Source organism: Taudactylus pleione, unplaced genomic scaffold (assembly GCF_031769625.1).
Source record: "Taudactylus pleione unplaced genomic scaffold, aTauple2 ptg000037l, whole genome shotgun sequence".
NCBI classification, from domain to species: Eukaryota; Metazoa; Chordata; class Amphibia; order Anura; family Myobatrachidae; genus Taudactylus; species Taudactylus pleione.
The window spans coordinates 48774-120862 of NW_028284439.1; the positions used below are offsets into that span (position 1 = coordinate 48774).

The 72089-nt window shown below is 43.3% G+C and overlaps 1 protein-coding gene and 1 non-coding gene across 6 annotated transcripts; one reads left to right on the forward strand and one right to left on the reverse strand.

The window, feature by feature from the left end:
- Nucleotides 1-21232: 21232 nt before the first annotated feature.
- On the forward strand, nt 21233-21423 carry LOC148538683 (U2 spliceosomal RNA). The gene has a single exon (XR_015871729.1). It is a non-coding gene; the product is annotated as a U2 spliceosomal RNA (small nuclear RNA).
- Nucleotides 21424-26043: 4620 nt separating this feature from the next.
- On the reverse strand, nt 26044-54279 carry LOC148538684 (tripartite motif-containing protein 59-like). Of its 5 annotated transcripts, XR_015871511.1 has the most exons (3): nt 53938-54279; nt 39002-39164; nt 36828-37315 (listed from the first exon to the last, which is right to left on the reverse strand). XR_015871511.1 is itself a non-coding variant. In XM_088452301.1 (2 exons), exon 2 carries the CDS (start codon nt 30236-30238, stop codon nt 29054-29056), a length of 1185 nt encoding a protein of 394 aa, XP_088308427.1. In that variant the 5' UTR covers nt 30239-30241; nt 53938-54279; the 3' UTR covers nt 26044-29053. The 5 variants fall into 5 exon arrangements, 3 of the variants coding, with proteins under 3 accessions (XP_088308427.1, XP_088308428.1, XP_088308426.1); XM_088452301.1 differs by lacking the exons at nt 36828-37315; nt 39002-39164 and adding an exon at nt 26044-30241; XM_088452302.1 differs by lacking the exons at nt 36828-37315; nt 39002-39164; nt 53938-54279 and adding exons at nt 26044-30241; nt 35772-35858.
- Between the last annotated feature and the right edge of the window lie 17810 nt (nt 54280-72089).

Below are 72089 nucleotides of genomic sequence, written 5' to 3' on the forward strand. Positions count from 1 at the left end.
TTCATATCTGGAAGAAAATCTGACATGCGTAACTGCAACGATGAACGATGCGCCTTCCCGCTTGTCAGATTACGATATCTGACATCTGATGTGTTTGCAGTCAGATTTGGACGATTCCATTCATTTTAATACAGCCTGAAATCATTCATTCATCGTTGGTAAAATCGTTCATCTGACATATCTGACCGTGTGTATGCACCATAAGTCTCCTATTTGCAGCCAAACCCAGGTTTGGCTAGACCTGCCCGGAGGCGTGGAGTCTAACTCACTTGGTGGTTTTCTCCAGTGACCCCTCCAATTGGGATTTAGTTTAGGCTGCACCAAGTGAGCAGGTCGTGGCCCTTTGGACAGGTACCTGAGAGAGACAGAAGACCAGAATAATATACCGAAGACAACTAACACAGGGAACACTGGGAGTAGCACAAAGGAATGGCTTGAACTGAGACACAGGGATTGAATACACTGGGATGCCACTTGGGACGCACTGAAGGTGCAGACGGGACTTGCACTGAAGCACAGGGATAAGGTACACAAGGATGTGTATTTTGTACACAAAGGTGCGACTCCGGACGCACTGGCAGATGACTTGGGAATTTGTACTGAGGGATGTGTGTTTTGTACACAAAGGTGCGGCTTCGGACGCGACGGCAGATGACTTCGGAAAAGTACACAGAGAAGCAATTTGAGACACACAGGATGAACTTGTAACTTGTACAGAACACAGGGATTGAATGCGCAGAGGTGAGACTAGAGACACACAGGATGAATTCGTAATTTGTACAGAACACGGAAACTGAATGCACAGCGGTGCAACTTTGAGACACACAGGTCGAACTGTACTGAACATCGGGACTTGATACACAGGTCAAAGAGAAAACACAGGAAGCCAGGAACACAGAGGAAAGTAATAAGGCCTCTGGGACATGAGACGGTTGTCACAGGGAATGACTACGTGCAGTCATACAACGATGCTGATCAGCAACTTCCTGTTGCAGGAGTCGGACCTAAATACCCCTAGGCAGCTGGTCATTGGATCATGAGATCAGCTGGAAGACTTGTAGGGCTGACATTGGAGGAGACTGATCAGGTGAGATAAACCAACATGGCTGCACCCATGCCTGCTAACACAGGAGTCAGGACGCACTCATGGAAGTCCTAACAGACCCTGGGGAAAATCCTCAGCCATAACCCACCACTACCACTGGCACCTGAACGCCTCGGAGCCTAAAGACACCAGTTCAGCGGTGAGTAAAGGCCGATCCCAGGCCGGATCCTGACAGAATGGTTTATACATGGCAGCTGTTCATTTAATGCTTCTGTTAGCACTGCATTGGGTAACAAATTGTAATGGTTCAAGCATTTAATAATGCCTAGCATGCCATATGCGCTCCATGGTAACTTATTTATATACAACACCAATGTGTTTAATATCTTAATATATAGATCTCTTCTCATATATAACAAACTAATATTATCCTTTTACCTTATAATCACATGTATATGAATCTCAGTATAAAATATCACAGGCAAGATGGTTGAAGATCAAGAGCCTGTGCACTTATGAGTGCTGCAATCTACTTTTCTGAGTATTGAACTCAGAATGAGTGACTGTTTGGGATAGCCAGATTCTAAGCAGGACCTTTTATTTTTTATTTTATTTTTTTCCAGCTATCACTCGGCATGCTTACACTGAAGTAGGTGAACCCGTTCTAAGCTAGAGAATGGCTTATTCTGCTCAGTCTTTGGAGGCTTCCTGGACCTTGAGTCATGATGTCAACACTGTCCAGCTGTGCAGGTGGTCACCTCTATTATTTTTATCTAACCTATTATTTAAAGTAACATCTACCTACTTAATGTTTTTATTAGCTTCCACGGTAGCAGACTGTCATATTGATGAAACAATAGCTTAACAGAAGTATTGATGAACCAACTAGCACTTTCGTCAAGTCTATGGGGTATATTTACTAAAGTGCTGGTTTTTAGAAGTGGAGATGTTGCCCATAGCAACCAATCAGATTCTACTTAACATTTATCTAGCACCTTCTACAAGATAATAGCTAGAATCTGATTGGTTGCTATGGGCAACCTCTCCACTTCTAAAAACCCACACTTCAGCAAATATACCCCTATGTATGCTCACATTTACAGCCAAAGAAAAGTGTACCCAAACAGTAACGAATGCTTATTCGATAGTATCTAAACTAAAATGTATATATGGTAGGAAAAAAGGTTATTTTAATGTACTACATGCCACCAGTTACTGGGCAGACTAGGTGACAGCAACTTGGGTGCACTGATTCGGACTGGGCAGGCTGGATGATAGCAAATTGGGTGCAGCGCGCTCCATGCTGAGGAGGTGAGAGAGTCATCCTGTACTCCCTTATCTGGGGCAGATAATGCCACTGGACTCAAACTGGGGATCTCTGTGAGGAAGCCTACTGAGCGAGGGTGCAGAGCATCCGACGCTGCCGATGTCCGATGGTCAAGCAGTTGGTCCGAAGGTTGCGTCTCCGTATACAGCATCGGGTTAGAGAAGTTGTCAGTGGGCATCTTTGACACACCCAGAGAATGGGACAGACATACCATTTCTCCTTTATCCACTAGGGGACACTGGAGTATATGCAATAGGGTAGAGACGGGTGGATGAGTGGAGCTGGCACTTTCAGAATTCATTAAAAATTGAAGTCTGTTAGAGCCATAACATTGCTCCCTACAGGTAAATCCCCTGGGCCAGATGTACAAACTTACATAACTCCAACATTACTAGAATTATATAAGACAATATACGATAATAAAACACCATATGAGACCTTCAATGAGGCACACACAATTCTGCTGCCAAAACCTGACAGGGACCCAACTTTGATGTCATCTTATAGACCTATTATTCTGCTAAATGTTGACTTTAAGCTTCTGGCTAAGATTATGGCGTTACGAGTCCAGACAATTTTACCACACATACGGCCTTATTTATCAACGAGTTTATCACTCAAAACTAGTGATAAATATCACTTTTTATGATAAATGGTGCTCAGCCAATCAGTTCCCAACTGTCAACTGTTAGAAAAATGACAGTTGGGAGCTGATTGGCTGGAGCACCATTTATCATAAAAAGTGATATTTATCACTAGTTTTGAGTGATAAACTCGTTGATAAATGAGGCTAATAGTAACAGAACATCAAACGGGGTTTGTACAAGGACGACACGCAGTATAGACTATAAGAACAGCAATAGCAGCAGTGGTGGCATCGGGTGGTTCGTCAGGTGGTGAAAATATATTATTGAGCTTGGATATTCAGAGAGCTTTTGATATGGTTTTATGGCCATACTTGTTTGAAGTTCTAGAGAGAAGAGCCTTTGAAACCAGCTTTGTTGAGCTCATACGTTACTTTTATTTTAATCCTTCCTCATCATTAATGGTTAATGGAGTAGTAGGTCCCCGTTTTTATCTAGAAAGAGGCACCCGTCAGGGTTGTCCTCTTTCCCCGCTATTATTTAACCTGGTATTGAATCCTCTACTTAGAACCCTTCAGAATTGGCAGGAATTTAAGGGCATCTCTGTAGGTAGACAGGAGTTAAAAATTTCCGCATTTGCGGACGATATTCTTCTCTATGTTGGTAATCCTGAACAATCTCTACCCCTCCTGTTACGTAAATTGGAACATTTTGGTCTAGTGTCTGGTCTACATATTAATATGACCAAGTCAGCGGCTATGTCACTTAAAGGCTCTGCTAGATCTCCTAGATGGGCTTCTCAATACCCCTTACAATGGGCTACAATGGTACATACCATACTTAGGAATTTTTTTTACCACGAAAATTTTCAATCTCTATAGATTGAATATTAAAAAAGCAATTCATATATTGAGTGCGGATATTAGGGGATGGGAGCGTCTTTCTTTGTCATTTTTGGGAAGGGCTAATTTGTTAAAGATGGTGGCTATCCCCCGTTTAATGTATCCCTTACAATCGCTCCCTGTTCTTTTGATGAAAGCTGATCAAATTAAAATGAATATGTTGATACGTCAATTTATTTGGAGGGGAGGCAGAGCTAGAATAGCCCTACGAAAACTCTGTCAACCCCGAAATAATGGAGGCATAAATTTTCCGGATATAACTATATATAACCAAGCGGCTCTCTTGAGACATTTGCGTGACTGGTTGCTTCAATCCTCCATATATACTAATGTCCAAGTAGAACAAAGTTTTATAGCAGAATATGATTTAATTAGCTTCCTTCATCAACATGATCAAGAAATATCTGAGATATATAAATCGAATCCATTATTGTGGACAACTCGAAAAATATGGCACATTTTACGACATAAGGCTGGATTAAATGCATATCACACTCTTCATCTCCCACTGATCTGTAATCCCAGTTTCCTTGAAGGCATGGCTGCTCACCCTTTTACATTATGGCGTTTAGCAGGTATAACTAATATTAAATCCTTTGTTTCAATGGAAGAAAAGCGTGTTCTTACATATACAGAGGTCTCAAACAATTTCCCAATAATAACTACTTATCCATTGGCATTTCTGCAAATGAGCTCTTATCTTATGTATGTTTTAAAGCATTTCTCTGATAAGGACTCGGATAACACATTGGACTCTTTTCTGTCATATCAGGTACCACAACGCAGAGCTATCTCGATCCATTATACTTTTTTAAGGGATATAATAGACCATTCCATAATTTCTGGAGGTATGGTTAAATGGCTTGTTCATTTCCCAAATTTCACGATTCCTAGGTTAGAGAAGGCATTGGAGTTCTCTAGAAGAACTTTGCCAGCCAGTATGTATACTGAACTCTTTATAAATATCTATCACAATGTTTATCTATCTCCAATGAGACGTTTCAAAATGGGTTCATCTAATAACCATTTATGTCCACGATGTTAACAGGAAGAAGCAGATAACTTTCACTGTCTATGGGCATGCCCAATAGTTAAACATTTTTGGTATCAGATTCGTAGATATGCAGAGACAAAATTTGTAAACTATGTCCCTTTTACTCCTGAGTGGGCAATACTGGGGTTTTTTGACCCAGAACAGCGTATGACCTCAGATAGTAAAAGATTACTGCTGATCATGAGTGCGGCAGGCAAGAAAACCATACTGCAGGGTTGGTTGGATAGCTCACCTCCTCAATGGTCTCTGTTCATGACAAAATTATATTTTATTTTCAAAATGGATTGAGTAGAAACCATTATACAAAAAGAAAAAAGGGTGGAACGTTTCTTTTCACTATGGGAAACGTACATAGACACACTTCCACTCACCACAAGAAAACAAATACATTATAGTTTGAGGAATACCACATGGTATCTCACAAGACTGGTGGCGGGTGAACCTCCAATAAATATAACCTAGAAAGGTGGGTTAAGCTGTTTTTCTCTCCAGGTCCCCAGGATAAAATAAAAAAATAAATATATTTAAACAACTACTAATCAAACAATAATTTTGTACTGATTTGTTTTATTAAATAGATACATGCAAAAGACAAAACTATAGATTTGTTATCAAGTTTATAAGATATATATTGAATTGTATGATTTACCATTATATATGAATATAATTTGTATCTGTATTACATTTTATTATGTATGATTGTATATCAAGTGATGTTTGAAACAAAAATGTTTCTTATTTTATATACACAATGTCTCAATAAAAATATTTATGAAAAAAAAATAAAAATTGAAGTCTGTTCCTCCCCCTCAATTCCCCAACGAGCTCAGTTTTAGATTAGTGCCTGAGGGAGCCGGGTGTTTGTTTGCAGGCTGCTTAACAGCCTGGTGCTTTACTTTTTCATTTTGTTCCAGGGGCAGATTCTGACTACACGGAGTCTGCCTGCTATGTGGGATGCCTCCGGGGGGACCCGCCGCATGGTTGAGTCTGGGCTTCTCCGAGCACACTGTCCGTGACGCAGCTCCACAGCTGTAGTGACCTAGGCTCCGTCCTCTGTATGGACCACTTGTAAGAAGCCGCGGTTTTTAACCCCCAATGTTCCCATTGGCACCAATTTGCCAGGATTGGAGGGGGCAGGGCTAGCATCAGATGCTCTGCACCCTCACTCACTAGGCTGCCTCATAGAGATCCCTGGTTTGAGTCCAACCACATTAGAAGGGAGTACAGGATGGTTCTCTCTCCTCAGCTCTGAGCGCGCTCTGCATGCAGAAGCCCGCCAAGCTCAAATTCACGCAGAGTCCAGCACAGACAGCCAAGGAGGCTGAAAAGGTTTGTAACCCTTTTATACAGGTTATTGTTATATTTGTGCCTGTGTGTTATTCTGCTGCTAGTACAATAGGACTCAAATGTCAGGGGATGTGATGTACCAGGTCCATAAATATTGGGACATTGACAGAATTTTCATATTTTGTCCTCTATTCACCACCACAATGGCTTTGGAATTAAACAAACAAGATGTGATTTAACTGCAGACTTTCAGATTTAATTTGAGGGTAATTACATCCAAATCAGGTGAACGGTGTAGGAATTACAATGGTTTCTATATGTGCCTCCCACTTTTAAGGGGCCAAAAGTAATGGGACAAACTAAACAATCCTAAATCTAACTTTCACTTTTTAATACTTTGTTGCAAATACTTTGCAGGCAATTACAGCCTGAAGTCTGGAACGCATAGACATCACCAGACGCTGGGTTTCATCCCTGGTGATGCTCTGCCAGGCCTCTACTGCAAATGTCTTCCGTTCCTGCTTGTTCTTGGGGCATTTTCCCTTCAGTTTTGTCTTCATCAAGTGAAATGCATGCTCAATCGGATTCAGGTCAGGGGATTGACTTGGCCATTGCATAACATTCCACTTTTTAGCCTTAAAAAACTCTTTGGTTGCTTTTGCAGTATGCTTCGGGTCATTGTCCATCTGCACTGTGAAGCGCTGTCCAAAGAGTTCTGAATCATTTGACTGAATATGAGCATATAATATTGCCCGAAACACTTCAGAATTCATTCTGCTGCTTTTGTCAGCAGTCACATCATCAATAAATACAAGGGAACCAGTTCCATTGGCAGCCATACATGCCCACGCCATGACACTACCACCACCATGCTTCACTGATGAGGTGGTATGTTTTGGATCATGACCAGTTCCTTTCCTTATCTTCCCATCACTCTGGTACAAGTTGATCTTTGTCTCATCTGTCAATAGGATGTTGTTCCAGAACTGTAATGGCTTTTTTAGATGTTGTTTGGCAAACTCTAATCTGGTCTTCCTGTTTTTGTGACTCACCAATGGTTTGCATCTTGTGGTGAATCCTCTATATTCACTCTTGTGAAGTCTTCTCTTGATTGTTGACTTTGATACATATACAGCTACCTCCTGGAGAGTGTTCTTGATTTGGCCAACTGTTGTGAAGGGGTTTTTCTTCACCAGGGAAATAATTCTTTTGTCATCCACCACAGTTGTTTTCCGTGGTCTTCCGGGTCTTTTGGTGTTGCTGAGCTCTCCGGTGCGTTCTTTCTTTTTAAGAATGTTCCAAACAGTTGATTTGGCCACACCTAATGTTTTTGCTATCTCTCTGATGGGTTTGTTTTGATTTTTCAGCCTAATGATGGCTTGCTTCACTGATAGTGACAGCTCTTTGGATCTCATATTGAGAGTTGACAGCAACTGATTCCAAATGCAAATGTCACGCCTAGAATCAACTCCAGACCTTTTACCTGCTTAATTGATAATGAAATAACAAGGGAATAGCCCACACCTGTCCATGAAATAGCTTTTGAGTTGATAGTCCCATTACTTTTGGCCCCTTAAAAAGTGGGAGGCACATATTGAAACTGTTGTAATTCCTACACCGTTCACCCGATTTGGATGTAATTACCCTCAAATTAAATCTGAAAGTCTGCAGTTAAAGCACATCTTGTTTGTTTCATTTCAAAACCATTGTGGTGGTGAATAGAGGCCAAAATATGATAAATTCTGTCAATGTCCCAATATTTATGGACCTGACTGTATGTATATATATATATATATATATATATATATATATATTGTGGGGGTCACTAACTCGGTGGATGGGTATCAGTGTTCAGTGTTCGAATGAGGGTCCATTCCAGGTAAAATAAATGCAAACTGCTTTAATGTTAGCATAATCAGGAAACAAAAATAACAAACATCTAGCCCCCATTCAGGGTACTGACTCACTTCTTCGCCCCTGAATAACCTTGGGCGGCTAGTCTGCAAATAAAGTAGAAAGTCTCTCAGTCTCACCCTCATCTTCCTGCAGAGTAACCCTGGGATATTTAGCCTGGCCTGGCTTGGCCTCTGGCTTATAATGATCAGTTGTCCTGACACAGTCTCTGGCCTGGTCTTGAGCTAGCTGGCTGCCACAGCCTCACAGTTGCAGTCTCAACTCAGTCTTTTGAGCTAACACCTGACTTTTCTTCCCTGTCTGGGCAGATCCCTCTGGCCTTACACAGAATCCATGGCTAACTATCGCCATCTTTGGTGATACTGCCACAAATCCCCCTCCCCAGCTTGAAACTCCTGGGTTCAGCAACATGGAACGAGGCATTCTCATTGCGATGTCCCTCTTAATTTTTTTCATGAGAGCCATCCACCGCATCCAAGATCATCAAGGCTTTGGTAATCTTCGGTGGCCCCCTTTTCCAAATTCTGTGGTTTTCTTTTAACTTTTTTACTAATTTTATGGTACCACTTGTACTCTTTGCCTTTTCTATGCAGTACTTGAGGCTCATCCTTGGGTACCACATCAGGCATTAGGAACTTGAAGTTACTTTCCCAAAGTGACATACTTCATCTTCATTCTTGTCAACTTCATCAAAACCCAGCAAGCTATTTTTCTTGGAATCTTCTGGTTCAGACCAAGAACAGCTGCTTCTTTGTTTATTTTTAACCAAAGGTTTCTCTTGCTTAAAAAACTTAAAGGCACACCCATTGGCCAACTTCTGCTTGAAACATCTTCAACCTTCAGCCTTGAAGCCCTGTATTGACTTTTGGCATACTTAACTGGCAAATCATTTTCATTCAAAGTGCCACTCTCATCCCGAGAGTCACTAGCATCACAATTTCCAAGCTGTATGTCATCAGAGCATGTACTGGCACTGCCACCATCAGATTCCAGACTCTCATGTCTACCTAAGATACTTGTATCTTTGCTCCATTGATTCACAAACTTTATCTTATGGCTTTGATGGCTAAATGCCACTTCAATAAGGCCTATATCACTTGGATTTTCTTGTGCATCCCCTTTTTGGGACTTGAAAACATGACGAACAACTTCCACATATTACACCAGCACAGCTTGAAGTTCACTCTCCACAGAGGTCTTTATTTTCAAATTCTGTTTAGGTGGACTACTTGTTTCAAGCTTTAAAATGTGAAACCACTTTTCTTCCCCACAGACAAATGTAGCAGCATTGCAAGTTCCATCCTGCTTGCATGAAGACATTGCTACACATACATGAGTATTACTCTTCACAAGACTGTCAGTATTAACTTTCTTTAAGGTTCTGCTTTCCATAGCAAAATGGTGTAATTGGGTCACATTCACAGCACTCTGATCACATGGTGACAACAAAGTCTCATCCGTGGAAGCCATCAACATCTCTATAGACTTCCATACATCCTGTACCTTTGCTTTATGGGTCATACGATCACCGTCTGTATATGTCACTTCTTTATCATCAACTTTAGATAGAGCTTGGTTATCTGGACCTGTAATTTCACTGCAAGGAATCTCATCCACTTTTACAAGACAGACTTTCAGGGAATTCCCCAACTTTGATACTTCTGTCCCTTCTCATACACTGGTATCCTTAATGAGGACATCTCTATGCTCCTCCTACTGCTCAGAGACATCAGTCTGAAACATCTTACTTTGTTCCTGCAATTCACTGTTTGTCTGGTGTCCTTTACGCAAGACACTTGGCACTGGTAGCATATCACTCTTCATGCCAGTCTCTTCAGGATCAACCTGTAGTAATTACTACTTGTGTTTATGTACTTCTGTTACACTAGGTTCAGCAAAGACATCAGACATCATTTTGGGTACAGAATCCAACCTCTTTTCCTCTTCTGATTTACCAAATACCACGTGGAACTTTTTCTGAGTTGCAGACAGCTGCTCTTCCAGCTGGGCAATTTTCACCTTGTTGCCTTCCAATTTGCTCTCTGACTGCAAAAGATTGCTCTTCACAACATTAAATTCAGCAAGTCTCAGCTTTTGTACAGCTATTTCATACTCGGCCAGGCTTAAATTTATATTGCAGCTCTAGTTCTCGGGTATTCTTTTCCATTTGGAAGTTTTGCAACTGGTTCTGTGTAGTTAGCAGACATTTATCAAGATTCTCACTCTGGACCTCATTCAGAGTCGGTCGTTGTGGCTGCACGGTCGTACGCCACCGATGTTCGCTAAACTGCGCATGCGTAAAATTCGCAATGCGCGTGCGCAAACTAGCTGTTACGATCGGAAATATCTCTCTCCTTGAACTTGGCCAGGTCGTTAGTTTGAGTGACAGGATGAGGCGTTTGTAGGTGGTAACAGGGGAAGGTGCTTGTGAACGGGGGAGTGGAGATCCGAACGCAGGCGTGCCTGACTATGCAAACCGCATTTTATGGGAGTGCATAATTAACAAAGCAGTATCATAGCACACGTGACATGGGAGGTTTTTACACTGACATGATCGTAGTGCTTAAGAGAGGGTATGGTCAACCTTAAGCTCTACGACCAGCTCTGATGGTTTCCGATGGTCTCGATTAATCCTTATATGCCCGGAGATGATGTGTAATGCGAACGAGAAAGGGGTGTTTTTTTAGTCTTACGGCCACATCCTCCCCTTGCTTGTCCAGCTAACGATCCCATCTTAACGACGCAACTTGCGAGTGCATCATTTGCATATCCGGCCCCTTTTACCTTACGACCGTGCAGCCGCAATGACCGACTCTGAATGAGGTCCTCTGTCCTTGCAATTTCCAAGCCACGACATGTGCCTTGTCAAGTTCTTCCTTCAAAGATTCACTTTTACCTGCTTTAGGCAGACTTTCCTCCAACACAAACCTTCTGAAACTGCTGTGGCTGCAGCCAAGTTGTATTGAGTGTCTGTATTTGCTCCTTAAAGCTTGCTTCAAGATGCTCAACTTCCATGTCTTTTTTCTCAAGGTCTTTCTCCCATTGCGCATGAGTCTGCAGCTAAAGAATATCTCTCCAATTCCAAATTTTCCAGCTTTAGTGTGGACTCAATTAAAGAGTCTTTTTCTTTCAACACCAGAGTCAGATCTCTTTGTCTGGAACATTACTTGGAGCCCCAGTATTTTGAAAAGAGAATTTCAAACAACTTTAAATCACTGCCTTGCAAGACATTTGCTTTACTGTTAGACTGGACACTCCAATCCTGGATTTGCTTCTTTCCAGCTTGAAACTGGACCTTTGTAGCAGGCCTTCTGCCTTTAACATATTTCTTTTTATTTCCCATAATTCTTGTCACACAGTACACAGGAATAACTTGCTTTTGTTTTCACTATCGCTACACAAACAGGCTGGCGCTAATATCAGAAATTTCAAAAATATATCACAGTTGTTTAAGTCACATCAATAGAGCAGCAAATTAATAATGTGCTTGTGGTTGCAAAAAAAACAACACCTAAGAATCAGGGGTAACATCAAAATCCACTAGTAACCTCTGTGCTGATAACATAGGAGAAGGTTGGTATGGGCAAAATCACACACTAATTCACCAATATCTATAAATACATTTAATATTATAAATAATCAATTGACCAGTCAAAACAATATTTTTAAAACATCACAAATTGTCCATAGTGAATCAATAAACATAATAAAAATAATATTTTGCAAAGCTGTTTAGTGAGTAACTTATTATGGCTCCACTCATCAAGGTCGCTAAAGGAGGTGTATCTAAAGTCTCTTAAACCCAAAATATGAATAGGATATATGCTGTATTATACTCGTGACAGCTGTAGCTATAACAGTATCCTCCAAGTGTAAAAAAAAGTCTTTGAATTACCACTGCAGTCAATTGAATGTAATGCCTGTTTATATCACTCTGTATTAGTAGAGGTACAGGGTGCATATAAATGTTAGTATGTCTTCACTTAGGAAGAGCCAAGCATCCCCCTGTAAGCTGGTCAGGGGGAAGGGGAGAGGGAGGCTATTTCCAGCGGGAGACTCAGCACGGCTGATACCTGTTAGGTTCTTTTTCTGTCAGCTGCGGCACGTTCTCAGCCTCAACCTTACTACTGCTGTCAGTCCAGTAGCGCACCGTGTACCTGTCTCGCTGGAGTTTCTCAGTACAGGCAAGTAAGTCCGAGTCACCAAGATATCACACAGGGTCCAAGCCTTTTGTTTTCACTATATCACACTTTGCCTTCAAAAAGTATTTTCAAAACAGCAAAAAAAATGTTTTTCATGCATGTATCAAGCACTTTCTCTTTAACAGCCTTTAATAAGGAATCTTTGCTCTCTCAGTACCACACCTTAACTTAATGATACTGATTAATAATAAACCACACATTTTCTTTAAACCCTTCCAATGCTGCAATAATTTAAATGCTTTGCTTTTTTCTTGCAGGAATTTAAATATTTGTGCACGTTTCTTTTCACGGACACATATATATTTCATAGCTCGCAATTTCCAAACATTTGCATGTCATAACGGTTGTCCATATATGCAGACAATACTCTAGTAACTTGTGTAACACTTATTTCTCTTCCTCTCCAAGGACAAAAGTGTACACTGCAGCACTAGTGCATCTCATCTATGCAGACAATTCTCTTTAAACAGTTCAACATGCTTTGGAAGCCATCAACATCTTGATGAGTATTCCACCATGCAGGTGCAGTGTGCGTCCATATTTCTATTTAGGTTGCTGTAGTCCACCTTTTCTGCACAGATCGAATTGCCAGCATTCTCCACCATGTTGTAATATTGTGGGGGTCATTAACTCAGTAGATGGGTGTCAGTGGTGCATTGTTTAGTGTTTGAATGAGGGCCCATGCAGCTTTTTCAGGTAAAATAATTGAAACGTTATTTAATGTCAGCAAAATCAAAAAACAAAAATAACTAACGCCTAGCCCACATTCAAACGTCTAGCCCCCATTCAGGGCACTGACTCACTTCTTCATCCCTGACTAACCTTGGGCAGCTAGTCTGCAAATAAAGTCTCTCAGTCTCACCCTCTGCTTCCTGCAGAGTAACACTGGGATAGTTGGCCTAGCCTCTGGCTTTTAATGATCAGCTGTCCTGACACAGGCTCCGTCCTGGTCTTTGGCTGGCTGCCACAGTCACAATGTCTTTTAGAGGTTTAGTGTTCTCCCTACCTCCTGTAGGTCTGAACTCCGGCATCCTACCACCAGTGGCTTACAAGAATACACTGGTCTCCAATTGCAGTCCCATCTGGACATCTTTGGTGATACTGCCACAATATTATATATATTATATAAAATATCTGTTGAAATGGCACTCGCAGGCTTTGCAGCAATGTAATTCTCGCTCTGGTGCCCTCCTCTGGTGGAAATACCAACACACTACAGGCGAGAAGATAGGCGGCACTTGGAGGATTCTCAATGAGGTGAAGAAATCACTCCTTTATTGAAAATTCAATGTTTGAAAATTCAAGTTGCGGAACAGTTTCTTTCCTTCTGTAATTGTTACTCTGGATCTTTAATACTATGTATTTTAACTTTTTGTGAGAGTTGTAAGTGTATTGCACTGTAATTTCACTTATGCATTTTTTATTATTGTAGTGACAACAATAAATTATTCTATTCAACGGACACAACCATTTTCGAGTGTACGTTGAAATGTTGAATTTTCAATAAAGGAGTGATTTCTTCACCTCATCGCGAGTTTCCGAGTGCCGCCTATCTTCTCATTTATATATGTGTGTGTTTATGTATAATAGGAACAATAAACAGCGGCACTCCGAGACTTGAACAGTGATCAAAATGGTATATTTAAACCATGTTTAAACAAACAGGCCTGTTTGTTTAAACATGGTTTAAATATACCATTTTGATCACTGTTCAAGTCTCAGAGCGCCGCTGTTTATTGTTCCTATGGTACCTACCACTGCTTCAGGAGGCACCAGAGTGCTTCACTAGCCGAGATCGAACGAGTGCCAGGCTATTCTACTATATTATATATATATATATATATATATATACACATATATATACACACACATACATACACACACACACACATATATATATATTTTTTTTCTCTTTCCAGTCTTAATATACCCGGGAAGGGCAAGTCTCTGAGACATCACACGGTGAGGACCTGCTGGATAATTGCATGACTTGTGCATGATTCAGGGCCGGCTCCAGGGTTCAGAGCACCCTGTGCCGGCCCTTGAGAAGGCCGACCGAATTTGGGTGTGTGGCCACGCCCCCTGTGTGACGTTATTTTGAGGCATGTCCGCATGGCACACCTCCAAAACGTCAGGCTGGGGGTAAAGCCCAGCACTCCACATGCGCACGGCATCCATTCACACTCCGGGGGTCCGGCACCGCCGCGGCGGTGGGGGCCCCCAACCTCCGGATTTGACCACCCGCGGGCCACTTCGGCCCGTGGGTGGAACAGCGTGACAGTACTGTCCCTCTGAAATCGGGATGCTAAGGGTGGTGCCCCTGTGCGACCGCACTGGTCGAACACCCCTAGAGCCGGCCCTGGCATGATTATTGTTTCAGCACTCTGTTCAGTGTCTGCAATTCAGTTTATTTCGGTTGGTTATATCTGCTTTCATGCCCTTCCCTGTCAGGACTGGGAAAGGAGTTCTCCCTCTTAAGAGCACTGAAACACTTTTTCAGACAGAGGGAACTATGGCTCCTGGCTGAAATAATAAACTAATGCATGCTGTATGTGATAATCTGAGAGCACATTCTGTAGCTCCATATATATTGCTTAAGTACATATTATATAACTGGATAGATACCTACTATATTGATTACTGTCTTATTCCTGTACACTTAGCGTTCTGTGTTAGGAATATGTCAGTGTAGGTTTACAAAGTGCATCTATATATCAGATGTCTTCATCGCTGTGTCTGTGGGCGTGTGCGTGTGAAAGGTTGACAGTGTTTAACTATCTTATTGATGGGGTTCTAGGCACTATCTGGTAGAGGGTAAAATTCCTTTAGCTGACATTTAGATTGTGTCCCTTCCCTGTCACAGCCGCTATTTGCCTGACACATTGCCTATACCTAATCTCTTCTGACGAGTGTGATAGGCATTATCTTACTGTACATGCTACTGCTCCTACAAAAGTGTTGTATCATACGCATTTCCTTATGGGTATATACGTGTATTTGTATGTGTGTATATATTTATCAGGGCAGAGCCTCCCCTGTCATTAGTGATTCAAATAAAACAAAAGATACTTATGACACATATTCTGTGTCATAAGTATCTGCTTTATATTATTCTAATAATTTTTACAGTGGAAATAGTCACATTCTGCCTCCCACTGAGAACAGTAAAGGAGATGCAGTACGCTTGTACTGGGAGAGTGTCAGTGTCAGTCTGCAGGGCCCAGGCAGGTAGCATGTGAGTATTTAGTGTAATACAGTAAATTACTACCACTACTAAGTGGCTATTTTGTTGTCTTCAGTTAACTTAATAGTGTCGCACCCGCTATGAGGTAAACTGAAGCCTAGGACAACATATTTAAATGTTTTAGTGTTAGGTCTTAACTGGAATAAATGAGATTCTTTACATGAGTATAACCACCTCTTGCAAAAATCAATAAATTCCAAGTTGTTCAGATACAGGTGACTGTGTTTCTAGTTATTGTATAACAAAGAAAAGATATCGACTGCGCACACCAGATGATGCAGCCAATGAGGGGAAAACAAAGACTCTTCACAAATCTTAATAGTCAGAAATTAATAGTACAAATATCCCCTCAAAAAATGGCGCTTCACCATATAAATAAGGTAAAACACAAAAAATCCTTACATCAATAATTTTCCAGTTATTTTCCGTTCCTTTAATAGGATAGTCTTTTCCATATACAATTATACTGTCTCAAGCATATGTAGGGATGGAATCCACTTGTCCAAGGGTATAATCTTCAGTCACTCAAAATAAACAAAAATACATAGTGTGATATTGTCACATAAAGAAATACACAAATTTTATTAGGATTTCAAACTCACATTTAAAAAAAATTAAATGAGCATATCACCACACAGTGGTATTAATCGGTGAAAGAATAGCTATATCTCATCCAACAAATGTTACCGTCCCGATGGTGCCAGGTAAGAGGTCAAAAAGTCCCGGAAACTTGTTTCCTCCACAAGGTAGCAGATTAGGATGATTCCAGCTAATTCACCACAAGGTACACATTAATTGTATCACCGCAGCTTAAAGCTTTTCGGACCTATAGTCCTTCATCAGAAGCCTGGTGACACAATGAACAAATAGCCATATATATACTGGTTCTAATTAGATGATCCTCCCATCTGTGTTGGCGCCATTCGCGGCACATGCCGCGAGCGGAAATGACATCAACGGAGGCCGCCGGAAGTGACATCATCGGAGGCCGCCGCACCCGGAAGTACACACTCAGGAACCGCTGGAACCGGAAGTCATGTGTTCCGTGTCGACCTTTAGGACCGGAAACCGGAACCGGAAGTACCTAGTGCGTTTCACCATGCGTTCCAACTGAATCCCGGACCGGAAGTGCATCATTTAAAAAGTTATTTACTCCATCAAATAAGAAAGGATCCATTTCAAACAAACAGGTTAAAATGTAGAGTTCACATGAAAATCCATATATAGCCAACAAAGGGGAGATAAGAAGAGAAAAAATATGTATAAATACATAATATTAATAATATAAAATAACATATAATAACATAGAAACCGAAATATAGGAAGTATATAAATACATAGAATACATTAAAAATCCTATAAAAACCATTTCATTTCAAAGTCTCCATTTAAGCCATTAGGAGTCAAAGTTTTTAATCTATATATCCATTTCATCTCAGCCTTAGATAGTCTAATTTCAGGGATAAACTTGTACACAGTGCAATTGATGAACCTAAGAGAACGAGTGAACGTAGTCATGGCTTTCACAGATGTGGTCTTTGTGTGATATGTCGTAATACGGAAGGGCAAAGTAAAATTAAGGAATTCCAAGCGAATGGCGAAACCTTCCAAATTAGAGACTTTGGGCCTGATTCAGACCCACTCGCGAGCGGCTGTCCGCTCGCAAGTGGGTCGATGGTCTGCACTGAGCATGCGCACGACGGAGGGAGCTCCGTCGTGCGCATGCGCCAGACACGACGAGCGAAGGACTTTCCTTCGCTCGTTGTGTCCGATCAAAGGGGGCGTGCTGTCAATGTTGATTGACAGCACGCCCCCTTTGGTGGGCGTGCCAGGGGCGTGCCTCCCTGACGGGGGCGTTCCCACGGGAACGCCTCCCGTCAGAAGCCGGCCCACTGACATCACTAGTGATGTCAGTGGGAGTGATTTTGGCTCTGATAGAGCCAAAATCACTCCGGAGCTTGCGGTTGAAAACCTCAACCGCAGGCTCCGGTTCGCAATTTCGATGGTCGCGATGGTCACGACCATCGCGGCCATCAAAATGCACGCTCGTATAGCCTGTGGGTGGTGACCCACAGCTATACGAGCGTCCAGGAGGACGCTCCATGAAAATGGAGCCCGGCCCTCATGCAGAGCGTGCGCTCTGCTCAGAGCGTACGGCTCTGAATGAGGGCCTTTATCACTTGTAATACAAAAAACGTAATATATGCTCTGAAATGCCAATGCAATCTAGTCTACATTGGCAAAACAAGCAGGAACTTAAAAACACGTCTTGCTGAACTCATACCGTATCTATGCACTTTAAAAATGTCCATAAGCAAAATCCCGGCTCTATAAAAATGTTTTGGGGCATCCAGGCTATCATGCCAACATGGAAAAGCAAAGACCTTGAAATTAGACTATCTAAGGCTGAGATGAAATGGATATATAGATTAAAAACTTTGACTCCTAATGGCTTAAATGGAGACTTTGAAATGAAATGGTTTTTATAGGATTTTTAATGTATTCTATGTATTTATATACTTCCTATATTTCGGTTTCTATGTTATTATATGTTATTTTATATTATTAATATTATGTATTTATACATATTTTTTCTCTTCTTATCTCCCCTTTGTTGGCTATATATGGATTTTCATGTGAACTCTACATTTTAACCTGTTTGTTTGAAATGGATCCTTTCTTATTTGATGGAGTAAATAACTTTTTAAATGATGCACTTCCGGTCCGGGATTCAGTTGGAACGCATGGTGAAACGCACTAGGTACTTCCGGTTCCGGTTTCCGGTCCTAAAGGTCGACGCGGAACACATGACTTCCGGTTCCGGCGGTTCCTGAGTGCGTACTTCCGGGTGCGGCGGCCTCCGATGATGTCACTTCCGGCGGCCTCCGTTGATGTCATTTCCGCTCGCGGCATGTGCCGCGAATGGCGCCAACACAGATGGGAGGATCATCTAATTAGAACCAGTATATATATGGCTATTTGTTCATTGTGTCACCAGGCTTCTGATGAAGGACTATAGGTCCGAAAAGCTTTAAGCTGCGGTGATACAATTAATGTGTACCTTGTGGTGAATTAGCTGGAATCATCCTAATCTGCTACATTGTGGAGGAAACAAGTTTCCGGGACTTTTTGACCTCTTACCTGGCACCATCGGGACGGTAACATTTGTTGGATGAGATATAGCTATTCTTTCACCGATTAATACCACTGTGTGGTGATATGCTCATTTAATTTTTTTTAAATGTGAGTTTGAAATCCTAATAAAATTTGTGTATTTCTTTATGTGACAATATCACACTATGTATTTTTGTTTATTTTGAGTGACTGAAGATTATACCCTTGGACAAGTGGATTCCATCCCTACATATGCTTGAGACAGTATAATTGTATATGGAAAAGACTATCCTATTAAAGGAACGGAAAATAACTGGAAAATTATTGATGTAAGGATTTTTTGTGTTTTACCTTATTTATATGGTGAAGCGCCATTTTTTGAGGGGATATTTCTAGTTATTGTGCTGTTGGCTTTAAGTATTCCTGTGCTGTAAATTCTGTTGAGATACTGGGGAATGTATGTTATTATGCTACATACCAATTGAATGACGGATTTAAGGGTCAAAATGCAGACAGCCGGGAAGCCATCTGAGTAAATCTCGGCGTCTAAATCCTGTTGCGGGACTAAAGACGCATCGAAATCCCGACACCCGTCTAGATCCCGATGCCAGAATCTAGACAGACTGTTTCCCGAACGAAGGTAAGCCAGGCACTGTTCGTGCTTACCCGAAAAGGGGAGGGTTAGGTTTAAACACCCCCAGGGGGACTCAGCTTAAGGCACCACCCCGGGTGAGTTAGGTTTAAGGTGCAGGGAGGGGGGGGGTTAGGCTGAGGCACCCCCTGAGGGAGGTTAGGGATATGCAGCAATTGGGGGGGGTTAGGGTTAGGGAGGGGAGAGAGAGGAGGGTTAGGGTACTTACCAGCCACAGTCGGGATCTTCAGCGTTCAGGCTTGTGGTGTTGGTATTTAGTCAGATGACTTCCTGGTTGTCGGTATTTCATACCCAACCCACCTTCTTTCGGGTCCATATACTAGGTGTGTGTATATCTGGCTCTGATACTAGCCAGTGCCTCGCTAGCCACAGACCTCACTGCACGTCACTGATATTTATGTATCCTCCCTACTAAGGTGAGAAGCTCTTCCAGTGTTGCTGTAGGCGCCTATGTTCTATCCCCTGCTTACGGCGGCGGTAAACATGTTGGTACAATACCTGGCCGTCAAGGGTATCAACAATATCAGGGACTAGAAGTCTGCTCCCATAGCCTATTGGGCTAAGTTGTTGATGAAAACAAGGTCTGTAGTTCGAGTCTCATGTTTTATACATTTTAGGAGAAAAGGAGAGAGATTTGGCCAACTGGTTCACCCTTCTGCCCTAAACAGTGAAGGTCCCAGGTTTGAACCCAACCTGTAAGGGTATAAAATCCTTATAACACCATATACAGGGGCCTTGACCAATATAAGCGAATGTCCCAAAATAAAAAATACGTTATGGGAACACTTTACTACAGCTAAACACCCTATACGTGCACTGCTGTACCCCTCTATCTCTCATATATATATATATATATATATATATATATATATATATATATATATATATATATATAGATATATACACTCCACACTGGTTTTATATTTTCAAATTTAATATACATTATAAGCACTCATGTCACTGGCTTGTATAGCTGGGTCTGTCTCCTGATCCATTTGTCCTTTGCCTGAGAGTGTTATTTCTCCTCCTATATGAGTAATTTAGTTTCTTTCTAGTTATGTGCGCTGTTGTTATTCTGTGAAACATAGCGTGTGGTGTATCTATAATCATATACCTCAGCTAGTTTTGCACTAACACCTTTGTCAGTTTTTCTACACAGGGTGCATCCTCTACTAAAACGGCTCCAGTCCATACACCAGGGTGTACAATGTGCGATTTTGAGCCTACTGCAGCAAGACTTTAATACTTGAGGGCCAAACAACACAGGTCAGTTCATCTACAAGGTGACCAGGTGACTCTTAGGGGTAAATTTACTACAGTGAGAGTTTTTAAAAGTGGAGATGTTGCCCATAGCAACCAATCATTTTCTACTTTTAACAGTACATTTACCTAGCACCTCCTAGAAGATAATAGCTAGAATCTGATTGGTTGCTATGGGCAACATCTCCACTTCTAAAAACTCTCACTTTAGTAAATTTACCCCTTAGTCATGGCAGCTGCTGTGGCTCAACTATCAAGGATGCTGTTCTGCACTCCACAAGGTAGCAGGATCACATCCTATGGGGCACCTTAGTGCTTTTAAGATTTAAAGTAAGGGTTTCCTCCTATTCCACAACAGATGCTCTGTCCACAGAACCTCTTTAGTTCCCTTAGGGGAAGTTGCCAGGACTATACTGGTACCTAACATGCTGTTTATCATCATTTTATAAATATGGTTGTTAATGCTTTAGCATGCTGGGACTATTTCCCTGCTTATAGTCTGGATATTATGTCCAGGTACATCACTGAAGCCAGTTATATTAAAATAGTCGTCTAGTGGTGAGTTCCCTTGCAATACTCCCTTTCTCCATTATGGAGCAAGGAGATTGGGTCACTAGAACTCTGAAATAATTGTTTATCTATTCACAATCACTTCTCAGCTTTTTGGCCAAGATCAGGTGTAGTATTGTCCTTATTAGGTTAAGATCTGATACATCCCCCTTATCCAAATATAAAATAGATTTTTTATTTTTTTTGATCAGGGAGATGGAAGAGGTGGCTCTGTCCACTACACACAGTGACCTGGTATTGCAGTATTTCAAGGACAGATGCAAACCACGCAGAACATGTCTGGTCTCCTTTGCTCTTAAAGCTAACAGGGTCAGCGCTAGTCTGTGCTTTAATGGGAGACAGCCTGGGAATACCAAGTGCCGTAGGCTTAAAACAAGAAAACACTAAAAACCAGGAGAGTTTTCTTTTGGTGTTCTCTCGGTAGTCTGACCTGCTACGCAACAAGGGATTGCTATGGAGGAAGTATTTGCTTAGACTCCATGGCTTTCTACCGGCTCTACATGACATCCTTGGAGGCAGGTCATTTTGCTACCTATTCTTATTAGAAGTGGAACTTAAGGGTTCTTTTAGTCCATTTCTTGCCTCACTCCTTGGACAGGGGTGTAAACAGTTTCCTGGTGTAGTTTTCCATTCCCTACTTGTCACCTTTTCATTCTCCTTTTAGGAGGTTTGGGATCCTCAGCGAGGCATTTTTACATGCGATCCTGAGTTGACGCTTTGGCTTTACAGCTTTGGCTGTTTTTGCTGGTGTTCCAAGCTGATGTATTCCACTTCGTCCACTATGTATGCCATGGTTGCTCTTTCAAGAGGTTTCAATAGACTATGAATTCTGTTGCTGATCAAAATCAGTAGTCTGTGTTCTTTGACCATGCTATAGTACACGCCTCCAATAACTGGCAGGTTTTCGACGGAGTTCTGTCCTTTTTACAGGGGTCTCCCCTATACAGCAGACTCTCCTAAGAGTTTGGTAGTTCCGGATTCTACGACACATCTCCCATTGGCCTCAGCAGTCCTCTTGATTGCTCTGGTTAGGTTTCCCTGTGCTGGGTATTTTCTTTAGCTCTTGCAGATAGCCATTGGTCATTACCATGTCGGCTGCTTTTTTCTTCGGAAGACAGGAAAGCTGTTTTTTCCTCCTCCTTGGGGCCAGGCACTTGGTGTCAACTGCATGCTTGTTTCGCATTCAGAGGTCTCATGTCCCTTAGTGCGACCAGAGGGATTGTCCTTCCGACTGTCCCATGATCTTTTAGTCACCAAGAGGGACCATATGCTGTTCCTTGCCTGGATTCTTTTTCAGGCTGCAGGTTGCTGCCTTATCAGCCGCTGCACTTTCTAAAGGGGGTTTAAGGCCCAATCATTATAGGGGATTATTCCTGATCCATCATATCTAACACTTGGTTTGACTTCTTCCATCTGGTTTTGTTTGAGTCCTTAGACTTGGTTCATCTCCACCGTTGTCTTGTAAGACCCTTCTATTATTACCCACCAAGCTGAAGCAGAGCTATCAGAGCTTGAGCTCTGTCCAGTTGATCTCCCTTCCTCTTGGCTTGGGCTGGTTTTAGCAGGTAGCCGGCCATTGGCCAATAGTGGCCCCCTGCCTTGCACACTATTGTGTTTCCAGTTTTTCACGTGATAGTACATCTTCACCATCGTTCAGTCTGTTTTCGCGTATTGCTTCCAGGTGCACAACTCATTCCTTGTTGGAGCTCTATCAGGCCTCTTTACAGGACTGGCCTGTTCTCAGCGGACCCCTTTTCAGGTGGACCCATTTAATAATTAGCGGTTTATGTAGGCACTGGTCGACCTTCCCCTCGTTCTACTCTGTTTATCAGTGCATACAGTAGAGACCTCATGGCCTGCTGGACGTGGAGCTTCTGCTTCTCGCCTTGTTCTGTGGCTACTCAGTCCACAGTCTTTAATTGGATTATGCTCTATGGCCTGAGGTTTGGCCGACTGGGTTCGCCATCTGTTTCAATGCGAAGGTCCCAGTTTCATTCCCGGCCTCTTACCGGTGGTGTTGGATACTTCCTGTAGGTTGTTACGGTCTACAGTATTGGTTCCCTTGCCCCACTGTCTTAAGGTGGGTTAGCTTTGGGACATCCCCAGTGTATATACTCAAGTGACCCCTAGTGAATAAAGGAATAAATAGGATTTTGGTGCTTACTGATAAATCCCTTTCTCCGATTCCATAGGGGGACACTGGATGCCTTCCCAGCACTGTTTTTTACTGCAGTTCTCTTTTGAGAGTTGCCGTTGTATGGGCATTATCTACTTAGTCTCGTTTGTTGTAGCGTTGTTTGCTATTTCGGTCCTTGGACCTCTTTATTAGTTGGTTCCCCATCTTTTTTTTCCCTTCCTCTATTGTCTCTGATCTCTTTCTTCGCTCTGGCTTGGTTAATCTTCACTGAGCTTGGTGGGGTATAGGGATAGAGGAGCCAACTTCAATGTTTTATAAATTCTTAAAGTGCCGGCTCCACTCATCCACCTGTATATACTTCAGTGTCCCCTATGGAATCGGAGAAAGGGATTTATTGGTAAGTACTAAAATCCTATTTTCTGAAACACTGTTGGCGCTCCGAAATGCCAGCAAAATGTCATTCACGCTGCGCCATTTTGGGCAATGCGAGTGACATCACATCGGATGTATGTACATCTCTGAATTAGGCTCTAACAGATAGAAAGAGGTATTGAGGTACAGAGCATTAAGTAAGTATATTAATTATAAAAAATAAGAATTTAAAAACCTCACAAATTGTCAGGAAACGAGCAGTATATTTAAATACTCAACCATATTAATATAAATTAAACTTCTGCAAGTGGTAAAATAATCACATAAATGTGATAACAATCAGTAGCAGAAATGCACAAGTATGGCAGTACATAAAAAGTACACAGTATATACAGTAATAGCACCAGTAATTATAATGAAAACGGCATTTGATAAATTGACGCCTAAATCTGAATAAGCGCCCAAATTTATCAGTTCAACCAATATGGGAATAGAAATCCCTCCCGATTCACTACAGATCGCTAATGCAATCGCAGCTGCAATTACGCAAGCATGTCTGCTGCAAAAATATACTAATGAATGCAATCACAAAGCCATCGCACAGCCAGCATAGAGACGCCCACTACTGCTATGTCACATCCGTAATATATTGCAGTCCTGCGTATACATCGCGGACAATGTAAAACATTGGTCCCTCATGTACATTTACACCAGATCTGACCTGCCGCAGATTTTGCAAGCCTCATCATACGCAGTGAGTACTCAAGCTGTGTATGCTGTCGCAGTGGCTAATTTATGCACGCCCCTGTAACGGTGTTTTAACAGCCTGGCACGCCTGTGTTTCTCCAACCACTCCCTCGTCACCACCGCCAAATGCTGATGTCCTCTCTCGCCCTACAATGGCTTTTATTCTGCATGCGAGATCGCAATGCCAACTCACGCACGCGGAGTGCGATACATACGCATGCGCAGTACGTACCATCGGCCGATCTGGGTATGCTGTTGCGATCTGTAATTAATCAGGCACAAAGTAGTCAGTAATATATATCCAAGTGTGTAAATAAGGAAAGTGTTCACCGCTCCTTGAGGGGAAATGTCTCGGTGCATCACTCCCAATGGTGATGGATGTCAGCGAAGGCTGCGGTGCTCCTGGCCAAGAGCTGACATGCTACGCTGTGCGTCATTACAGAGCCACAACTTGCAGATGATGGAAGTGCCAGTGGCGTAAATTCATCGCAGACACCCGAAGGCAAGTTATAATTTGGTGCCATCCCCCCCGTCACAGCCGCTGACACTGTAATGTAGCATCTCTCATGCAGATGCAACCGCAGTTGCACGCAGAATACAGGCATGCCACAGATCATTTTAATCAGCAGAAGCTGCTTGTGCAACCTATTCGCAGTGATGTGCGAAAAAGACTCATTTGAAGGGAAATATTGTTCGAAAAGATTCTCTGTGCTACTGAGTCACTCTGTGCTCACGCTTTGTATCACATGGAGGATAGATGTATGTAGACACATCTGTATGTATTAGTCACAGATAAGATAGTGACCTGATGGTGCAATTAGCATTAGGCTCAGAGTCCTCCTGATGGAGAGGAAAACCACAGTGGGATGGGGAGTTCTTGATGAGGAGATGCGTTGGAACTGCTGCACGGGTCTGAGCTGAGGCTAGGGCTGCCGCCAGGGAGGAGTGTGATGGGGTGGTGTGGGTGAGGGGGGTGCCGGAAATGTCACACTGACATAAGAAGCTGCTGAGGAGCAGCAACACCAATGAGTAGGAACAGGCTATAGATAGACAGAGGCGACAGCTGATAGTCTGATACGGAGCTTTCCACTAGTGTATGGTGGCTTCTTAGGTTCCGGGAAAAGGTGCCATGTACTGGGTGACCATGATGGTACACTTCATGTACATAGTTACAGCCCTAAGTGGGGTAAATATATTGTGGAGGGAGGTGCCCCTTCAGTGCTGGAGCCTTGCGGCAGGCGCCTCCATTGTCTCCCATAGTTCTTCCCCTGGCTTCGGCCAACTCCGTGCTCATTGCTGGGCTGAAGATAGAAGACTGGTAGCTATGTAACTAGTAGCATTTCACTGTAACCCACTGCTCCATCAGAAGGTAAGTAGCAGCATATGTTAAGACTTTGATGGTACCTCATATATACCAAATCAGCGCTGGGATTGTCACTTATCCCTCATGAGTATTGCAGGCACCTGTAGGAATAAGTGTATGCATCGAAACAGGACTAACTTTGCAAGTTATGTATTCAGCAATTCAGAGGGCCACAAAAAGCAAAATTAAACAGAAACTAATTTATTTTACATTAATGTAGAAAACCATATATAATAAAATATACTTGTCATTTGTTAACGTGTAAAGAGGTAAAGGATCTGACTGGTTTTCAAAAGTAGATAATTAAAAATAGGTAATTATGATCACACACACATATAATAAAAAGTTTACAATTAGATATAAAGCAGATTATACTATATATTTTCTAAATCAATATGGTCATTAAGCCGATCATGTTGTAGAGGCATACAGGCATATTTATCTCTATAATATTTTTACTAAAATAATGTGAAAACGAGTGCTTTCACACTCTTTACATTATTTTAGTATCACTTCAATGTATTAAAGGGCTTTAGGAGCAGTTTTCGGAAGAAAAAAAAAATAACTACACTAAGCCCCCAAATTCGCATTTGTTTATTAAGCAGATCGCATTTCTTATACTTGTAATGGGAAATGAAATCTGTTTCAGATTTACTAAAAGAAATTGTAAAAAAAAAAAATACCGGGATGGAGCCCTGCGACAATAACGCTATCTAGAGATTGCATTATGCAGGGTTTCCCCTACTCCAGCTCAGCCTTCCGTCTGCTGACAGGGAAGCCGAGCCCGGGGTAGGCTTCAGTGATCAGCCATGTGTGTCTGATAGGTCACAGGATGATATCTGTCAAAATAAATAGTTAAAATAGAAAATAAATCAAATAAAAAACTTACTTGCAGCAGGATCGTGTCTTATTCTGTGTGCCTCGGTCAGCTGATCTGTGCGACCTAAGCAGAGATGCCTGCCTGGACTTTTACAGCATCTCAGCCGGCTCCTGCACAGATCAGAAGACAGAGAAGGAGACACCGATCCTGCTGCAGGTAAGTTTTATTTGATTTATTTTCTAATGGGAGATCTGGGAGTGGAGGGAAGGGTTTGGGGCAGTGGAGGGGTAACCGGTGGTGCAAAAAATACCCTGAGAAGCTCTCTGTCCCTTGCACGCAATATTTCATACATCTTTTCAATATATTCAAATATCACATTGCAAATTTGGGCAAATTGATCACATCCTATCTGTATCTGAGATTCGGATTGTGATAAATATGCCCCATAGAGCATGTCTACACAGGACTTTGAAACAGTCTCTGTGTAGGATGTATTAATTATCTTATTCTTAATGTGATATTATCTGTATGTTTTTGTGCCGGTGTTCTATTCATGCCGCGGTATTTTCGCTAAGTTGTTTGTTATGAAGTAACTGTGCCCTAAGAGGTGGCAAGATAGCTTCACAGTGCCCTTCAAGCTCCTTTGCCTCCCTGACAACTTATTGGTCTATAAACAAGAAACTCATAGAGGATGCCCTTCAAGGTTGAGTTTTATCATGGTTACTAAAAAAATTGTGATACCACATTCAGTATTGCTTGAATTAAATGACAATAGCCTCTGGTATTGACTAGTATATTTAACCTACAGTGAACTGAGAGGGGTGTGTCATTCTATCACTTTTTAAAAAATACTGCCCGCATGTTTCCATTTCATGTAGCTGGAGTTGTGACATTGCCAGTTTGCATAGTGACTGTGGTTTAGTGCAGCGATGTACATGTATGTAATATGTGTAAAGTGCGTGTGGTAATCTCATACCAATTTGGTTCAGCACCGGCCTTGATGTCAGCCAAGAGTGATTTGACTAAGTTTATTTTAATTATTTCTAATTGTTCATAAGTTTAAATTTTACGAACGATTGTCATTCAAGCGTGTTCCAAAGATTTTTTCAAAAAAGTTGTTACCAGAAGACATAAGTTTAGTTTAATCTTTTAAAACAAAAATAAAACTTTTTTTAAACAGTTTTATTCCCTTTTTATTATTTTGTTTTATATCTCTTACTTAAGGGACAAAAATCAATGTTATGACAGTCAGAATTACTGTCATACTAAATTAGTATACTTATTGTGAAGTATAGCATGGGTATGAGATACCCCACATGGTTAGCCATGTTGATTTTTTCCAACTGGTTCTCGGAAGGGGACGTAGTCAGGAAGCAGACGGTCTAAATGCCGACCGCCGGGTTCCAGACACTGTAATCCCGAATGACAGGTGTCTAAATCTAGACGCCTGTCATTTGACCGACGTCGGGAGAATGGCGCCCGGCATCCCGATTGAGCGGATGCCGGGCACCGCTGTGGAGAGCCGCGCAGGGGGGGGGGGTTTGGGGGGTTAGGTTTACGGCTCCCGGGGGGGGGGGGGGGGGGACAGTGTTAGGCACCCCCCTGGGAGGTTAGGGTTAGGCTAGGGGGATGGAGGGTATCACTCTCTCTCTACACACACTGTGTGTCTGTGTGTGTGTGTGTTGTGCTCCATCATAATTTAAAAAAAAAAAGTGCTCAATGCTTGCCAAAAGCATTAAAGAGGCATATCAAATCAAAACCCAGCACTCAAAGACGCGGCTGTTTCATACATGCACTAGCTTCCATACAGGTGTGAGATATGGATATAGATACACATACACAGTAGGGAGATTTTATTGCAAAAGTATTAATTTATAGCACAATATTAAGGGGGGGTATTCAATTAGCTGTGGTACTCTACCGCGGCTAATTTATCCCCCAGGTGCTATTCAATTAGCCGCGAAGTCGGCAGTTATCAGGGATTTTTTTTTTCACCAGCCAGGTTAAATCCCCATTAAGCAGCCCTGTTTTTGCGATCGCAGCTGCAAAAACACATTGGTTCGTGATCTTATCAATTAAATGAAATCTTGTTTTATTCGCTCGAAAAATTATCCGTTTTCGGGTGAAGAAAACGGGATTTAATTGAATTGCCCAAAGGCAAAAAATGCAGTAAGTCCCATTTTATTTGCCCAAAAAATTATTTGGGCTAATTGAATTCCCCCCTAAGCAGTGGTGGCTCCAGGGGTGGGGCTGCAGCGCAGTCCAAAATTCAAATGAAGGAGCCACACCAACTGCCAGTGAGTCCCAGCCCTCTATATTTGGCAGCGTGTAAAATGACAGTTGGTGTGGCTCCCCTATTTGAATGTTGGACTGCTCTGCAGCCCCTCCTCTGGAGCCGCCCCTGCCCCCAGGTATTTTTTTTTTGTGTGTTTTGTTATTTTTCTTTTATGTTAGCAGAATTAGCTAATAAAGGAAGATAAATAGGATTTAAAGTCTGTGAACCAATGAAAATTTGTCGGTACTGTTTCCCTGTAAACCCCAACCTGTTCCATGATTTCAGAGAGAGGGAGCCAATACAGTGTAGTGAAATCAGGTGATATTTCTATGTTTAAGAATTTAAACAGCACTATCAGAATAATGAATGAAAGAACAATTAGTGAAATCCATGTGAATGGAGTGTTTAGAATGATCTTGGTGTGGTCTTCCTTATGAAAATGAATGCCAAATTTTGGTAGAGGTAACAGCTTAACTTCGCCAGTATTTGTTTTCAATAACTTATCCTTTAATATTTGCCCAACCCTGGGGGAGATTTCAACAGCTTGAACGGGAAGTAATGGCTGTTTTTTCAAAGCTGTCATTCGTTGCTGTATGACATGGATAGTTTCCAGGTATGTGAATGGGGATTCTTCCTCCTGAGCAGAACTGCTCAACGATATAAGGTCCAATCGTTCATCCTCGATTTGCTTCATTGCCTCTATTTGTGGAGCATATATATCAACTATTTGCTGGTTGAGATCATTAAGGGCGGCCAGAAAATGTTGCTGCTTCTCCTTAAATATTTCAATTAAATTATCAAAAAATATCACCACTTCCTCTTTATCTTCTTTAACAATATTCGTACAATTGGCCATTTGCTCCTCAAGTGCGCTAATTACTGAGGATACACCTGTGAATTTTCCATCACAGAGGGCAGCTGATAGTTTAGAAGCCGTATTTCGCTCTCTTTTGTAGGCACTTTCTGGATCATCGACCGGATGCCCTCGATGCCGTCCCACTGTAAGACACTGTCCACAAATTATAGTTCTGTCTTTAAGACAATACATGTTTAGTTGTTTGCTATGCTCTGTACAGGTTTTCATGCTGTCGTGGTGCTGGAGGTGGTTGCTAGACTTATATTTTTCCACAATGGCTTTTAATGCAAAGTTGACTGGCAGAGAATTGACTCCATTCTCAAGTTTTGTCATTTCCCTGCACGTTGGACATTGAAGTTGCCCCAATGAGCGTCTCCGTGAATAACGGTCTAACGACCTGTTTACATTTTCAAGGCAGTCTCTGCAAAAAGTATGCGAGCATTGTAGAATTCGAGGGTCATCAAACATGTTGAAGCAGATGGAGCAAGTCAGCTCTTCTTCTAAGTGATGCATTGCCTGAAAAAACAACATAAGTGATGTTTTAAAGTTTCTAACCTTTATTCCATATTAATATTATTAAGCCATCATAAACTACAATTCCCAATGCACAGGAATTCTACTCAAAATGAGTTTCAGACACATCATGGCTGTTTTAAAATATAAATGCCTGAGTAACAACATCTCGCCACTACTGAAAAGTTCCTGAGAAACCAGAGAAATAAAAACTCATATTGAAGAGATCACAAATAGTTAGTTACTCAATTGGCAGAAACTGCACCAGACGATAAGTGATGCTTCTGGAGGTTTCACAAATGGATGGATGGTATTTAACAGAGTTAAGTTTTGACATCTCCTGTTATAACCACACGTAGACAGGTGTATGAATTTCAAAATCATGTCCAAACAACTGAATTTACCACAGGTAGACTCCAATTAAGCTGTAGGAACATCTCAAGGACGATCAGTGGAAACAGGATGCACCTGAGCTCAATTTTGAGCTTCACGGCAAAGGCTGTGAATACTTACAGTATGTACATGTGATATCTTAGTTTATTTTCTTTCTATAGGGTATATAAAGCAGGCGCCATTTTAGCTCTTTGCAGTTCTGCTGTGAGACTAGTGAGGCTTGGTGTATACCTGCTGAACACTGTACATTGCTTTAGTGCTCGGCTTTGTTTTGCCTGGCTTAACAAAGTGTATTTATACTATATTCTCTTGTATAGGATCCTTTTCGCTATCGAGTGAGGGCATCATATGCTGCGGCTGTAGTGTTAGCTGATAAGGAGAGGGCCCAGAATAGGAGAAGCCTGAGATCATGAGACAATGCCACTGCTTATGGAGATTCGGGAGAACAACCCAGATGACTACCACAATTTCCTGCACCTTCCAGGAGTTGCTGCATCTGGTGACTCCCTACATCCAGAGGCAGAATACTAAAGCCGCATACACACTTAACGATATGCTCCATGAGTGATATGAAAGTGTTTTCCCTGAACTACCGGGCTCAATGTCGGGGACGACATTGAGCATACACACTGAATGATATCGTTAACGATATCGTTCAGTGACGGCACCCTCCCTCATCCCTGAACATGTAAACATGTACAACCTGACGATATCGTCAGGTTGCCCAGCATGTTTGGGCGACAGCAGACATTGTTAACAATTAATTGGAGCGTGCATCGTTAACGATATTGTGCATACTCACTTGACGATATTGAATGCTATGAACAATAATGATATCGTTATCGTCCATATTGTTCAATTTATCATCTAGTGTGTATGTGTATGAGCCTTTAGTTGCGGAGGGCCATTTCTGCTGAGGCTGGTGGCTACCCGAGGTTTCTGGCTACAGGAAGATCCCTTGCGACATGAAGTTTGGCTCCATCATCTCCCTCAAGCTTTAAGCCTCATCATCCCAGAGACCTGCAAAGCCATCATTACTGTCCTGAAGTAGCAGTACTTTAAGGTAAGAAAAACACCACTCTTTAATTTCTTGTGTAAGAATTTTTTTTTTTAATTACAAGTACAAACTCTGCACCATGTCTGAATAATAAGCTTTTTCAATATTCAAACATTTTTGAAATATATAAATAACATTTATATTAATACAATTATATTATATTGATCAGAATTAACTTGTGTAGTCCAAATACAAAATGGACTAAAAACCATAAAAGGTTTTTTTTTGTAAATGCACACTACACAGTGGGGAGGGGGGGGTGGGCATGGCATGGCCTGTATAGGCATGGAGTAGGATGCGAGTCTTACTGTGCTCCAGCCTAGAAATCCTGCTTTTATATCCTGGGCCACAGATAGATTTTTTGCTTACCTTTTCCTGAAGATGGATCTCCTTCTGGTCTCTGGGGGTGACTTTGTGGAGCTCCGGTTGCTGTTTGTCTCTCCCTGCTGGGTTGTCCTGCCTTGGGGCCTCTTCCTGCTGCGGACGCCGGGGCGCCATCTTGGCTTTCTCCTGCCGATCTCCTCCACTGCCTGTGAGGATTTTCTGGGATTCTTGGCTCCCCCAGCCGCTGTGTGGTCTCCTGGGTCCTGCCGTTATCCAGCTGCTGGTGGTCCTGTCTCCCTTGGTCCTTGCGGTGCTGTTTCCCTAGGCGGATTGCCTGCACCCCGCGGCCATCTAGGAAGCTGTTCCTCAGTTTGGTGTTCCCCTTATTAGTCTCTCCTTGGGGTCCGGAGGCACCTGTTTGTGGACTGCTTCTCGGTGCTCGCTGTATTCCGGTGGCTGTTCCTGCTCTGGACTCTGTGCCCCTAATCTCCTTCTGAGTTATCCTGCTTGTTGTTATCCTGGAAAGCTGTGGCTGGTGTCCATTCAGGTCTGTCTCCTGAGTGATTCTCCTGTGACTGGGATCCTGTCTCTGTTCTGTGCATATCATGGATAGACTCCTTCAGGCTATTGCTAGCTTGGGACAGAGGCCCTGATTCAGAGCCGGACGCTCTGACAGAGCGCTCGCTCTGAATCAGGGCCGGCCCTCTTACTATTTGGAGCGGCCTCCTGGCCGCTCGCATAGCTGTGGGTGACCACCCACAGCTATAGCGAGCGGCCAAAATGATGGTCGCGATGGTCAAGACCATCGCGACCATTGGGCTTGCGACGAGACCCTAAGGTAGGGTCCCGTCTGCCGCAAGCCCTGGAGTGCTTTTGGCTCTATCAGTGCCAAAAGCACTCCCACTGACATCACTAGTGATGTCAGTGGGGCCGGCCCCAGACGGTAGGTGTTCCCATGGGAACGCCTCCGTCTGGGCAGCCACGCTCCCGGCACGCCCACCAAAGGGGGTGTGCTGTCAATCACCATCGACTGCACACCCCCTTTGGTGCAAGACCCATAATGACGGCATGGCCATCGCTATTTGGGTCTCGCGCATGCGCACGATGGAGCTGACTCCGTCGTGCGCATGCGCACTTGGGCAACATCGACCCGCTTGCGAGCGCTCAGCTGAATCAGGCCCAGAGATTGGAGGCTCAGGTGCTCAAATTACATGCAGAAATTACATCCTCCTTGCGACCAGATATGTCTCCAGTGCGGGTTCTGATGGCTGTGGCTGAGAGCTCTGCTTCCATCTTCCTTGATTGTAGTAATCCTGATGATGCCCGGCTGCCTCTGGAATCTTGTAAGGTCACATGCCTGGATTCTACTGTCGTCTTTCTACAACGTGTTGCTCTGAATTTATTTTCTCCTCGATTTGATGCTGGCCGAGCCTATTATACATCTTCGTGGCCCCCATTGTTGAGCGGTCTTCTGGGAGCATCTATTGTAAAATCTTTCTATTTTGCAGGTGTTACAGCTTGCCTTTCTGGGACTGGGGGGACTACCTTAACATTGGCCTGTTCTTGGGGCTCAAGGTGGGATGACCCTCCTTATTTTTTTCTGATATATGCATATGTTTTTGTATTTTGTTGTGATTTAAATCATATTGCCATATCATATTATTCTGGCATTTTTATTCTTCATTTATACTTTATGATTCTGTTTATTGTACTGTGAATTTCTGTTTTTATATCCTGTATTGCACATCCCCAGGGTCTAATCCTGCTGGTTTAGGTTTAGAATTTAGGTTAGGGTTTTATTCTCAGGAATTTCCTAGTGACCTCTTTCATCCTTGGCTGGATACACCATGGCCTTAAGGCACACAGGAATAGCTGCTCTCTAATTCTTTGGGAAGGGTGGTTAGGTGGGTAGGGGGTTAATAGTGTAGGGGGAATGTTTGGGGATCTAGATATGCCATGAGTTGGGTATGGTCATATAGGGTGGGGGGATTTGGGGGGGTGGTAGACAATGGCATTGGGAGACTATGACTAGCGTATATTTTGTTAGTATATATAATGTGATCCTTGTTTAGTATATGCTTGCCCTATATTGACAGGCTGTTAAAAGAGTGATGTGGTCTGGTCACGGACGCTTCAGTTTATCTTTTTTCCAGAGCAATGATAGTTGTTGTTCTCCTGTTCTTGTGTTGTGTGGGCCCGAATGGCACCTTCGGGTTCCCGCTCCACTACTACTATACTGTGGGTTGTTTTTTTTTACATTGTGTCAGTTCACTAGATTGTTAGATTTGGGCAACACAGACGGAGTAACGGTTAGCGTTACTGCCTCACAGCACTGAGGTTGTGCGTTTGTTTCCCATTAAAGCCCTGTGTGGAGTTTGTATATTCTCCCTGTGCTTGCGTGGGTTTCCACCGGGTACTCCGGTTTCCTCTCACAATCCAAAAACATACTGGTAGGTTAATTAGCTCCCAACAAATTAATCCTAGTGTGTATGTGTGTGAGCATGTGAAAGGGAACATAGGGCCTCATTCAGACCCACTCGCAAGCGGCTGTCCGCTCGCAAGTGGGTCAATGGTGTGCACTGCGCATGACGGAGGGAGCTCCGTCGTGTGCATGCGCCAGACGCGACGAGCGAAGGACTTTCCTTCGCTCGTTTTGTCTGATCAAAGGGGGCGTGCTGTCGATGTTGATTGACAGCACGCCCCCTTTGGTGGGCGTGCCGGGGGCGTGCCTCCCAGACGGAGGCGTTCCCAAGGGAACGCCTACCGTCAGAAGCCGGCCCCACTGACATCACTAGTGATGTCAGTGGGAGTGATTTTGGCTCTGATCGAGCCAAAATCACTCCAGGGCTTGTGTTCGAAAACCCCGACCACAGGCTTCTGGTCGCACTGGCGATGGTCGCGATGGTCAAGACCATCGCGACCACCATCCTGCACGCTCGTATGAGCTGTGGGTGGTGACCCACAGCTATACGAGCGTCCAGGAGGACGCTCCATTTTTATGGAGGACGGCCCTCATTCCGAGCGAGCGCTCTGCTCAGAGCGTCCGGCTCTGAATGAGGGCCATAGATTGTAAGCTCCACTGGGGCAGGGACTGATGTGAATGGCGAAATATTCTCTCTTTAAAGCGCTGCGGAATATGTATACACTATATAAATAACTGGTAATTGATAATAAATGTGAGATAACACTTTGCTACTGTCCCAGTTTACCTAAAAGCTCTACTCCATATTATTTTATATTGTTAGGCTTTGTTTTTATCCGATCTGTCACAATTTATTGTTTGCTCAGTTTTTTCATTTGCTGGTCATGCCTCCACATACTACTGATATTGTAATTTCTTGTATTTTTTGGGTGTAACTTAAAAAATTCATAAATAAACACAATTTAAAAAAATGCACACTACACAGAAATTGTAAGTGCAAATAACAGGCTATTAAAATGCAAATGTACTTAAAACTTCTTGATAAAGGATGCAATAAGTTATTAAACCCACTAACTGGTGGCTATTATATATGGCACTGCAATCAGCTCTTATGACACGTGTTTATTGACCTAGTCAAATCAGCGGAGGAGCACCATATGTCAGGGCACCAAAGTTATTGGGGTACATATATATAAAAAAGCTATAAATTGTAAAAATGAGGGTGGTATATATGCCACTAGAACCAATGGATGAATAGGTGGGTGGGGGAGGAGGGATTGATGGGGTGAGAACCCTCATTCTAGTAGTTGGGCCAACGGGATGAGGTTGTGGCTTACATATGATTGTGCGCGGTGTTAGTTGCCCACTTTTGTCCCGTATAACCAGCTCACAAGCGAGCCGCTCAAATTGGAGCTTTTGTTCAGGAGCCATGTGGAGCATACTACCCCGTAAATGTGACCCTAAAGCCAGGCGGAATTCACCACTATTTCTTGTGGGGTGGTAATTGGCCTTGGGAGGAACTTTCCCCCTCACTTTCAGCGATGCCGCTTAATTCTTGGGTGACATCAATGTCCAGGTCACGGGTTGAAGCCTGTAAAATAATAAAGTTATAAATAAAGTTCATGTATTTACTTTTTTTATTATCATTTCTAGTTCCCTACAACCATGGAGGAATGAAAAAGCATTGCTGAGTATTTTGGATGATGGTGGAACTTCCCTAACTGCGGGGGAGCGATAGATAGCAAGCATATGCACATCATCCCACCTGCCAACACCGGATCCTATTACAAGGGATTCTTCTGCATTGTTCTCATGGCTGTGGTCAGTGCAAACTACAATTTCTATTTGTGGATATTGTCAACAATGTTTGTGCTTCTGATGGTGGGTCCTTAAAACAGAAGGCTTTTTATGAGAAGCTCATCTCCAAAACCCTCAATTTACCGTCGATTGAGGAAACTAAGCACGGGCTGAATTTTGTGTTCATGGCTGACTAGGCCTTCGCACTAGACGAGCACATTATGAAGCCGTATGCGCACAGGGGACTGACCAAGGAGAAGCGTATCTACAATTACAGGTTTTCAAGAGCATGCCATATTGCGGAGAACTCGTTTGGAATCTTAAGCAACTGCTCCTGGATCTTCCACACAGCCATCAACCTGCTTGTTGACAAGAAAGACTGGGTCGTCTTGGCATACTATGTCCTGCATAATTTTCTTAGGCGGAAGACCATCCGACAAAGGACAACAACCACAGCTATGCCAGAGAACCCAGACCACCCAGAGGACATGGATCGGTGGTCTTCTGTGGCAGCATCAGGGGTAGTACAAACTGCCCCTACATATGCAAAACAGGTCAGGGAGGAATACCTGATCTATTTTAATGGAGTGGGGGCAGTGTCATGGCAGAAAGACTGCATAAAATAAACTATAGAGGCCAGGTTTAATCTTTTTTATGGATGATAGAACATTTTGCATAGTGTGTTTGCACTGTGTCTTCACTTAACAAATCAATGCTGGACGTTTCCCCAAAATCTTTCACCTCTTCTCCAAGAGGATGATCCAATGTGCTCAGAGATGGGTGCTGCGAGTCCTGGTCCAGGGTGAATTTTAAAAGGTCATAGTACCAGAGTGGGGTTGGTGGATGTCATCTTGGAAGTTTTGACCTTTTTGTGTTCTTTAAGGAACACGGTTCTCAAATTTTTTTTTTTTCGAGCCCATTCGATGCTGGCATAATTGTGTTGAGATTTGCTGCAATCTGCCAATTCCTGGAGGACGCTGATTTTATTTGTAGTCTTTGCCTTTGACTTTCCAAAGGCACTCCTTTTCGCTGTAAAACTATATGAAACTGGTCCAGAATTCTTTATTCTTCTCCATAGCCATATCTGCAAAAAAATATAAAATTTACAAATAAAGTCTGTGCATACAGGAACTCATTGCAAAACACATTGGAAATCAATTGACAATTGAAATGGCTAAAGGATAGGAGGGTGGGTGATTTCCCATTAATGGGATCAAAAACAGTAAATTTGGGACTACTAATCACTGGGGATGTGCAGGCTCGGATAGGTTCGAGTTTGCACGTGGAGTTCGGATTTTTCCCTCCAAAAAAACGGAACTCAGAAAGAGGCAAAACGTCATCTTGCACGGACGAACATCATCATTCCTGGACAAAAGTCCAGGAATGATGATGTTCGTCCGTGCAAGATGACGTTTTGCCTCTTTCTGAGTTCCGTTTTTTTGGAGGGAAAAATCCGAACTCCACGTGCAAACTCGAACCTATCCGAGCCTGCACATCCCTACTAATCACTGTCTGGCTACCCCCAGTAAGGGGGTGGCCATATAAGAAATATGATGCAGCCCCTAATCAGTGGGGGCCTTTACAAATCCTAGGTTTTAAGGTTTTGTAATATCATTTTTTATTGAAATTTCTAAAGTTTGTTTATAATGCTACTGTTTTTAATTTTACATATGTAGTTGTTAATGTTGCCTTTCTTTTTTTAATAAAGTTTTAATTGTTTAACGGTGTGTACAATTTTTAATATCCATACAATTTACAGTATTTTTTTAAGTAAAAAATAAAAACTTATGTTAAAATAGTGTATATTAGGATAAAACTTCATTAACAAGATTCATTCTTACAAGGACATTGTCCTTTTTTTTTTTAAATTTAAGGTAAGCCAGACCACATTATAAATGTCTAGAGAGACACCAGGGGCCAAATGTAACAGGGTAAGAGTTTAGAAAATGTGAGAGTTTCATCACACTTTTTAAACTCGGCCAATGTAATAGAGTCCGAAAACAAAGCAACAGAGCAAACTTTCATGTTTTTCAGACTAAACAAAATCTCTCACAATTTAAAATCTCATTCAGATGTTTTCCCATTTTGAAAATAAAACTCGACCAATGTGAGAGTTTACTGCTAAACCCTCACATTTTCTAAACTCTCACCCTATTACACTTTGCCCCAGATGTTAGACAAGACAAGGCTTGACAGGGACAAAAGGTCGACGTGAAAATGGTCGACATCTAAATGGTTGACACTTTTTTTTAGGGTTAGGCACTTACTGGAGGGTTAGGCACTTACCCCGACAGATAGGGTTAGGCACTTACCCCGACAGATAGGGTTAGGCACTTACCCCGACGGTTAGGGTTAGGCACCAGGAGGGAGGATTAGGGACCTACCCTCACGGTTAGGGTGAAGATTAGGGTTAGCAAACAAAAAAAAATCACGCGTCGACCATTTTCATGTCAACCTTTTGACCATGTCGACCTTTTGTATGTCTAACATCTGGTGTCTGTCTAGACATTGTCAACCTTTTTCATGTAGATTTATTATCGAATAGGGGTGCATGCATGGACATAACAGAGAGGTTGCCTTTTCAATTTTTCACAAAACATCAAAAAGCTAAAAGCGAACTGCAAAATTGAATAGAAAAATGGGAGTAATATAAGTATGGACATCACAGGGTAACAATGTTGGTCAGCAGCATAGCATTGGGGGTCAGCAGCATAACATTGGGGGTCAGCAGCAGTACACAGCATAGAGGGTGGCAGGCATGAATACATACCGATGAGAAGAATGGATCCTGCTGGTGCTGCTGTAGATCACTCTGATGATCCTGACACAAAATGGAGGAGGGGAGTGTCCAGGGAGTGCCTCTCAGGTGACGTCCGCATCAACCAGGTCGGAAAGACATATAGTTCGGTAGAGCGTACACATGGCACGATTTGCTGTAAATCGTTAATGAGATTGTCAGATTGAGCTGCATGTAGGGGCGGCCTGAAAATGCGAGGGTCGCCGCCACGGGAGTGCTCATAGTGCGTACATACTTGCTAATTTGAACAATTTGTCATTCTGATGCGTAGGAATCGGGCAAATTGTTAAAAAAAACCATCTAGTGTAAGCACCTTTGCACCCAAACTCTCTGGATGGATTACAAATCTTTTATAAATTGAGGTAGATAAGTATTTCCTTTTCTTTCTCCTTTTTCATTTTAGGATTTATTTTGAAGTTGTTCTTGTTATACAGGTCATATACATTTTGGATCTTCTTTAGAGTTTAAAGAAAAAATGGCTTATAGGTTCTTTGGACGATTCTTTGTTTTTGTGATACTCGTATTTGCCACTGATAGGGTCAATCCAATTAGGTGTACGTTGGCTTGTGCGAGACGTCTTCATGGCAAACTTGTATTGCGAAGAAAACATTTTATGCACACCTTCCTGAGGGTGTGAGATGGTGGGGAAAAGTCTTTATTGTAAGATAAAAAATGTCGGTACACAGTGTAGAACCCCTCAACTAGTCCCCCCCCCAAAATGACTAGTTAGCCATTTAGAAGTTTTCAATTATCTTAATTGGTCCAATAATTACATGTAATTTTTGGGTTTAAAAAATTGCCTCAAATTACCCCCAAATCAACTTTTTTGTAAGTTTAGGCATTCCAAATTGAATTAAAGTATTTTTTTAACTGAAATATTGCTTTTTATTTTTTTACAATTTTTTGAAAAAATTTAAACTGGCCTCAAATTACCACGAAATCACCTTTTTTCAATTTTGTTTGCATTTTTTCGTTTAATTCGTTTGAGATTAAACTAAAAAGTTTGCTTTTTTATAAAAATACACAAATCAACCATTTGACACTATTTAAAACCGCCAGTACTTTCCTTATGCCCACTATTATTATTATTATTATTATTATTATTATCCTTTATTTATATGGCGCCACAAGGGTTCCGCAGCGCCTTACAATGTACATAAACAAATGAGCACACAAGAAAACAGTTATTAACAGTACAAACAATGCAGGACAGATACAGGATTAATACATTGCTGCATAACACTTAGATAAGCAGCATGGTGTCAGCAACCAAGGGTGTGGTACGGTTGTATATTAAAGTATAATCAAGTGAAGGAGAAGCACATGAGGGAAGAGGGCCCTGCTCGTGAGAGCTTACATTCTAAGGGGAGGTGGCAGACAGACTGGGGTGACACAGATGGGCTGGATACAAGGGTGACAGTATTATAACATTTATGTAAAGGTTAGTTTAAACTTAAGAGGAAAGGACAATGAGTTGATCCAAATTTCACCAAGCCTCAAGATTTAGGGCCACAACCAAGGTCCATTAGAGGGGTCAATTTGGTGCGTCGTTCGGTATGGCATAGTTGGGGTGGATAAGCAGATTGCATGAGGTGGTCAGGGTGGATGTGAGCAGCATTGGGAATCCAGGTACAGGCACAATCCATATGCATGGTGGTAGTGTGGTGGTTTTTAAAAACCAGTCCTAATAGCAGGAATAGTTGTTTTGTTAGTTTCTCCTTCTGTTCTCCTCCTGTTTAACTCCTGAATAACTCCGGCTTCAATTTAAAAATTCTAGTTTACACTTTAAATGAAGCACTTAAAATATAAGCACTCTTGCAAACGCAGCCCTGGCTTAGCAGCCCAAAATGTAAGTAATAAGTATGGCTGAAACCAGGTGTCCACACTGATTCTACCCCTCCCCAAACAGTAAAGGGTCAGCAAGCAAATAAACAAATGGTGAGAGGACAACCCACAAACACAGATACAGAGTAAATTCCTGCCTTGGTACAGATTTTAAAACTATATGAAATTCTCTATAGTTAGATTACCTAGCAATCTTAAAGGCTGTGTAAAAGAAACACCAAGCAGGAAGATATGCTGGGAGCAGTAGTTAGATTACCTAGCAATTTTAAAGGCTGTGTAAAAGAAACACCAAGCAGGAAGATATGCTGGGAGCAGTAGTTAGATTACCTGTGGATGATAAGAAATGAAAAATCACATCAGTCTTTCCCAGGTCGAAGTATAGTTAGTAATGACTCCTGAATAACTCCGGCTTCAATTTAAAAATTCTAGTTTACACTTTAAATGAAGCACTTAAAATATAAGCACTCTTGCAAACGCAGCCCTGGCTTAGCAGCCCAAAATGTAAGTAATAAGTATGGCTGAAACCAGGTGTCCACACTGATTCTACCCCTCCCCAAACAGTAAAGGGTCAGCAAGCAAATAAACAAATGGTGAGAGGACAACCCACAAACACAGATACAGAGTAAATTCCTGCCTTGGTACAGATTTTAAAACTATATGAAATTCTCTATAGTTAGATTACCTAGCAATCTTAAAGGCTGTGTAAAAGAAACACCAAGCAGGAAGATATGCTGGGAGCAGTAGTTAGATTACCTAGCAATTTTAAAGGCTGTGTAAAAGAAACACCAAGCAGGAAGATATGCTGGGAGCAGTAGTTAGATTACCTGTGGATGATAAGAAATGAAAAATCACATCAGTCTTTCCCAGGTCGAAGTATAGTTAGTAATGACTCCTGAATAACTCCGGCTTCAATTTAAAAATTCTAGTTTACACTTTAAATGAAGCACTTAAAATATAAGCACTCTTGCAAACGCAGCCCTGGCTTAGCAGCCCAAAATGTAAGTAATAAGTATGGCTGAAACCAGGTGTCCACACTGATTCTACCCCTCCCCAAACAGTAAAGGGTCAGCAAGCAAATAAACAAATGGTGAGAGGACAACCCACAAACACAGATACAGAGTAAATTCCTGCCTTGGTACAGATTTTAAAACTATATGAAATTCTCTATAGTTAGATTACCTAGCAATCTTAAAGGCTGTGTAAAAGAAACACCAAGCAGGAAGATATGCTGGGAGCAGTAGTTAGATTACCTAGCAATTTTAAAGGCTGTGTAAAAGAAACACCAAGCAGGAAGATATGCTGGGAGCAGTAGTTAGATTACCTGTGGATGATAAGAAATGAAAAATCACATCAGTCTTTCCCAGGTCGAAGTATAGTTAGTAATGACTCCTGAATAACTCCGGCTTCAATTTAAAAATTCTAGTTTACACTTTAAATGAAGCACTTAAAATATAAGCACTCTTGCAAACGCAGCCCTGGCTTAGCAGCCCAAAATGTAAGTAATAAGTATGGCTGAAACCAGGTGTCCACACTGATTCTACCCCTCCCCAAACAGTAAAGGGTCAGCAAGCAAATAAACAAATGGTGAGAGGACAACCCACAAACACAGATACAGAGTAAATTCCTGCCTTGGTACAGATTTTAAAACTATATGAAATTCTCTATAGTTAGATTACCTAGCAATCTTAAAGGCTGTGTAAAAGAAACACCAAGCAGGAAGATATGCTGGGAGCAGTAGTTAGATTACCTAGCAATTTTAAAGGCTGTGTAAAAGAAACACCAAGCAGGAAGATATGCTGGGAGCAGTAGTTAGATTACCTGTGGATGATAAGAAATGAAAAATCACATCAGTCTTTCCCAGGTCGAAGTATAGTTAGTAATGACTCCTGAATAACTCCGGCTTCAATTTAAAAATTCTAGTTTACACTTTAAATGAAGCACTTAAAATATAAGCACTCTTGCAAACGCAGCCCTGGCTTAGCAGCCCAAAATGTAAGTAATAAGTATGGCTGAAACCAGGTGTCCACACTGATTCTACCCCTCCCCAAACAGTAAAGGGTCAGCAAGCAAATAAACAAATGGTGAGAGGACAACCCACAAACACAGATACAGAGTAAATTCCTGCCTTGGTACAGATTTTAAAACTATATGAAATTCTCTATAGTTAGATTACCTAGCAATCTTAAAGGCTGTGTAAAAGAAACACCAAGCAGGAAGATATGCTGGGAGCAGTAGTTAGATTACCTAGCAATTTTAAAGGCTGTGTAAAAGAAACACCAAGCAGGAAGATATGCTGGGAGCAGTAGTTAGATTACCTGTGGATGATAAGAAATGAAAAATCACATCAGTCTTTCCCAGGTCGAAGTATAGTTAGTAATGACTCCTGAATAACTCCGGCTTCAATTTAAAAATTCTAGTTTACACTTTAAATGAAGCACTTAAAATATAAGCACTCTTGCAAACGCAGCCCAAAACGTAAGTAAGAGCTAACAGCCTTCTATACGGTCCCGCTAACTAAATTCACTTTTTGGAGGTCCAGGATGGTTTTCCCACTTTTTCATACCCTTCTCCCAAGTCGCATGCTATAGAAAATTTGCACACCGTCACCGTGAGTAGGCATTTCTAATTGGATTACGCGTTTCTCGGGAGCGAGGATTTATGCAAAGGGTGAGTTTCATGAAACTCACCCTTTGATTGCACTTGCAAACTCGCACCTAATTGGATTGACCTCCTATGACATAAAATGCCAAGCATAATACTTGTAGTTCATGGTTATACCTTTTCATTCATATACTGATGGGTAGTTTTGTGCTTCGTACCAATTCTGCATTGCCCTTACAAGTTTGTCTTGTTCTGACTTTTTGCCATAATAAAAAAATTTTTTTGGGGTTAAAAGAATATAAAGAATAGAATCCTGTAATGTAAGCCACAAATCTAATATAAAAAGCACCACGGTAAGATTCAGATTCAAGAGTTCAAAGTCATAAGCTGATCAGGGCCGCCGTCAGGGGGGGACTGCCGGAACTGGAGTCCCGGGCCCGGCCCCTAGCTGAAGGAGGGGGGGCCACCGGCGCTTGCCCGTTTTCGCCACTGCACAGCTTGCAGCGACCAGAAGAAAAGGGGCAGCCCAGCCGCTGGTACCGGCCGCCACCCCGGTCCCAATAATGGAAGAGGCAGCGGGCCCGCTCGGGCCGCTCCTCCGCCAACCAACATCCATCTGCCCCGGAATGTCAATATAGTGTGCTGCATTGAGGTCGGCGCACGTGACGTCATCACGTCGCTCCGCGCCTCTGGAGGGAGAGCCTGAGGTAGGAGGAGCCGCGGATCGAGAGAAGCTGGACCAGCGTCTGCAGTGCTGGGGAAGAGGGAGAGAAGAAGCTGAAGACTTCTTCAAGGAAATATGGTAAGTGCCAAGAAAGGTGTGCACAGCGGGCAGAGACTGGATCTAATAACAGGGGGGGGGGGGGGGGAGTGGGAAAAAATGCTGGACAGAGACTGGCTCCAATAATCTGCCTATTTTGTCAGTCCCGGGCCCCACCATTTCTGATGGCAGCCCTGAAGCTGATGGTATGCAATTTGAGGAAAACATAGCAACTCGCAAGAACACTGACTGTGATTTACATCTGTGCAGCATAAAAACCAGCTTTGGACTCATTTTGCTGCTAGGTTTGCACTAATATTTAAACATTCCCCCTATTGCAGGGATGGGCAATAAGTTGCCCTCCAGCTGTTGTTGAAATACAATTCCCAGCATGCCTTCCAAGTTTTAGCATGGCCAAATAGTAAAACTGGCAAGACATGCTGGCATTTGTAGTTCTACAAAAAGCTGGGGGGCCATTTATTGCCCAACCCTACCCTATCACATTCACCTTCTCAGAGTCGGCCTATAGGATATCATTCTCTACCCGTTTTGCTCCCCCAAGTGTATTTCAAGGTGCACAATATAATAAAAAACATCAGTTACATGTATAATGACTGCTTTTACATACCCTGCACCTATGATTAGATGAAAGCAGAGCAGTATTTTGAGAAATAACAAACTTTATTTTATTGAAAGGTGCGCTACTAAAGTAATATGAGGAAGACTTTCATGTGACGTTTGCACAGTGCCCTATTGAGATTTTTATGCTCCCTTGCATACTTCCAGGGGTACAGATGTGTCCTCATACACCATAAGACATTCAGTTTTGGTAAACACAAAGTCGAAGATGAAGCTCAATGGTACTTGTCACGAGAAAAAACTGCAGTGGCTGCATCTTAGCTATTCGTATAGAATCAGAGACTCATTTGCACACAGATATACCAATGTCACATATCAAATTGATCAGTGCAATCTAGCAAAGTAGTTTTGTTGCTTCTAGTTGTTTTATTTTTGCAAATAAGACACATTTTTAGTGTGGCAGAGTCTCCCGATACCTGGTGTGCAGGGAGGGGCTATATGGCGCAAACAAAGCCGCAGGTATGAGGACACTCAAAAAATGTGAGTGGCCTTTGAAAAAGTCTCAACAGCGAAACACGTGTTAGGCAGTTTCACTGTGTGCCAACCATCTCCTATGACTGTTTGAATGTTTAAAAAATCCATCTGCCAGAAGCCGCCCACAGCCGGGAGAACAGTAGCATTTGTACACACACGTTGGGAATGCACACTATCCCAATGTGACAAAATATTTACTGGGCTGTTATATAGGGTTATATGTAGCGGCATCACACGAACTTACTGTGAGCCGTAAATAGCCAGGGGGACCACATCACTAACACACGCTGGGAAGGCTCACTCCCCCACCGTGGAAGAGTAATTATCCCCATTACATGGGGCTATAGGTAGGGCCATTACTTACTGTTGGCTGCAATTAACAGGGGGCCTGCAGCATGGATCTACACACTGGGAGCACATACATTCTCAGCGTGGACTAGTCTCCTGCTCCTGAGAGACTGGGCAATATACAGTTAAACTACATGAGAAGCAACACTGGTGGCTAGTTTGTGAAGATAACGAAAATATTAAATTCAAATTATAAACAGATATACAATTATATTGGATGAAACACTTATCTATATATGTACCACTGTGATTTAAATAGCCAGTAAATGAGAAACATCTAGAAAAGAGATACATTTCTGCATCTGGGGATTGATATTTAGTATCAATTTGAATGTACTGGCTACTAAAAATGATCTAGACCACCAAGTGTAGACTCCATATGGGGTTGGTACGGGATGCCGGCAGTAAGAATCCTGACTACGGAATCCTGACTAGGTTAGCATCCCGATGGCTGAAGATAAGTATACCTAACCTAGCCCTACCTCCCCGGTGCCTAAACCTAACCTCCCTCCTATTGCCTAAACCTAACCCTCCCGCCCCCAATGCCTAAACTTAACTAGTGCCTAACCTCCCTCTAACCCGGCTACTTTACTTCGGGATGTCGGCGCCAGCATTCCGATAAGAGTCGAGATTCTGGCATCTGCATTCTGACCGCCAGAATCCCCGCTGTCGGAATATTAAACGTATAAACATACTATGTAAATAAACAATGTACGTCTACCTGGAAAGAGCTTATACATTTTGGTAGAAATGTTACATTTTGGTAGGAATGTCTCCTGATGAAGTCCTGATATTTGTGATAAGACGAAACGCGTTGAGGCATACCTCCTTTTGGACTGTTCCAGACCTGAGAGCTTTGTTCTACTGTCCAGATAAGCTTTACTTCTTTTACTGAGATGTATGTATGGATATATACGCTTAATTAATAAATTGTATTTGTATACTTTCTAAAATTATCTACCATCTGTTTGTTTGGTCCTTATTTGAAAAACACGAGTTCAAGATCACAAGAATCTGTGGTGGGAGATTACTACACCAAAAGTTTATGTTGGCAAAAACTAAAACTTTTTGCCTTGTTACATGGTACGTGTGCACTGTAAATAATTTAATTATCACGTGGAAGATTCCATATGTGTTGCACTAGGAGGCGCTTTTTTGTCATCATAACTTCTAGATTTGTTTTCCAATGTGAGCCATTGGATTTGAACAAAGAGCTGCCACAAGAAAGAGACGGGGAGTGCAATACAACGAAAAGATAAAAGGACGTATTCATTGTTCTTATTCACAGCTTTTAGTTCACTTTGGGGTGATCGTATGCATTAGTGCCACAATCACTATTGTTCAGATTATATATATATATATATATATATATATATATATATATATATATATATATACAGCACGAAAAGTAGTGGCACTCTGAGACTTCACAGCAAATAGCAAACGTACAACGTTTATTCCATAACCAGGAACATAGACCAACGTTTCGGGGCAACACCGCCCCTTTGTCAAGGTGAGTTTGCTATTTGCTGTTAAGTCTCAGAGTGCCACTACTTTTCGTGCTGCATACTTTTTCTTTAGTGGGAGGCACCTGAGCACACAAAGACTCGGATTTTCGTGAGTGCCGGACTATTATATATATATATATATATATATATATATATACACATATACATACACACACACACATACACACACACACAAACCTACAACAGGCGGCACTCGTAGACTTTGGAGTCAATAAAAAAGACTGTGCTTTATTTTACGTTTCGGGGAACGTATCCCCGTCCTCAGGATACACATGTATTGATTCCAAAGTCTCCGAGTGCCGCCTGTTGTAGGTTGTATATCTGTTGGGGGTGCTGTCCTCCTGGGAAGGCACTGGAGCCAGTTACCCCGAGGTGGGTCTTGAGTGCCAGGTCACAGATTTGTGTATATATATATATATATATATATATATATATATATATATAATATATACACACACACATTATTATTATGGGCTTATATTAAGGCTGCATCAAATAAACAGAATTCTCCGATAGGGAATTCCAGAGATGGGGGCATGGTGTTTCAGGGGCTACATCTCAAAAGCTATTGGACGTACTGAGCTGAAATTTGGCGTGGATGGGTAGAACTGCCGCTGGGTGCTGCATGCCAAATCTCAGGGCAAAAAATATAAAAAATTAGTAATTGGGAACAATCTAAAGTTTAAACTGTCAGTTTTTTTCTTCCACTTCCTGTTTGGTCAAAACTGACACTTTTCTGCTTTTGTCTATGAGAGATTTTTGGAAAAGGCATAACTCAGGGTAGAGGCCGAATTAGGACTTAGGGTTTGTTTTGTTAGGTAGCTCTTGTTCCAGGGTAGGGCCTTTTGGGGTTCAGGTTATTGAGACAGTTAGTTTTTAAACTAGTAGCCCACAAATGCCCCATTATAGAGATAGGGAGTTCCAACTTGCTGCGCATGCTCAGTAGGTGGTATCCTGCAGGGGGTGTACAGTGGCTTCACCTGGGTGAACAAACATGGCTGGAAGTGTGGGCGTTAGCGGCGGTGAGACCCGGCAGAGATAGCGGATGTTAGCAGCGGCGGGACCAGGCGGAGGTGGGGGCATAAGCAGCGGCAGGATCTGGAGGAGGTGGGGGCGTTAGCAGTGGCGGGGACCAAGCGGTGGTGCAGGCGTTAGCAGCGGCGGGGACCCAGCAGAGGTAGTGGGCATGGCAGCAGGCCTGGATCCCAGCCATTCAGAGTTCAGTAGCGGTGTCAATGTCAAAAATGGTGCCTGAGCACCATTTTTAAAATTCAAGATGGCCATCGCAAGTCGTGACATCATTGCCCCACCCCTCGGCTGGCTTATATAAGCCAGCGGCATGGCATTCCGTCGGTGGAGGGAGCAGTGAAGAGCGCCTGAAGAATGATGCACATCGCCTAGTGTGTACGTCCAACCGGATGACCTACTTATTGGACACTACCTTCTAGACACTCCCTGTACCTCCCACTGTCCTCCGCCATTTCAGAGCATGCTGGACTGTGTCATCCTGATAGTCTGTGCTCAACAGCATCTGCAGCAGCAATCATCTCCAAGCAAGGGCATTCTGTTCTGTGGTATATGCTCACATATGGGGCTGCACTTTTTGGGAGCTGTAGCAGTGAAGCCCATTTCGTCTTGGTGGGCAAATTAACAAATTGTTCTGTTTAAATTGTATGTAATATCCAGGTGCTGGCTGGCAACTTTTATCCTGGGGGGCAAATGCATGCAGGTGGCCCTGGCAGAGGAGTAGCGTGTAGCCAGGGTGCCCGAAAGAACGTGCGTACTACGGCGCCCCCCCCCCTCCTCAAGTGTTCTAGGGAGGAGGCGGGTCCATATGGGATTAATGTAAGGTAAAAATAAAGATTAGGGGCAGCCCCTTGTCGTAGTGCCCATATGCAGTGCCACAGGACACCCTTATGCAGGCCTCGAGTAGTGCCCCAGTAGTGATCCCCCCTATGCAGTGCCCCTTGTGCCCCCAGTAGTAAGCCCCTTATATAGTGCCCCCAGTAGTGGTAACCCTTATGCAGTGCCCCTTAAATAGTGGCCCCAGTTGTAGTCTTCCCCCTATGCAGTACCCCCACTATTGCCCTTTATATAGAGCCCCCAGCTGTGGTCCCTCGATGCAGTGCCCCCAGTGGTAGCCCCCTCCCCCCTATGTAGTGCCCCTAGTAGTAGTACCCTCCCTCCTATGCAATGCCCCTAGTAGTAGTCCCCTCCGATTGTAGTGCCCCTTGTAGTAGTCCCCCCCAGTAGTAGTACACCCCTTGATGTGCCCCCAATAGTAGTCCCCCCCTTGTAGTGCCCCCAGTAGTAGTAGTCCTGCCCTTGTAATGACCCCAGTAGAAGTAGTCCCCCCCTTGTAGTGTCCCCAGTAGTAGTAGTCCCCCCCCTTGTAGTGCTCCCAGTAGTAGTAGTCCCCCCCCCTTGTAGTGCTCCCAGTAGTAGTAGTCCCCCCCCCCTTGTAGTGCTCCCAGGAGTCCCCCCCCCCCTTGTAGTGCTCCCAGGAGTCCCCCCCCCCCCTTGTAGTGCTCCCAGGAGTCCCCCCCCGCAGTAGAGACATAATAAAAAAAATTAAAAAAAACAAACACTTACCTGACACCCGCTCCTGCTCCTGGTCCCGCAGCCGAGATCAGCTCCTCTGTCCGCCGCTTTGCATTATGGGAGTGACGCATCACTCCCATTACCCACTGCGGGAGCCGGAAGGTGTCCGGCTCTGGCAGTGGGAGCAGCAGCCGATGAGAGTCTGTCTGACTCTCATCAGCTGCTAAAGCAAACACACAGCTGCCGGAGCCGGCGGCTGTGTGTTTGTGCTGTGTAGCGCTGACCGAACTCCGTCCGGTCAGCGCTACACACGCGGTGCAGTCTGTGTCACAGTGACACAGACTGCCCGCGGCCCGCATGACGCTGCGGCCCGGGGGGCACATGGCACCCTGCCCCCCGGCCCAGCCCGCCACTGTATCTATGTATTTTCTGTAGGAAAAATATATTTTCTAACCGTGTGACAAATGGCCAGTCTGTAAGTAACTGCTTGGGAGTTATGTGGCTTGATTGAACAGCAGCCCGTAACGCCACCAGAGTCCATTATAAAGGTTGAGTTTACAACAGTCTTAACAAAGTTGTATTCAGTCTTCATTTCCTGCTCACCTGGAATATCCGCGGTGCTGATGTGAGCTGGAATAGGACAATTTGTAACCATAATTTTAGACTGATCAAGGCACCAGGAGGTTTCATGTGCTATTGGGAATAGAGGCAAGTGGGATGTCAAAAACAGAAATATAGGGATCATATATACAGTATACCGCGACAATGAAAAGTAATGCCTGTTTAGGTCATAGACAAAACTTTGTCCTTGTTTTTTAACACAGCACTCAAAAAGTGTTCTCTAGCTGTCCCCTCTGCATAGTGTACTAATTATAATGAACGCTACCATAAAATCCCATCAGTTTATTGAGTGATAAAACTTTAGAACAATGCAGATAATTTTGAAATTACTGCAAAGTGAAATAAAGCAAATGGAATGGGTCAGAAAGTGTAGATGCACGGTCTTAGCTTATATTAGTTTTTCAACTAGCAAAATTAAAATGCATTGATTAGGCTTCGGGAATGCATCTTTAATTTGTAAAATAAAAGTTAGTACAAAGTAGAAGACAGTTTATAGAGAAATGAACAGACTGGGCCATATGTAATAGCATTTTGGTGGAGGTAGTAATCGACGCTGATATTAGAGGGGACATACGGAGATGTCCAGTGTTTGCAACACTGATTTGAGACTCCTTACTCTGGAGCACCTCACCTTGGATAACAACTATTGCTGCTATATAGAGCCTTGACCAACAGGCCAGTTATCCAGGATCCTACAATTAAGCATTTATTCCAGTTAAATTAGAAGTTCATTGGAAATAGAAGTAGATCGGAGACCAATTAAGATGAAGGTCCCTTTGACTCCTGTTTGCACTTCACATGGACTTCCTGGTAAGAACCATGGCCCTCATTCAGAGGTGCTCGCAAAATGCGAGCAGTCGCTCTGAATGAGGGCGGACGATTTTCTTTTGAAGTGCGGCCTCCTACTCGCTAGCTAAGCTGTGGGTTACCACCCACAGCTTTAGCGACAAACCAGGTTGATGGTCGCGATGGTCAAGACCATCAGGGCTTACGACGAGACCCTATTGGGTCTCCGCAACCGCAAGCCCCAGGGAGATTCCTGCTCTGATCGAGCATGAAGCTCCCCACTGACATCACTGTTGATGTTAGTGCGGCTGCCCACAAAAAAGCAGGTGTACCTTAAGGAACGCCTCCGTTTGTGAATCCACCCCCCCGCCACGCCTACAAAATGGGGCGAGCTATCGATCACCATCGACAGTCGCCCCTTTTGTAGTGAGCTGCGGAGCGATAGAATTTCTCTCTAGCTCCAGGGCTTGCGCGTGCGTAGGGCCTAAACATCGACCCACTTGCGAGCGGGTCTGAATGAGGTTCCAAGTGTGATAGGCACTATTTCATAATAAATAATGTGGGTGGTGCGCAAATACAGTACTACTATTTGTAATGGCAGAAAATTGATGAGTCAAGATGCTAAATAAATTATCAAAACATTTATAGACATAATCAATATACATATACAAAAGTATAATGTAGATAATAAGCACTGGTAGAGCCACAACTAAACAAGTTTCTCATATTAAAAAGATACCATAAAATATTAAATTGCTTATTGCCAATAGCATTCAGAACATGATAAGACGCCTCTCATAAAAAAAGTACTTATTAAAGGACTGTTAATATTCAGCCTCCGGAGTTCTAATTACCAGTGGCCTCCCAGCTAATTTGTGCAGTTGTCAATGGCTGTAACTGATGGAAGTAACTCTCACCGTATGAATACTTCTGATCAACGGGGTGTATAGAATGTCCCTGTGTGAAGCTGATAATCACAACGCCGATTCATGACACTCCAGGTTGTCTCAATTACCCACTAGGGCGGCACTGAAGGTTCACTACAACTTAGTAAGAGAAGATCCGACTTCTGTATGCAGTCTCCCAGTATAAGGCTATACCTGTATGCAGGATACCGGTGAAGTCTCGGAATATAGCAACGGTGTCGGTAGGTCTCCAGAGACACAGGTAAAATAGACTACTGACTTATCAGCTCCGTTAACCGGGAACAAAGAGCATCAGAAGTCTATTTTGCCTGTGTCTCTGGAGACCTACCAACACCTTTGCTATATTTTAATACCTTGATATAGAAGGTATGCATGGTATTACCTTGATATAGAAGGTATGCATGGTACTACAATTGATAACCAGTAGATTTGCTGTACATTCATTTCTTAATTTTAATGGCTCAATATCCATTTTCTTGAATGTTGTGCCAGAAAATGTCCCCACATTATTTTCTGTTATTGTACAGTACTTTTGTATAGTTATCTGTGTGTATTTCGGGAAGTGTTCTGAATAGCTCAGTTCATGTTTGAGAAATACAAATGTTTCAATATATTATGTAGGCTTGATAAAGTATGTTAGGATAAATTAGGTTTTTTAAAAAGTTAACATTTAATTAGGCTGTAACATTACAGACATTTTACATGATAGAAGAAACTGTTTAATGCAACAAACCACTTTTTTCCTCCATATGTGAGCCCGAGAGATGCCAAGTATTCTCCTAGTACCCACCCAAAGTGTGTTTATTTATATGAAGTATCCTGTAATTTGTGTACATTTATTCAAAGTGCCCTCAAATTATTTATTCCAAGATACTCCTTATGTTTACAAAAACTCCTTCAAAATAGTTTTCTATATTTTATCTTTGCCAAGACATGTTATTGTATTTTCAGCTACATGAACCAAAGTAAAAGTAACTGTAACATCTTTGTTATACAGACAATTCATATATTTCAAAATAAAGTTTGTTGATCTCTTGCTAAATGATTGTATTGGACCACACACACACACACACACACACACACACACACACACACACACACACACACACACACACACACACACACACACACACACACACACACACACACACACACACACACACACACACACACACACACACACACACACACACACACACACACACACACACCACAGGATTTACAGGGCCATTTGATTAATGGCAAAACCCATTATTATAACAAATCATAGTTCATTACAATCCCTCCCTTTTCAGCTTCTGTCTTGTGCACCCTTTTATTATGCCTCTTGCATGTTCTGGTAAGTAGCGGGGTTACGGGGGAGGGTTAGCATTAGGGGTTAGGCTGCGTACACACCTATAGATATATCTGTCCAGTCTGTCTGGTGGGAAGAAAAATCTGGTGATGTACGGGAACCAATAACAATAGATTTTTGCTCCCAAGCACTTGAAAAACGGACCAGATTTCCCTTCCCATCTGACAGATAGGACAGATATATCTATAGGTGTGTACGCAGCCTTAGGCACTATGGGGGAAGGGTTTGGTTTAGGGTGCGGGGAGAGGGAGGTTAGGTTTACGCACCAGGGAGGGAGAGGGTTAGGATACCTACCGACAGGTGTTGGTAGATCTTGAAAAATACACAATTACATGCTTTGATAACACACACACACAGTTACAGATTAGTACATGCACTTAGTATCTTTGTAACCGAGCTGAGGGTATGGAGGGTGCCCCCCATGTAATTATTCTATTCTGTCCGGCGAGGAACACCCGTCATAAGTCATAACAGCAGAGACTTACCTGTGTCTGTAGCCGTCACTCAGCTCAGCAGCAGTATGATGTCCCCAGGCAGGTGGAGGTCCGGTAGGCGGGGGGCAACAGCTCGCCTGCTGGGATAACTAGGTGGTCTGGTCCGTCTCTGCTCTGTTGGAGATCACCTGACACTGTGTATGACTAATTAGTTTACACTATAACTGTAGGTAACGCCAGGATCAGCCTCCATGGGATGGGTTCGGCACCGGGCATGCTCAGTCCATTCACAGACATACCGGCACTCCTATAGCTGCACTATCCCTGAAGTTTCTCCTGCAACCGTCCGGGCTTCTGCTCTGCCCCACCTCTCTCTTCAGCTCCATACATGTCACGTCACACTCGGCAGCACTGCAGCCACTACCGGGGAAACGAATTTTGCCTAGGTATAGCTGAGGGCGTCGCTCGCTTAGGAGAGACGTGACCCGCTACCCATAGTGCTAGGGCATATATTCTGCTCTGCCCGGCTGCTGAGCATACAGCGCTGTGTGACTCTCCCAGGAGATTGTAGCCAGCTTCTGTCCTTCCACTTATTTTTCAGCTGTAATAAGTTGATCCGAATTCATTTATTAAATTGATTAATTAGTAAAACAAAAAATAATTAACATCGTTGTTAGTAAATAGACCTCTAATACCCCTTACACACTGCCAGCAATAACCTGGCTCGCAATGCAGTGTGAACAGGTAACCCGGGTCGATGCGACCTGAGCCCCGTTCACAGCATAGGAAGAGTCTGCGGCGCCAGCTCAGCATGTGATGGCGGCCCGTCGGGTCTCAGCCAGGATGGACCTGTGTATAAAATCCCAAGTGCGACCCGGCATTGCAATGTGAAAGGCACATATATGTAACTAGGTTAAACTAGGTCAGTGATGGTGGCACTCCTGCCTGGCAGAATATCTATGTATTATAATGGCACTTTTAGGAGGGGTTCTGCTGTATATCATAGTCATCTGCCCACCAGAAGAGGGTCATCTCTTCACTATATGGGAGCCCATATAGTGTATAATGATTATTATACTATAATCACAAAAAAGGCACCTACTGGGCTTCTGGTTCATTCCAACTCTCCCTGGTTCTGTTCCTCCTCCCTTCTGCTCCATTCCACCTCCCCTTGGCAGGCCCAGATCACCCGCTGGGTGATACAGGTGCCTGCCTAGGCTCAGGAGCCACATGGTGCCTGTCTGGTCACTTTCTAAGCCAGACGCTTCCTGCATTAGCACCATCCATGGGGACCTGCAATACAAAAGTGGCAATTACCACTAGCCGTCCGCTGGATACCTGGTGAGGTTCCCACACTACCAGCAGTTCTGGGAACCCACAGAAACGGAGCAGCAGCTAACACCAACTGGACTACTGAACTGTGATCCGCAGCACCACGGGAAGGCATAGGGAAAGGTAGGGTCAGTTCTCCTTCCTGAATCTCATTCGGTCATTTATTCGGTCTCATTTATTGCGATTGCTATGCCGCCACAGCTTTACATAAGGACCCCCACTTTACATTACACACATCCATAATACTTAGCAGAATAGTGAAATCATCGGCACAATCGAGTACCATCGCAGACTCACGCACACTTGTACATGGTCAGAAATTGCTAACTGCGTCACACGGCATGAGAGCTCAAGCTGCGTGTGGCCACGCAGTGGATAATTTATGCACGCCCCTGCAACGCTGATGAAACGCACTGGCACGCCTACGTTCACCCGACCACCCCCCTCGTTACCAACCAGAAACGGCACTTCCTGTCAATCACTCTGTGATGTTTTTGTGTAGCCACTGTGATCGCAGTCCTGATCGCAGTGGCTTGTTCATGCACTGATGCATACGCATGCGCAGTACGCAACAAATGACAATTGCATGCGAATTAGCAACTGCAATCCAAGCTGAATCAGGCCCTGAGTCAGCCGATGTGCACTGAGCAAAAGTGAGGCACCCGCAGAGATAGTGTCTAGACAAGAGGGAAACAGTCTAGACAAAAGGCAACTGCTTTGTAAGTTCGAGCATGGCCTAGGTCAGGGCGGAGGCCCACGGCGTATCTACAATGGGAGCAGAATGTGTGGTACACATGGGCAGAGTCAGTGGCGTCATGCGAGGGGTGACACCAAGGTGCAGACTCCCTCTCAGTGACAGGAGCCGGGTGCTGCATTGTAGTATTAAGTGCAGCACTCTGCTCCTGACACTCAGAGAGCCAGTCCTCTCCACCCCCCCCGCAAAGTAAAAAGCATGGGACCACAGGGGTTCAGGATGCTCTTCCCTCATGGCCACACTCCCTGCCCACAATGTTACGCCCCCTTTGCCACGCACACAGCATCTCTCCCCGCACCAGGTGACACTGCGGGGAGGGACGCTACTGGGCAGAGTAAATATTACTGAAACCGCCCTGATCCTAAACCTGTACCTGAAACCTGACATGGTCTTAAGGCACCCATCGCTGGGAAAGCTCTGGAAGAATTCCACTTAGCAGACGTGTTAGGAGTCTGCATGGCGATTCCAGCAGAGGGCACGTACAGTGGCCTGTGAGGAAGACTGTGCACTGAACTGTAAAGTTCACACTATGGTAGTTGTGGCTTTAATGTTTTGGAGGGAAAACTGCTAATATACTAGGATTGCAAATTGATAGATTTCTTGTATACGAATAACCACTTCAGCAAAAGAATACAAGATGTGCAGTAAAATTTATACAAATAGGAATTTTAGTAAGAGTATACAAGGCATGCAGTATAAATGTATATAAATAGGTATTGCAGCAAAGATATACAAGATATATGGTATATATTACATCATGTAAAATATAATACAGTAAGAATCATTCTTTTAAAAATGCTGGTCTCATTGAACTTGGGACCTTCTTTATTGCTGTAACCTGAGTTGCCGCCAGTGGAACCTCCTTGTTTACACCATCCTGTCACAGTATTAGCATAACACAGCAGCACCCTGCACACAGAAAGTTCTGGAATGCACAATAAAACAGTATACGACACTGACACAAATACAGCTACACCTAAAGGTAACAGACCTGACTATAATGTGAGGTAGAGAGGAGAAAATACCACTCTCTAGCTGCCAAGCTTTCAGAGCAGTAGCTGAGAAAGATGGGCGTCCAGCGTCTGCGGAGGAGGAGGAGGAGAGTGTGAGATTACTTTTTGGCGGAAACGGGTGGGGGAGAAGCAAACAGCAAGAAGCCTTCTCCCCCAGGCCAAACACCAGGGACTCCCACCGTTTTTACGGTATCCTGTTATGTAAAAACGTCTTTGGTGGTCTAGTGAAGGAGCGGAGTACCGGGACATCACTGGGCCTCCCCCGACAGTGGCCTCCCACGCTGAAGGGAAAACACTGCTATATTGAAATGGATCCCCGCATCACCTGTCAGGTTTAAAGTGGTGTTTTCCCTGTGTGATCATACTTGCAGGAAACAATACTTTGATTAAGGTGAATTAGTAAGATTTATTGTCATACAGGGTGATGCAATATTTAAGAAGGGTAGATAAGCAAACATGTAACAATGTTCACAGGTATTTCTGAGTAGCTGGTATGCAATGATAATACAGTCCAGGATAATGCAGCACATAGAAACTGAATTTAGGATGAGGACGACAAATGCTGGATGAAGGATATGGATACACAAAGTCCTGATTGACTAATAAATTGAAGTGTTGACTGAAATATCCAGAATACGCTGTAAGTGCAGGTACACTCGGAAATTGATAAACCAGAAAGCACAGGTGAGGACAGATGATTGGAGGCACTGATCTAGAATGCTGCAGAGCAGTGCAGAGAATCTGGAAGGCACTAGTAGTTCTAAAGAATATGCCTCTGCAAACACACTGGAAAGCAGTCCCGGATATTAAGTGCAGTCTGTTAAGCAGGTAAAACAAGGTCCCATTAGGCAGATACTAATATACATTAGATATACAGAGTCCGGATAAATGATGAATGAAATACTGAAGATGTGATGTGGTCACAAGAAGCAGATAGCTACAACTGGACAAGTCCTGGATAGCTGGAAGGCTGAGCTCTGATGAAGAAGATTAATGTCCCAGACAACTTACATGAGAAGCAGGGGATATCGGGTTGCAGGGACCAAGATCTGGAAACAGCAGGAATACTAACACGAAGTATGATCCGGAGTGCAGACTCTGAGGCTGTCTTGACTTGATGAACTGGCACCAGGGAACCTGTGTGGCTGGTCTAAATAGGAAGTTCAGGTGCAACTCACAGCTGCTGTATCAACTAATTACCCAGTTGATACTCAGACCAGAGTGCTGAAGCACCAGGGAAGAGAGCAACACCTCAGGCAGATTATAGAACCTGCACGAGCCGTGACATTGCCCTTATTTGCTTTGGCAGCAGCATAAGTTCCCTCTGTGTGTTTATGGGACCGGCCATAGCTACTCCCTGTGGCAACGACTGCAGCTGCCGGAACAGGTATCAGGTCGAGCGGCTGGCAGTGCAGCATAGGCAGCATCACCACTAGCCGTCCTGCATGTAGTAAAAAAAAACTAAAATAAAATACAAAAATCATTATAGCTAGAGAAGAAGCTAAAAACATGTCACTCCTTCGGGCATGAAAAAAAACTGGCAGCTCTAGGCGTGGGGTGCGATAGGCTCGGACTTGGCCGCCGGGGAGTTGGGTAATTAACCCGGTGGGCCCCACTGATTTCAAGCCATGCCCCTTTCTGAGAGGGGATGGTGGTTGCTAACCAGCATGTATGCATCTACCCTCCTGGAGCCTTCATTCTCAGCCAGTCATCAGAGCAGTGGCAATGGTGGATTCAGGACCCCTTGCTGTAATGTGGGAAGTGACAGCTGGGGGATTTGTCCTTCTGATGCCGCAGGCAGCAGGAGGAGTCCAATATGCAGGGAAGGCGCCAACCAGCAATGCTGTGGCTGTCCTTCAGGACTTGACCACCGAAGGAATAGGAGGAAACCTCTTGAGTGTGCTTTCCCGTCTGCAACCCTCCCTCCCCTCTGCTTCACAGGGATTCATTCAGCTGGCAACACTGCAGTGACCATTGTAGTAGCACAGTAAATGTGAGTGGTCAGATGTGTGATGCCTGTTCTGTCTGTGTTCCATACCCAGTGTATGCCAGTTCTGTCTGTGTTCCATATCTTGTGTCTGCTTGTCCTGTCTGTGTTCTATGTCCTTAGTGTCTGCCTGTCCTGTCTGTGTTCTATGTCCTTAGTGTCTGCCTGTCCTGTCTGTGTTCTATGTCCTTAGTGTCTGCCTGTCCTGTCTGTGTTCTATGTCCTTAGTGTCTGCCTGTCCTGTCTGTGTTCCATATTCTATGTCTGCCTCCCCTTTCCATGTTCCATATCCTGTGTCTGCCTGTCCTGTCTGTGTTCCATATCTTTAGTGTCTGCCTGTCCTTTGCTTCATATTTTGCATCTGCCTGTCCTTTCTGTGTTATATATCCTATATATGCCAGCCCTGTGGGCCTGATTCAGAGCCGCTCGCTCTCAATCAGGGCCGGGCTGTTTTTTTTAATATTTATGCCTACATTTATTAGTGTCGTGAAGGAGCTTGTTAAGGGCCAGTCTCTCCTCAGTGAGCTCCCGCAGAACATCTGCCAAAAGCTTGGACTTATGGGACAATTCAAGGAGTTTAATAACGTAACAACAAAGGAGTGTGAACTACTATGTCATTTGTAACGCTGTTTTGATGATCCAAATTTTTCTTGTTAAACATTACCCTGTCTACCTCTTGGAATTTTTACTATATTTTGATTGAACCCATGTTATTTTATATTTAAAATAATTTTCTGACCCTATGTATGGGATTTTTTTTAAATAAAAAAATCGATATATACTTGTGGACTACCAACTTGTGCCTGGTGAATATTTTTGGAGCTTTCCTAAGGGGTGTTGTGGAAAAGATACCTTTATGGGAAGAATCTGCAACTACTCTGAGTTTGGTATGCCATTTTACTAATGAATGTTAAAGATACCTTTATGTGCTTCTCTCTTACACACACGTGTGAGTAATGGTACGGAGTACCTGTCTCTAATATTTCACGTTTGGGGTGACTGATTAAAAGAAACCGTTATGTGAACAGACACGGTGTTCTTTCTGTGAGTGAGGTACACTCCATAGCTGGGGTGGGCAATCACTTACAATGGGAATATATGGATGGGACCTTACTAGTGTACAGCCATGGCCAAAAGTTTTGAGAATGACAAAAGTATTGGTTTTCACAAAGTCTGCTGCTTCAGTTTTTATGATGGCAATTTGCAAATACACCAGTATGTTTTGAAGAGTGATCGGATGAATTGCAATTACTGTAATTGCAAAGTCCCTCTTTGCCATGTCAATTAACTTAATCCCCAAAACAACATTTTCACTGCATTTCAGCCCTGCCACAAAAGGACCAGCTGACATCATGTCAGTGATTCTCTCGTTAACACAGGTGAGAGTGTTGATGAGGACAAGGGTGGAGATCACTCTGTCATGCTGATTGAGTTAGAATAACAGACTGGAAGCTTTAAAAGGAGGGTGGAGTTTGAAATCATTGTTCTTCCTCTTAACCATGGACACATGCAAGGAAACCCGTGCAGTCATCATTGTTTTGCACAAAAAGGGCTTCACAGGCAAGGATATTACTGCTAGTAAGATTGCACCTAAATCAACCATTTATCGGATCATCAAGAACTTCAAGGCGAGAGGTTCAATAGTTGTAAAGAAGGCTTCTAGTCACCCAAGAACGTCCAGCAAGTGCCAGGATCGTCTCCTAAAGTTGATTCAGCTGCGGGATCAGGGCACCACCAATGCAGAGCTTGCTCAGGAATGGCAGCAGGCAGGTGTGAGTGCATCTTCACGCACAGTGCGGCGAAGACTTTTGGAGGATGCCTGGTGTCAAGAAGGGTAGCAAAGAAGCCACTTTTCTCCAGGAAAAACCATCAGGGACAGACTGATATCCTGCAAAAGGTACAGGGATTGGACTGCTGAGGACTGGGGTAAAGTTATTTTCTCCGATGAGTCCCCTTTCAGATTGTTTGGGGCATCTTGAAAAATGCTTGTGCGGAGAAGGAAAGCGGAGCGCTACCACCAGTCCTGTGTCATTCCAACAGTAAAGCATCCTGAGACCATTCATGTGTGGGGTTACTTCTCAGCCAAGGGAGTGGGCTCACTCACAATTTTGCCTAAGAACACAGCCATGAATAAAGAATGGTACCAAAACATCCTCCAAGAGCAACTTCTCCCAACCATCCAAGAACAGTTTGGTGATGAACAATGCCTTTTCCAGCATGATGGAGCACTTTGCCTTAATTCCATTGCCTTAATTCCATTGAGAACTTGTGGTCAATCCTCGAGAGGTGGGTGGACAAACAAAAACCCACAAATTCTGACAAACCCCAAGCATTGATTAGGCAAGAATGGGCAGCCATCAGTCAGTATGTGGCCCAGAAGTTGATTGACAGCATGCCAGGGCGAATTGCAGAGGTCTTGAAAAAGAAGGGTCAACACTGCAAATATTCTCTTTGCCTAAACTCAATGTATTTGTCATTAAAAGCCTTTGACACTTACGAAATGCTTGTCAATTTACTTCAGTATACCATAGTAACACCTGACAAAAAGGTCTAAAAACACTGACACAGCAAACTTTGTGAAAAACAATACTTGTGTCATTCTCAAAACTTTTGGCCATGACTGTATTGTTTAATTGACACATGCATATTTGTTTCATTTTAAACATATACTTCAAATGAGGAGAGAATCTACGTAACTTCACCCAGGGATAAAAAGCACCACGCCATCTGAAGCTGAACTTCTAATTGAAGGGATGTATATAACCTACTGTTACCCTTCTTTGTTATCAAATATCAGTTGTTACCCTGTATATGTTTATTTGAGCGCCTGTGTATATAACCTTTCACCTATTTAATTGATGTATAGTCTCTGGGCCCTCTACTCCTTTTTTAACTGGGAGCCTAGTTGTATACATTTAACTCTAAGCACGCACTTATGCGCCTCCAATCAGGGCTGTCATCAGAAATTCTGGGGCCCGGTACCAACAAAATAGGCAGGACCCCTGAATACGGGGAGGGGACACAGGGAAGACAGGCTGGCTGGACTGGGGGGGCGCAGGAAAGGCTGGCTGGTTATGGGTAGGGGGCACAGGGAAGGCAGGCTGGCTGAACTGTGGGGGGCACAGGAAAGGCTGGCTGGTTATGGGTAGGGGGCACAGGGAAGGCAGGCTGGCTGAACTGGGGGGAGTGCAGGAAAGGCTGGCTGGATATGGGTAGGGGGCACAGGGAAGACAGGCTGGCTGGACCGGGGGGGGGCACAGGAAAGGCTGTCTGAACATGGGGAGGGGGCACAGGGTAGTCAGGCTGGTTGGCTGGACTAGGAGGGGGGGCGCAGGAAAGACTAGCTGGACTGGGGGAGGAGCAAGGCAGGGAAGGCTGGCTGGCTGAACGGGGGGCTGGGCGCAGGAAAGACTGGCTGGATATGGGTAGGGGGCACAGGGAAGGCAGGCTGGCTGGACCGGGGGGGGGGCACAGGAAAGGCTGGCTGAACATGGGGAGGGGGCACAGGGTAGTCAGGCTGGTTGGCTGGACTAGGAGGGGGGCGCAGGAAAGACTAGCTGGACTGGGGGAGGAGCAAGGCAGGGAAGGCTGGCTGGCTGGCTGAACGGGGGGCTGGGCGCAGGAAAGACTGGCTGGCTGGACTGGGGGGAACAGCGCTGGCTGGACTAGAGAAGGGGGATGCACAGGGCTGGGTCAACATACCTGCGTTCTCCTTAGAGAGATTGTGCCCGGCTAGCTGCGGCGAGGAATGCACAGGGCGGCTGGCAGGTGCCAGGGAGAAAGCATCAGCGCTGTGAAATTCAACTATGGAGTCGGACTGGAGCCGTCCACCAGCATCCGCGCCACTGCAGAATCTGAACTATGCAGCCGGCCGCGAGCCAATCACAGCTCGCGGAACGGCAGCCAATCAGGAGCGGCCGCTCCTGATTGGCTGATAAGGAGCTGCTGCTCCTGATTGGCTGCCGTTCTGCGAGCCAATCACAGCTCACGGACGGCTCCAGTGGGTACTGCATAGTTGAAATTCCACAGCCGTCAGCACTGATGCTTTCTCCCTGCCCCCTGCCAGCCGCTCTGTGCATTCTTTGCCGCTGTCAGCCGGGCCCCCTCTGTCTCCGGGCCTGGTACTAGAGTCCCTGTAGTCCCCCCCTGATGGCGGCCCTGCCTCCAATACCGCAACAAGGGACATGGGATCATCATTAAGAGAAATGCAATCAGATATGGCAGAGCCAAGTTAGTCTTTAAGATGAGGATCATTGAGTTATAGTTCTTTAAAATGCCAGGTCCACAGGTAGGGAGGCGCTGGATAAAGCCTTACAGAGGGATTAACTGGGGCATGGTCAGACCACGTAATTTGTCCAATCTCACTGTGAAGATAATATTGCAAAAACATAATCAACAAGAAAATAGTCAATGCGGGAGTATTAAGGGGCTGAGTAATAAGTGCAATATTTTACGGTTGGGTGATGAGTCCTCCACAGATCAACCAACTGGTGTTTATGAAGGAGTTGGCGGACTCTATGATGTTCTCATAGATGGGGATGGAGACAGCACAGGAGAGCAATCTAGGGAAGGCTCAAGAAACCAATTAAATCACGCGCTAATATAAGACATCCCTCTCTCAGTGGTTCCAAAAGTCGTAAAAGTCTACTAAAAAACTGTGCTGGTTGCGGTTGGGAAAGATGCGTTGGGGACTTCTGAAAGTAGTAGCCTGTGAGAGTAAGATAGCCACGCCTATGGACTTGTTTAAAACATTTTGCAAAAGGCCTGCGGATAATAATAATTTCTTGTAGAAACTAAACATACACCTTGTAAGTTCTCTAAGAAAAGTGGAGCATTTTTTGGGTATGTTAAACACTTTTACATTTAGAGAGCATAGCTTAATAGCAGAATTATCAATGGAAACCATGTGGACTAGGATAAGGGGATACAACAGTCTGCAATAACATACACTTTCCAGAGTGGTAAACCACTGTTGTCTAAGACAGGGAGAAAGCTGGAGGAGAAAGAACTGAGCGAAAAGAACAGAGGACAGACAAAATCTAGAAAACAAATTGAACACACATTATAAAGCAACAATAGTAACAAAAAAGCACTGTTGGACCAAATGGGTAGGAAGCTAAATCCCATGATCCAAGAGGCAGGTGCAGTTTAACCCAACCGGTAGGGTAGCCATTGCCACTGTCTGGAACCATATGAACAATGAAATATAACTAGTAACAATCGTTTACAAAGTGATTGGCTAGGAAACATCATAAGCAAAGAAATAAGACAAAAACACCTAGCACACCTCAACAACAAATGCATGCCGTCTCTCCTGCCGACTGATTACTTCTTCCCACTCCTGCCTCCAAGATTTTGCTGGTGCTGCTCCCTACCTCTGGAACTCTCTCCCTATCAGACTCTCCACCTCTCTAAAAATCTTCAAACCGTCTCTGAAGACCCATAAAGGCCTTCCAGCTCTCAGCTCCAACTTTCAGCTTTGTGTCGACTCTATGGAACTTGCTTCCCCGCACAGTTCGAGAAGCCTCCACTCTAGAGTCCTTCAAAGATAGACTCAAGACTTTCCTGTTCACTCAAGCATTTCACTAATGTTTCTTGTTAAGCTTGCTTTGTATTTTATGCTGTAAAGGCAAATGTAAAGCACTTAGGGGTAAATTTACTAAGATTCGTGTTGGTTGCAATCTCAGGTGAGTTTAATCATTGTTTCAAACTCGTAAATTTACTTAAGGAAAACTCAAGAGATTTCTCTTTTAAAACGAGAAATCTCGGGTGAGAATGCAAACACGATTAAATACACCATCGGCCAAACTCATAAGTACTTTTCATTGAAAAAATACAACTCGAGAATTTACCAAGAATCGTGATTAGTATCACGGATGTAATTGTAGTAAACTCGGGCCTAAATTGAAGTTTTTAATAGACTACCCCCTGAGCTGCAAGTTTGCCAGAAACATACAGAAACAGTGTAATCTGTATATGTTTCTGGCAGTAAATACTTTCTAAAGGGTTAATGTTAAATGACGTAGGGTCCCCCCCTAAAAAGCATAACCAGCCCCGGGCTCCTGAGACAGTCCTGGTTCTTAAAATACGTGGAAATAAACAAAAGGGGTTCCTCTGTATTTTATGACCCAGCACTGCGCTTCCTGAGCCAGTCCTGGTTTTAAAAATAGGGAGAAAAAAATGCGTGGGGTTTCCCCTATTTTTATAATTCTCGCCGGGGTGAAATGCCACAGGCAGGGGACCCTTTTACTAGGTCACCCCGGCCAAAGCATTAACACCTCAAGCTAGTCAGCACCAATAAAGCGGTCCCCCCTCTCCCAAGCACCCCAGGCTTATGCTGAAGCCCTGGGATCTTCCCTGCACCCTGGCCGGTGGATGCAGGGGTAATAGTGGTGAAAATAAAATTAAACATTTGTTTTTTACAGTGGAACAACAGGTGCCAGTGTGCCTGCCCTTTGGCACTTGTGGATCTACAAGTGCCATAAGGCAGCCGGAACCCATACCCAGACTGTAAAAAAAAAAATTAGTTAAAAAAAAGACAACACACACCGTAGAATTTACAAGTTTATTACACACCTAACACACTCACACATACTTATCTTCAACCAGATGTTCACGTCCCCTTGTCCAGGTAGAATTCCCACGGTTTACCTGTGAAAAAAAATTCCAATACCTACCTCTTGGCATAGATTCTATCCCCTTCTCCAGTAGTGTGCAGGGTTCTTGGCATAAAAACAAACTGACTACCTGTACCAGGTCGGACATGTATACATGTATGTCTTATCACACACAAGTATACAGCGTAGAAAGACAGAAGACGCAAGGCTTCTGTAGTTCTCCTGGCCCACTAGCCAATCAGTGGCCGCTGATTGGCTGTGACCCACGTGGCTGTCAGCCAACAGCCTTGGGTCTTGTGTCATTCTGCGCTATATACATGCATGTGATAAGACATACATGTATACATGTCCAGGGGTGCCGAGAGAGGGGGGGAGTTGTAACTAATTACCCGAGCCCTGGCATTCTGGAGGGGCCCGGCACATGCTGCTGTGTGCTGGGCTGCAAAGGAAGACTGCAATGGCAGTCTCCTCTGCCTGTCGGGGAGAGCGATCATTCTGATCGTGCCCCCCCCAGATTTGCACTGGGCTGAGGGGCTCACAGCGCACCTTACCCAGCACGCAGCGCCGCTTTGCTACTTAAGGTTACTTTCGTTGATCTCACCAATGAAGTCAATTGTGGGTCCCATTCATTCGCTGAGAGGTGGAAGGCTCACCTGTATCACCCAATGAAAGCTCAGCACAGGGATTTCTATAGTGAAATCCCATGGTGGAGCCATCATTCGGGTAGTTTTGTCCTTAGAGGACAGTACTAAGTTCTTCAGTTGCACAACACTGCACTATCAACCCGCTGTCATCCACCGGCCAGGGGTGCTGGGGATAGTCTCGGGCTATCAGCCCTGGGGTGCCCTGGAGAGCTACATATAGCCAGTTGCTGGTTATGGAAATTACAGGGGTACCCTATGCATTTTCCCCCTGCATTTCTATAACCAGGACCGGCTCAGAGCCCAGTGCTGGTTGTGCTTAATACAGGGGACCCCTGGGTCTCCAAAGCCCGGTGCTGGTTGTTCTTTTGGGGAGAGGGCGACGCTGTATTTTTAATAATTTTTACACAGGTTTTAATTTTTTTAAACACAGAAGCACAGATGGATCTCTCTGATCCATCCGTGCTTCTGTGTCAGCCAAAATGGAGTTGTCAGTTAGGGGTAAGTATGATGAGATGTGAAATTCGAATAGAAAAAGATGTTCTATCTGGGGTTTGTTTTGGCATCTTTTGCGGACGATTTGCACTATATTTCAGCCATGATGACAATATGGATCCTTAGTAAATTTTATGGTCCTATTGCATTCTATGTCAAAGTGCTGGCGAGTTCCAATGATGTATAGTATGTGTCCGAACACATGTTACTGTCCGATATGTGAGTGTTCTCGGACAAGATTTAGACATCAAATGAAGCAAAGTCGGCAGAGTTTAGCCTTCAGTAAATTCTGAATATGCTTTTAATGGCCGATTTTGCCTCACTCGATGTCATACGACCTTAGTAAATTTCCCTATTAGTGCGTAGCTCCTGATGCAAGGGAGATTAACCCCACCCAAATCAGTATACTGTTGGAATTTATAAATGATATTCTGAGGTGTTTATTAGCCCAAATTAATTTTTGCATCTCACCGTTCAATGTTTGGAGATCTTTTTTGTGAAAAGTATAGGTAATATTTGAATTGTGTATAATAGATGAGTTAAGCTAACCATTTTAATGGCATGGCATCTCCCTCTGTAGGAAAACGGTAAATTGCTCCATTTTTTTTAAAATCACTTATCTCTTGTGTGAGCAAGCTACTATAATTACTTTATATATTTGGGAGGGGTATCTTAATACCTAGATACAGTAGTATCAAAGATATCCTTTTTAAAGGGAAACCATTACCACAACCTTTTCGGAACTCAGGTTAGAAAGTCAAGACCTGCTTGACCTGCCACTAAAGCAAAATCACTCAGTTTATCCAACAATAATGGTATGGACTGTTTGGGGTTATGAAAATATAACAAAAGGTCATCTGCAAAGGCAGAATTCATAAGCTCTTGGTTAGCTATGGATATACCTTGCTAGCCAGGCAAAGTGATGCATTAGTGGGTCAATTTCCAAATTAAAAAGTGGTGGGGAAAGTGGGAAGCCCTGTCTCATCCCCCATGTGCAAGTAAAATGTCTTTTGTTTAGGGCTTTAACAGTCAAAAAGCCGATGGGGAGTAATAAAATGTTTGAAATATGTAGATAAAATCTGGATCAAAACGTTGAAAGTGGTAAATACATAACATATGTGACCAAGAGACCTTGTCAAACGCTTTGTCAGCGTCACAGCTCACCTCAATCTTTTGGATCTCATGGTCTTGATGCTTTTGTGTCATAGCAGCGATAAGGGTTCTATTATTATGAACAGAGGGCCTGATTCAGAGCCGGACGCTATTTGCAGACGCTCGTTCTAAAAAAGGGTCCGGATATTTAAATTGAGCGCTCGCTCTTTGCGGTGTGTTGACGCCTCTATGTCTGAGCGAGCGTCCGAAAAATGCACTCGCTATTTTGTAAAGACGCCCCTTTGCCGTTCGCATCACACGTCATCTTCGGTATTTATTAGATTAATCGGGAACGTCGAAAGGCATCTGAACTGCCCGCAGTGGTTGTGGTAGGATTTTCTTCCCGCTATCACTGCGAGCAGTACAGGCTAAAAGACAACCAAGTGACGTGGTCGATGACGCTCCTTTACTAATTATGCACTCCCATTAAACGCCCTTTTGACCGTTAGGCACGCCTGCGTTCGGATCTCCACTCCCCCGTTTTCAAGCACCTTCCCCTGTTACCACCCACAAACGGTACATTCTGTCAATCAAATTAGCAGCCCCTCGCTGTTTTATGAGCGCACGATTTCCAACCGCAATGACTGGTTTGTGCATGCGCATTCCGACCCATACGCATGCGCAGTTGTGTGAACATCGCTCAGAGCGAACGAGCGTCCGCTTACGAGCGGCTCTGATTCAGGCCCAGAGTGTCTTCCTTTAATAAACCCAGTTTGAGCTGGGTGGATCAATTTGGACAGAATAGGTTGTAATAGCTGAGCCACCAATTTAGAGATTTTTTTTAAAATCCTGATTTAACAGAGAAATAGGGTGGTAGGAAGTGACTAAGGTAGGATCACAGTTAAGTTTGGGGAGAACTATAATGCTGGCTTCATTAAAATTAGGAGGTGCATCATGTCCAGTTAATTATAGAGAGATGTGATATAGGAAGTGACGTGTGAGCAATAGTTTGTAGTATTCTGCACCCATCTGGACCAGGGGACAGTCTGATCTCCTTACCCATCACCAGTTCAGTGAGGTGGGTACGGTCCTCTTCTGTAAGTTTTTGTAAGCCTGCTCGGTGCAGAAAATCCATACCTACAGTATGGTCAGTATTGTGGGCGGCATATAGGTTCTCATAATATTACTGGAATTCCACATCTATTCTGCCCGAATCTAAAATGGGTCCTGAAGTAGGAGAGTGAAGTTTAGTAATATTCTTAGAGGTCATGTACTGTTTAAGCATAGAGACAATATTCCAGATTTGTTGCCTCATTTAAAATATCTATGTTTTTGAAAAGTGACATCCATAAGGGCTCTCTCAGAACATAAATTATCATATAAAGCTTTTGCTTCTGTATATTTATGTTTGGAATCCTCAGAGGGATGAGCTAAGAACTCAGAATGTGGGCCATATTCATTTGGAGCGAAAAGCCGTTCTTGGCGATACTTTTCGCAGATGACATCATTTTCGCTGATTTAACTTTTCCCCGTATTCAATTGTAGCGTCTTTTCGCCGGTTCGAAACGCAATGCAATGTAATAGGCGAAAAAGTTTCACCTATGAATACCCAGCGAAAAAAAGTGCAGAATTGCGGTTTTGGGGTGCAGAGGTGCGGAAACCACTCTGCACCCTTTGTACACCCCCTTTACACTAATTGCGTAAAAAAACTTTTAAAAAACAAAGAACATGCCAAAAAAGCACTTTGAAAATGTGGGCGAGAAAGTTGAAAGTGGGGGTACAAATTCAAAAACTAGTGAAATAGCCTTTAGGGGGGTCTGCAAGTATGGGAGAGATGTTTTGTTGATTTAAGCTGTTTGCTGAAGGTGCGTTTCTTTGCGCATTTCAATGTGCAAAAAATAAACTTTAGCGATTTTTAAATATGCTTGCATCTATTTTCATGTACCCCAAATTTGAAGGGACTACTTATTTTTCCAAAAAAACAGTGGTAAATACTATTCTCCACACCTTGCTCAAAGACGCTAAATAGCACCTATTGAGACAGTTTAAAGACCCCAAATACCTTTAGCAGGGCTATTCGGGGGTACCCATAGTGAACCCCTATGTCAGAGCATCTTTTGGGGGGGTGTCAGGCTGATTTCCCCAAAAATGACAGGATTTTTCACTGTTTTCGTTTTTGCCGGGTCCTGTTTTCTCTGATTTGGAATTGAATACGGGGATACGCAGAGACGTGATGATGGTGAAAAGTCCGGCAACTGACTTATCGCTTCAAATTGAATATGGCTCTATGTGTCTGTTAAAGCAGTGCTGAGCACCTGAAGTAATAAATTACTGTCTTGGGTATGCTATAAATTGTCATTGACATAGTTTAAATAATCTGCTCTAAGAGCCTTTTGAAATCCTCTGAGTTATTTAAATAGGAGGGAAATCTCCAATTAAAGGAGCTACGGATGAGTATTAAGTTTCAAAGTAAGCCAATAGAAACATGATCGGAGACCATGATATTATATATGCCTGAGTCTAAAGCTGGCCACACACTAGACCAACTTTCATCCAACCAGCCAACTAGTTGATTGGTTGGAATAAAAATCTGGTAATGTATGGGAGTACACTGATGATCAGCAATTTGCTCCTAAATGCCAGAAAACAGATGAAAACATTGTCCATTTTCTGGCGTTTGGGAGCAAATTGCTGATTGTCACTTGCTTTCATACCTTACCAGATTTTCATTCCAACCAATCAACTAGTTGGCTGGTTGGACAGAAAATCTTTAGATGTGTGGCCAGCTTTAGACCCTATGCAGTAGTTGCGGGGAAATCAACTAAAGGTCTATTCTGGAAAAAGTGTCATGTGGATGGGAATAGAATGAGTATTCTCTAGCAGTCGGGTGAATCCAGGGGTCAGTCAGCTGTAGTGAGTCATTAGGAAGAAAGGGGAAGGTGCACCACCCAGCGACCCTCCTGAGCCTCCAGACCTATCCAAGGATTGTGATACCATGGTATTAAAATCACCTCGGAGAATAAGATGACCCTCTGTCCAGCCGTATAGAAGTCTGAAAAAATGGAAGCATTAGGGTTATTCAGGATGTATACATTAGCTATAATAATTTTTTTCCCATCTAGAAGCAATTTTATAAATAAAAAGCGACCCAGGGTTTCTATAAGGGTATCTAGAATCTCATATTGTATAGTCTTGCTAAACAAAATTAGCACCTCCAGTGTTTTCGTGGAATAGGAAGCTGCAATAAATTCCTCAGTAGAGTTATTCCATAGTAAATACTGATCAGTGGCCTTCCAATGTGCCTTCTGCAAAAGCGCAATGTCGGGGGTAAATCTATTCAGTTGTTGTATTATTTTTTCCTTTTAAAGGGAATAGTGAGGCCCTCTACGTTCCACGACACAAATGTAATTGACTTTTTAACTATGACAGAATCTAGAGCATTCTAGATGAGACCGAGTCATTTAACCAATCTCTGTTCTAATATGTGGTCATGTGATGTCTAAGGAGTTATTATGTCCCGGTACATCCCAGGGAGCAAGCAGGAGGCAGTAACCAACCTAGTGTCAAAGAAACACCATGTTGCCCACTCAGAATGAGCATATATTTCCATGTCAATTTATAAATTTTTAATAAAGGCGCCCAACAGGGCTGACATAAAACCAAAATTGACAATACAATAATAATGCATATAAAAAAGAAAAATAATCAATAAAGAAAATATATAATTGTAAAATACAAAGAAAAGGAGAAAGAAAATCCCAATCCGTAGCTAAGTTGAAATTCACAGTGGGTAAATATTACATCTACCCTCCATATATAGTCATTACTAAAGATAAGAGAGAAATTGCATGCATAACAGATAAGAAACATTAAAACAAAAATACAATACAAACTAGTAGAATATCAAGTATTCTAAACAAGTAGAATATCCTGAGATCACAGAGAGTCTTCACATCCACACCACTGCAAGAAGTGAAGGAAATATAGAAATAACGAGTCTTGTCAGGAGAGTATAAACTAGCCAAATACATTTAGGGGGAATTCAATGAACCACAATAACCAATTTTTGCGCGTGTGTAGAACTGAATTTCGGGTGAAAAAAATGTCCTATTCAATTAGCCTGCAAGTTAACGTGCGATAATTCTTCATAATGTTTATCGCAAATTTCTTTTCACCACCTCCAGAGCAAATCCCTATTTTAAGGTCAAAATGTAGGGACTTGGGGCCTGATTCAGAGCCAGATGCTCTGACCAGAGCGCTCGCTCTGAATCA

Excerpts from the sequence above, each read along its gene's own strand:
- LOC148538684 (XM_088452300.1), bottom strand. The coding sequence starts at position 32,186 with ATGGCGCCCCGGCGTCCGCAGCAGGAAGAGGCCCCAAGGCAGGACAAC. Across the intron at positions 30,242-32,057 it reads AGATCCATCTTCAGGAAAAG|GCAATGCATCACTTAGAAGA; the intron begins GTAAGCAAAAAA and ends TTGTTTTTTCAG.